At 47.3% G+C, this 60,948-nt stretch overlaps 3 protein-coding genes and 1 long non-coding RNA gene across 4 annotated transcripts; 3 read left to right on the forward strand and 1 right to left on the reverse strand.

The window, feature by feature from the left end:
• The first annotated feature begins 4,566 nt into the window (after positions 1–4,566).
• LOC149360087 (uncharacterized) lies at positions 4,567–5,746 on the forward strand. Its single transcript, XR_016288307.1, has 2 exons — positions 4,567–4,764; positions 5,630–5,746. It is a non-coding gene; the product is annotated as an uncharacterized LOC149360087 (long non-coding RNA).
• Positions 5,747–8,286: 2,540 nt separating this feature from the next.
• On the forward strand, positions 8,287–51,361 carry barc (RRM1_TatSF1_like and RRM2_TatSF1_like domain-containing protein barc). Its single transcript, XM_089572165.1, has 7 exons — positions 8,287–8,698; positions 10,792–10,984; positions 15,756–15,955; positions 29,176–29,348; positions 32,631–32,727; positions 40,204–40,293; positions 44,825–51,361. Exons 1-7 carry the CDS (start codon positions 8,552–8,554, stop codon positions 45,182–45,184), a joined length of 1,260 nt encoding a protein of 419 aa, XP_089428291.1. The 5' UTR covers positions 8,287–8,551; the 3' UTR covers positions 45,185–51,361.
• Positions 21,233–27,230, forward strand: LOC149360089 (uncharacterized). The gene is made up of 2 exons (XM_089575306.1): positions 21,233–22,654; positions 27,177–27,230. The coding sequence occupies exons 1-2, from the start codon at positions 21,446–21,448 to the stop codon at positions 27,228–27,230; spliced, it is 1,263 nt and encodes a 420-aa protein (XP_089431432.1). The 5' UTR covers positions 21,233–21,445.
• LOC149360090 (uncharacterized) lies at positions 34,696–37,683 on the reverse strand. Its single transcript, XM_089569185.1, has one exon. It carries the CDS (start codon positions 36,963–36,965, stop codon positions 35,262–35,264), a length of 1,704 nt encoding a protein of 567 aa, XP_089425311.1. The 5' UTR covers positions 36,966–37,683; the 3' UTR covers positions 34,696–35,261.
• Positions 51,362–60,948: the final 9,587 nt, after the last annotated feature.

Here is a 60,948-nt window from a genome sequence, read left to right on the forward strand (position 1 = left end):
GTAGCTGCGCGTTCTAAGACACCCTGATCTAGCTTCAAAGAGTAGGGCACTGCCTCTTGAGTTATCATAGAAAAATTCTTTCCTGATCTGCCTTTTCCAGAATCGATATAGTTCTACACTATGTTTCTTTTCCATTGAATTCATCCAATTTTTAACTTCCGCGTTTTTAACCTGTCGTTTAATGCTCTTTCTTTCTCCGTCCTCATGACCGGCATACTTACTGGTTAGTTTTCTAGTTCTTTTCCGCCACTGTGAGTCAACGTTCTTTCTGTATAAATATTTAAATACCTTAGCTGCCCATCTGTTATCGTCCAATTTCCTCAGGCGTTCTTCATATAGTATTTTACTCTTAGCTTCCCGTGCCTCGAACGATGCCCAGCCCATATCCCCTTGTACTGCCTCGTTTGTGGTTTTGCCGTGGGCACCTAGTGCTAATCTTCCAACAGCTCTCTGATTAACGTCTAATCTCGACTGAACTTCTGCCCTTAAGCACAGAACCGCATTGCCGAAAGTAAGTCCCGGCACCATTATTCCTTTCCAAATACCTCTTAGTACTTCATATTTGTTGTACCCCCATAATGCCCTATGTTTCATTATCCCGGCGTCTCTTCGTCCTTTTGCCCTAAGAGCCTGTTCATGCTTTTCCGTGTATATCTGCCCTTCGTTTAGCCATATCCCGAGGTATTTGTATTCGGCCACTTTGGGTATTTCGTGGCCTTGTATTGTAAGCACCTGATCAGTTGTATCGTTAAAAATCATCACACCTGATTTAGTTGCGCTAAAACTGAATCCTAGAGCGTCTCCTTCGTCTCCACAGCAATTAACCAAAGTTTGTAAATCTTCCTGGCTATCTGCTAACAGTACAATATCGTCCGCATACATTAAACCCGGGAGTCGCTGCTCAACTACATTTCCGCCTAATCTGTACGATAGATTATAACCCAGATTACTTTCTTCTAGCCTTCTTTCCATATTTATCACGTAAAGCATGAACAGCAGCGGTGATAGAGGGCAACCTTGCCTTAATCCTTTGTGCACCCCTACAGTTGTGGTACTTTTTTTCCCTTCCCATGTAATTTCAACTTCATTATCTCGGTAGATTTCCTGTAGAAAATCAATTACCTCATCACCAATACCTAAATCTTTCAATATGCTCCACAGGAGTTCCCTGTTCACGTTATCGTATGCACCGCTTATGTCTAGAAAGGCTATAAACAGAGGTCTATTTTCCGCCTTAGCTATTTCTATGCATTGGGTAAGCACGAACAGGCTGTCATCTAACCGCCTACCCCTTCTGAACCCATTCTGAAGTTCTCCGAGTATCCTATTCCCTTCTACCCATGACTGCATTTTTAATTTCACCGCCTGCATTGCCAGCCTGTACATAACAGATGTTATCGTAATCGGACGGAAGGATTTTATGTTCATCTTATCTCCTTTCCCTTTATAAATCAAATTCATTTTACTCTGTCTCCAGCTGTGCGGAATTTGCTGATTTGTTATGACTGCCTCCAATGCTTTTATCAGCGCGTCCTTGCTTCTTGGGCCAAGTTCATTAATCAGCTTAATTGGAATTTCGTCTATCCCTGCGGATGTGGTTTTAGGAATATTCGCTTCCGCCTTTTCCCAGTTAAGACTAGTCAGTTCTAAGCTGTTCTCTTTTGTGCTGTCCTGTGTTGCCGCCTCACTTGGGGAGATTACCCCATTGGCGTCGCTAAAAGACGCAGCTATAAATGACGTAATGTAGTCCACAGCATCGTCTCCCTCCAAACATTTTCCCTCAGCATCTATAATCTGTTCCTGCTTTCTTTGATTTGTTTTTCCCAACCAGCTTATATGGTTCCAGAATTTTCTTGGCCCCCCTTTATTTGCCTCGCGAACTTCAGCCAGCCATTTATCAGAGGACTGCTTTATTTTAGCCTGGACTAGGACCTGAACTTGCTGTTTCTTTTGTCGATAAGATTCCCATTTTTTTCCTATTTCCTCTACAGATAACTGCGCCCTCTTTGCTTCTCTGTGTTCCCTTGAAGCCACCCGTCGTTGTTCGATGGCCTCCTTAATTTCCATATTCCACCAGCTTCGTGGCTTCCTCTTTCCTCTCCAGCGGTTAACTCCTTTCACTTGTTTCATTTTTGTAGCGATGAGCAGTTCCAACTGATTATAATCCCAATTTTCCATGTGGCGTTTCTCAATTATTTCTTCTATATCGGCTGATATTAGCGCTATTTGTTCATCATTTAATTTTGCGTTGTCTTTTGGACTTCGTTGCATTTCTCTTTTGCCTAGGGCTCCCAACTGTAGACTAATACGTTTATGATCACTTCCTAGGCTGTCCTTCCCCTCTTCGTCTATTTCCATTATTGCGAGCTTGCTATAGATGCCCTGCGACATTAGACAGTAGTCAATGGTTGTTTGCCTGTTACGGGATTCCCACGTGATTTGTCCCTCACATTTAGTTTCTCTATTGACAATAACTAAGTTGTGCCGCTCACACAAGTCTAGCATTAACTTCCCGTTACAATCTGTGTATCCATCCAGATCCTCGATGTGGCCGTTCATGTCTCCAAGCAAAATAATATCGACACCGTCTCCAATCTGCTTTATATCGTCATTGAGGCACTTAACTAGATCCTTGTTTTCTTGCCTGCATTTGTCCCCGGTCCCTAAATAAACTACCCCTAGCCATGTCCTTTTGCCAGCAATTGTACCTGATACCCAGACATGTTCTTTGCAAGTTGATTTTATTCTTTGCCAATTTGTTCCTTTATGTATCAGCATACCTACTCCTCCTCCCTTCTTGTCCGTTGTTGTTCTGTTGCACCCTTCCCAGACATAGCCATCGATGAAAGGTGGATCTTCTAGATCCCTCAGATGTGTCTCGCATAGAGCGTACACACCTACTGCTTCGTCCTTTAACTGCTGTTCTATTTCTAGCCATTTCGCTCTCTTTCTACCCCCTTGCATGTTTATGTAACTGATCCTGGCGTTAAATTTCTTTTTCGTAGTTTTCTTTCTGGGCCTCCTAGTGGCCATTTTGTTGGGATCAGCCGCTATTGTTACATTTACATCGCTTCTACCTACACCTACGCCCTGAGCCACCGTGGACCCCCTAAAAAAGCTACCGCTCGGCCTCCCAGGCGCCTGCCTATCTCTTCTCCTACCCTTCCACTGAAATGGATGCCATCTCGTCCAAAGTCTCTGCCCGAACCTGCCCTGTGCACTTCCTTGTTTATTTCTACCACCTCAAAGCCTTTCTCGAGGCCTAACTGCCTTATCTCGCGATTAAGATTCACAACGTCTTTAGCAACCTCTGCATTCCTTCCTTGTACCTCAGGCACTGTACACACCACGATCTGCGCTTGCTGTGCTATCGCCCTTATACCGTCAACTCCCTCAGCTAATGTTTTCCCTACTTGTGCGGCGTTACCATTCAGGACATCATTTAGCCCCGCCGCTACCACTACCAAGTTACGCCTTGCAGCCTTCTCGGAAAGTTCACTTTTAGTCGCTGTCAGGACATCGTCCATTGTCTTTCCTGGAAACACCCCGACTGCTACCCGCCTATCACCCTTCACCCGGTCCAGAATAGCTCTTTTGCAGCGCCCCATGTTTGAGTCACCAGCGATAAGCACTAGGGTACTCTGCCACTCCCTCCTAACTTCCGGATCTCGCTGCCTCTTATCAGCGACTGTGCCCTCATTTCCTGGAAGTAGCCCGGACCCCTTCTCAGTACCGCCTCTCGAATTCCCAGCTGCCACCTGTGCATAGCTGTTCCTGCCTGAACATGTCTGACCTACTGGCCCCTCGCTGTCCATGCCAGTGCAAGCCCCATCCACGTGGCTGGCGCTGGAATGCCCGCCATTGTGGCTTCCAATGGCGGTGTCAGCCGTTTTGACTCGATCTGAGATAGCTGTACTTGAAGCTTACGCTTCTCTGCCCTCTCTATCTGTAACTCTGTTTCTAGAGCATCCATCCTTAGCACTAGTTCGCTGTTCGCCCGTTCAGCCCTGTCCAGGCGTGCACCTAATACGCAGAATTTGCACATAAAATCTGCGCCTTCGGCCTCCTCCACTGAATCGAACCGCGTTTCTTTTAAATTCACCGATTCCTCACACTCCATACATCTAACCTTCAGTAACTTAACCATCGTAGCAACACTCGATTATTGCTTGCACCAAATGCCCAGATATCTACACGCTCAAGACGAAAACACTTGAAAACACGTGCAAAATCAAATAAAAGTCTGGCTACCGCAAATGCCGATCAATCACTTGGAAAAAAATAGCTATCTCTCTAAAAGTTAACGCACAAAAAAAACACTGAGACAACTGTCGGCCAAATAGTCCCGGCCGAAATTAGGTCACTGACCTAAATTCTATTCCTTAACCTGCACTTCCCCTAACAGCCCAAAAAACTAAACGCACTTTTAAAACTATCAAAGGAAAGTACTCATCTATTTTACGCAGACGCTCTCGCAGTCTGTCCGGTCCCGGTCTCCACGCGTGATCCGAAGATGTTTGTTTTACTCGAGCGCCGCCTACCGCCGACGCCATCTTGGACTGATAATTTGCAGCCGGTGGGCTGCAGACGAAGCAGCGTGCGATCTTTGAAAGTGTCATTCGCCCGTTTTATTCCTTCCAAGCCTAGAAATTTTGGGTGGGCGTTCGCCTCGTGTCCATCCTCGTTTGTGCTATGCCATTAGCTCCTGCAATAACCAACTGGGAGCAAGCGACCGTTCCTCAACGCAGCGAACGATCAGCATCGGTGAGTGCCATGCTCGCAGTTCACGCGTGCTTTTTTGTCGCCGGTTGCCTGTAGGGCGAATGCGGCACGGTGTTGCATGTTAGAAAAAACGCAAGCAAAATGTGTTGAAACACAAGATCGCAGGAGAGCAATGAATATCTAGTTTTTCGTGGAGCGCAGTTTTTCATGAACTCTCTCGCTGCCTGCTTGGACATGGCGAGTGTGACAGTTTAGATGCTGAGCTTGCGACAGAGTACCCCGTTTACAAACTGAACATTTTGGAAACAGCGAATACATGACCGAAACGAATCCACTTCTGATGATTAGAATGTTGGTTTGCGGAGATACGCGCGATGAAATTGAAATTCGGCCCCTCCTGCCGCTTGCGTAGGGCTGTTCGTACTACGAGCGATACAAGCCAGTTGACTGAAAGCAATTCGCATTCTCGCCTTCTCCGCTCCCGCCAGTACTCACTGGTGCACAAATACCTGAAAATGTGCAGTTACACGATCTAATAGGTTGGTACGTTAATGGAACGCTATTACCACTTACACTGACAGGCAGAATCGCCGCACCTGTGTTGAGAATTCCAATCTCAATCGGATCGGGGCACTGCTCAAGTCGCTGCGTTTGTTGTATCTCTGGCACGGTTATGCATAGTGTGGATTTTTTTACAGTGCATTCGATGCGATATCAGTCGAATAATTTATTTCAATGCGTGGCAGAGTTTACCGTCCTGTGCATGCCGTGTATTTTTTCATCTTACATTGCCATGGCTGCATTTTTCCTCACTTTGCAGTTGGGTAAAAGTTCATGTCGCCGCTTCTATCATGCCATGCTGTGCAAATTAAATTAGTGTCACTAACGACATGTTTATTTTTTTCAGGTGGCGATCCCCACACCCTCCCGATATTGACGATCATGTGGGGCGGCGAAACGAAGTGGCCAAATTTGTGAAGTCCTCACATAGTGTACTGCTGAATTAAAAGAACTTTGCCAAGGCCGTCCAAATACTTGATCTCTTAAAATTATGCACAGATTACAGTTTGGTAACCCAGGCGCTGCGCTTCGTTCCGCGCCCGATATTAGGCACAGGCAGTGGGTTTGTTTCTGTCTGCATTTCGTTCACAAAGTGCGCTAACGTTTAAGCTTTTTGTTGGCGCAAGTATCTTGATCAACTACGCCCACTGCCAATGCAACTCGGGACCGGCGGAAAAGCGGTGAAGAAATGGACACCGCAGACGTGCTGAGACCTTCACATAACATGGTGCACGTAAATACTGGGGGCGTTTGTTTTTTTCTACTTTCGTCGACTATTTCCGCAACCGACAATAAAACAATGATGTCTAGAAGACGTTGGTGTTTCGTACAACATTGCTGCTTTTGTTGTACAGACGCAAACACGCGCTTGACCGGTAGCTAAGCAGCCACGGCCGTTGCTCCGCGCGCCGGATTATCAGCCCAGGGGAAGACGGCAACAGTGGGGTGTCGCGCAGCGCACGTGTTTGAGAGTATTTCTCCCTCTCCTGCCCGCTCCTCGTAAAATGGTGTATAATTACGGCCACGGAGATAGAAGGCTTTTAGGAGGCGCAACTCCAGGCCCCCGCGGCCGGCGCGGGCGGCCAGAAAACGTCACGTGGAGGAGAGGAAGGGAGGTCGGTTTCCGTGGCGCGCGGTAGATGGCGCTCACGCGCGGTGCCCGCTGTGCCCGCTTGGGCAGCGCGAGGTACCGCGCTGCGCGGTGCATGGCGCGGTTTCGGGACGATTCTATCTCCGTGGGGACGGCGGAGCGTGCAAAAAAAAAAAAAGCAGTGCGGGAATATATTGGCGGGGTGTTACAGGGAACCCCTCCGTTTGTGGTCTGGGGCCGCTGATAGGGTATCAAGAATGTTACCATTCCAGCCGGCTTGCACGGAGAACGGCGGCTAAGTAGTTGTAGACGCCGTGCTTGTAGCTGTGGCTAAACTAGCCAGCTCACGGACGGGCTCACATTTTTTTTTTAACATTGCACCGCTCCCTTTTCATCCCCTGCGGTCACAGGGACGCCGAAGTGGGCTTCCAAACGCTGTACTTTCCCTGTAAGGCGGGTCGAATCCCACGATGAACGAGCCCAGCTGGCTCCTTATCTCCCCTGCCTCTTTAGCTGCAAGGGCATCACAACGCTGTCACTGCTAATTGGGCACTGCACGTATCGATACGGCTTCGTGTCACCGAGCGGCCTCTTTCATCTTGTTGTGGAGCGGTCCATTGTAGCTAGTCATGCTTGAGCTCTTCTATTTGGGTATTCGGGTCAAAATGGGCTAACACAATGCGTCGCTGCCCCGGTCAGACTGTCTTGAGAATGGCGAGCAAGACAGCCCTGCTTGTGCACAGTGACGGCTGGGAAACGCCCCCCCCCCCCCCCCCCCCCTCACTCCCTGCAGAGGAGCTCCGCCAAATCTTTTAGCAGCTTCGGACACAAACTGGCGGAAGACACAGAAACCAAGAAAAAATAAAAAATAAGGAATACACTGTAACACGTAACACCCTCGAAACAGCGAGTGGGGTCGTGTGTTCTAGTCTCCAGAAGCTGTGTGACCGGCGTGGTAGAGTGCTCTCGTTCGAGTCCTGGTCTATATATATCTCCGTGGACCTGGTACGTCTTACTGCCTCGTTATAGCATACGATGGGACGTAAGTGCTTTGTTCCGAACTGTAATAGCGGATACAAGTCCTGCAAAGAAAGTGTCATCTCCTTCAAGGCTCCCAGTGACCAGCAGCGATGTGTATCCAACGAATTTCTTTCAGGACCATCAAGTAAAAAAGGGCAGCCATCGCGCGCGGCAGTGCTCACCAATAGGCGGAAGAGCGCCAAGCCGCAGGAAACATCAACGGTTAGAATTCGAATGTCGATTGCCTCCCGTACTACGAAGCCACGTTTTACCGCACGATAACTTAGGGCAGCATGACATTATTGTGAAGAAAATGTTGGCCGCGCAAATGCTCTCCCGCGGAAGCACTGAAATGCGCGCGACGGCGCGAGCGCGCGTCGTCCTCGGGAACCTGACGAGGGCGGCATCCGGCGGCGGTCGAAGGAAGCAGACAGCGCCTGTGACTCTCTGCGGTCGCGGGAGAGAGGCGACTTTCGCCTCCTAAATGCTTCTATCTCCGTGATTACGGCTCAACGCTCTAAGGCAGAGCACACAAAACACGCAGCCTACACCTTATATTTCTGCTAAAGTATGCGAACATGATGTTTGAGAATATTTCACCTCAGTCAAATTCCTGCATTGCATTCTGAGTAAAAATTTCAAAACTGTGCAATAAGAATACAGTACCTGCACATTGAGTTTCGGTTTCGTTTCTTATTTAGAACTATTCTTTGCAATGCTTATTAAATAAAACAAAATTATGGTTGTTTTTAAATTATAAATTGGTACCAATATTATTTTTTGAGATATTATTAGTTTATTTTTATTTGCTGTTGCCTGTAATTACTTCTTTCGTCTGTACTTAGCGAAAATGAGTAGCCGCGTCTCTGGCAAGCAACGCTGTTCACCGCCATTTTCATTGCTGTCGGTGCTGTTGGTGTGTGTGTGCGCGTTTACAGCCGGCGTAAACAACCGTTTTCGTGACTGCATCTCCGTGCTTTTCGCTTGTTTTCCCCTGAACTTGCCTTCACTGTTGCTCCCGTACCAAGTGCACGCTATATCTGCTCTTTGACGAGCATGAATCTGTGATCGTCGCACAGTTCATCACAAGTGCGCTGCCATCGACTTGGCCAGTGCTCAACAGTGACTGCGGAGCTACGGCCTCGTCAACCGTCAACGATGAGCGACGAATTCGAGCAGCAGTTGGCGCTGGAGAACGCGGAAAAAGAGCGCCAGCAGTCTGGCTCAGATCCCTACACTTACGTGGACCCCAACGACGGCACTGTTTACGAGTGGGACCATGAGAAACACGCATGGTTTCCAAAGGTCTGATCATATTTCGTTTGCGTTGGGGCGCTGTTCAACTCGCAGCGCGTATCTTTAGGTGACTCCTTGCCGGCGCGCATCACGGCGCTTTATCGAGGCGGTTGCGACTGCTTTTGGCGGCACAGATCGTGCATGACGTGAAGTGCGATGTTGGTGCAGTGCTAATTGCCTTCGACGGGCGATTGTAATCAGTCACGTTTCATCCTTCTTTTCTTTTTTTTTTTTTGCGTAAAGCACTTCTTCAGTGTCCACATCTTGAATAAAAGTAATGGGATTCCTCAGACATGTCTTATCTGGGGAGCTTTTCTTGAGCGTTAAGACGGGATATTGCGGGTTCGGGGCGAACACTTGCGCTTAATATCCGTGTCTGGGCGCATGGCCTTTCATTTGCTTGTTTCGTCCTTGGCATGGGGACTTGCAACGTCGCCGGTAATAAAGAACTGCTTTCAATGGGAAATAAACGAAAAGACCGAGCGCTGCAAAATAGAGCCTGGGGTAAAAAAGAGATCGCAGCTGAGTTCACAATCCTCAAACTGTCATATAACTTCTGTGCATAGTTCATTTGGTGAGGCCGTTTTAATTTTTTAGATTTTCAAATGTGATCATTTCCTCATATAAGTCTCGGATGAAGTTCGCTTACCAGCTCCGGAGGAAACTCCATAGTTTCTTCAGTGCAGATCTTTTTTTTATTCTTAATAGATTTTTGCCAAAATATGAACAATGTTGCCATTATTCATGTGGTAGTAAAATGTTGAGTTCATGTGCTTGCAGTCACTAGAGCCTGGTTCCTAATTATGCTACCACATGTTTTGTCACTGTTGGTGGTCAGTTTCTAGTATCAGAGTCAGGAAGGCACAACATTGCAGCAAATGTGCACTTGCTTTCGTTCAGTGCTTGAAGTTTTCATTACAGTGTTTACTGGCTGAAACAGGCCTATTTCTGTCTCATGTGAGAACTTTGAAACTGCAAACTGTGCTGTGCGTCTTGTAAGCACTTGACTGGGTAGGGAAACCACAAATGTTTATTAAACTCTCAAAACTGGCATGCACTTTGACGTGATCATTTATTATCCTATTTGCTCTATATCGTTGTGAAATATGCTCATACATTTTAGCACTGTGCGATTACTGTAGTGTTTGTTTAATCCTGAAGCCTGTCTGGATGTTTATTCTGAGTGTTGATCCAATTCTTAGAAGAATCCCTCAAGGTACAGCAGATTTGTAGCAATGTAGTAGTTACTCGTTAGCATCCATCGAAGCATAGCCATATGGCTGTGCTGAAATGGATGCTGATCAGTAATTACTACCTTATTATTCTGAGTGTCTACTGTAAACAAGATAGACTGACTTGTCATGGGCTCATTGTGAGTGCATTTGTTCTCTTAAAGGGCACAGGCGCGAAAGTTAATGCAAGTCCAAAGTGTTATTTATTTCCTTGGCACACATGAATGCATTCCAGGAAGTTTCAGCCACAGACACTGAGTAGAGCATAGTTTAATTTTCAGCGTTGGTCAGCAAGTATCTTCAGTGTCTCCATCTACGTGTAAATCGGCATCACGTGTCTTGCCTTTTCAGCAGAACAAAATATTAGGACATCTCTGTATCCATCTGTCAGTTATCACTTACTTAGAACCTTAGGCTGTATGGTTGTACATGGTTGAGGTTTGAGCAAACAAACTTCTCCTCGCGCCACGTGTTTATGCCGACATAATCACTGGTCACATAATAGCTTGAATATGACATGACGCAAGAACTGTGCATTGGCACTGACTGGACCAAACTGAGGATAAAAATGAGTTGTAATTAATTAGTCATATTGCGCTGTAGCTTTCTGAGTTTATTTTGTTGATTACTAAGCCTGTAGCTGTCTTTCAAGGGAAAATCACCCGTGCAAAACATTATGTCTTTGGAATATGCCGCACACCAGCAGCTTTTAAAATTTGGGCAACTGAAGTAACACTGTGAGGCGGAATACTGGTCCTGTCACTGAGATTGTCAGATTTTGTTAGTGTTGGTAAAATGTAAAACATCTTTGTATCGCATGATGCACAGCAGGCAGCATGGTGAAGTCACTTTGGTGCTGCTCCATATCAGGTGACGGAGGACTTCCTGGCGGCCTACCAGGCAAACTATGGCAACACTGACGGGGCAACTCCTGAAGGTTCTGCTGATGCCAGCAGCTCAAGCAAAGAGGCCTCTGCGACGGAGAAGCCAGCTGGTAGCTCACACGATTCTGCGGAGCATCCAATGCAAGCCAAGTCGGGCAAACCAAAGCCAAGCGAACCAAGTACAGTGGTGTTCTTTTAATCTTCCTGTACATGGAACCTTTAAGATTGCTCTATCATCATCATCAGCCTTACTACACCCACTGCTGGGCAAAGGCCTCTCCCATGTCTCTCCAATTAACCCTGTCCTCTGCCAGTTGTGGCCACCGTATCCCTGCAAGCTTCTTAATCTCATCCACCCACCTAACTTTCTGCCGCCCCCTGCTACGCTTGCCTTCGCTTGGAATCCACTCCGTTACCCTTAAGGACCAGCGGTTATCTTGCCTTCGCATTATATTTGTTATCGTTCCATCGTTAGCGTTATGTTATCGCTCTATGTTTACAGTCAAACACAAATGTTCAGTGGAATGCATACTCTGTGATACAAGCCAGATGTACAGCTACATTACACTCAAGTGCAGTGCAATGTGTTCTTGGAAGCTTTCAAAAAGGAAAATTCTGGCATACAGTATTCCAGTTCTTTTTGTAACAAATTCTCGACATAAAAACAGCGCAGCAGACTGGGCCAAGAAGAGAAGACACAAACACAGGTGCTGCATGTTTCTTCTCTTCTTGGTCCCGTCTGCTGTGCTGTTTTTATGCAAAGAATGTACCAGCTAGCCCGGCTTGTTCCTCTCTTGCAAATTATCGAATTGCCTATGATGTCTGAAGTTAGACTCGTATACAATGCTCTTTGTTTTTCCACCAGATAACAGGTAGTTCGTCGACGAAAGGGCAAAATATATTTTGGAAGGACTTGTATTTTGGCGTGTTGGTTCATAACTTTTTAGGAGGACACAGGGGCGCGCAATAAAAGACACGGACATAGAAGTAGACAGAGACGAGCGCTTACTATGAACAGGCTTTATTCGACGTAGACCGTTAATATACCTTCGCTTTACCCAAGCGCCACTGTGCGGTAGTAAGCGCTCGTAAAGCCTCTTGATAGTAAGCGCTCGTCCCTGTCTACTTCTATGTCCATGTCTTTTATTGCGCGCCCCTGTGTCCTCCTGAAAAATATATTTTCCACAGTTATATAATTTCTGTGGATGCACTGATGGAGCATAGTGAGGGATATACGAGAGTACTGCAATAGGCTCGTTGGTTTGCCATAGATTCACATGGAGGACAGCTTGAAAGAGCAGGGCTAGTGACTACACAATACACTCACTGACTGACAACTGTTTTTGCATCTCTTTCTTCAAAAAACGTACAGCAAGGTTCAGGCCAGAACAAATCTGATCAAGTACAAACATTAAATTGAACGTTAAGCATTTAATAAGCTGAAAATGTAAATAGGCAAGAATCCTATCTCCGTCTCGATTCGACATGATCTCGCCAGAGCTATTCACCACTTGTTTACAGGAGGTATCCGGAGGCCTGGGTTGGGAACAGTTGGAAATAAGAGTTAATGCAGAATACCTAAGTAATCTGCGATTCGCTGATGGCGTTGCCTTGCTAAGTCACTCAGAAGATGGGACAGCAAAACATGATAGATGAGTTAGACAGGCAGAGCAGTACTGTGGGTCTGCAAACTAACATGCAGAAAACCAAAGCAATGTTCAACAGCCTAGCAAGGGAACAGCAGTTCACAATTGGTAGCGAGGTGCTGGAAGTAGTAAGAGAATATGTCTACTTAGGGCAGGTAGTGACAGCTGATCCGGATCATGAGAGTGAAATAACGAGAAGAAAAAGAATGGGGTGGAGCGCATATGGCAGGTTCTCTCAGATCATGAATGGCAGTTTACCAATATCCCTGAAGAGAAAAGTAAACGACAGCTTTATCTTACGGGTACTCACGTATGGGGCAGAAACCTGGAGGCTAACAAAGAGGATTCAGCTTAAGTTAAGGACAACGCAGCGAGCTATGGAAAGAAGAATGATAGGTGTAACGTTAAGAGATCGGAAGCGGATGGAGTGGGTGAGGGAACAAACGCGGGTTAATGACATCTTAGTTGAAATCAAGAGGAAGAAATGTGCTTAGGCAGGGCATGTAATATGAAGGCAAGATAACCGCTGGTCTTTAAGGGTAACAGACTGGATTCCAAGGAAGGGGTGCGTAGCAGGGTGTGGTAGAAAGTTAGGTAGGCAAATGAGATTCAGAAATTTGCGGGAATGCGGTGACCGCAACTGGTGAGGGACAGGGTTAAATGAAGAGGTATGGTTTAATTTGTTTTATGGGGGTTTAACGTCCCAAAGTGACTCAGGCTAAGAGGGGCGCCGTAGTGGAGGGCTCCGGAAATTTCGACCACCTGGGGTTCTTTCACGTGCACTGACATCGCACAGCACAGCCTTTGTCCTACAGTGGTCGTAGTCAGGCTGATGATGATATATATACAATTTCTTTCAAAGTTTTTTGATAGTGCCGTCACCGTGCAGTTCATTGCATACTCAGATAAGCCAGTTCTTTACAGTGCCGTAAGCTGTTAGTGCCGTATCACTGGGTTTCATGCTGGAGTAGTGACAAGGTGTCCGCAGAGAGAAAAAACTGCATGGAGGAATGTGCATTTGGGAAGAGGGCTAGGCACATGTGTGTGCGAACCTTTATGTCTTTCTCCCCACTGCTGCAGAGTGCATCGTTCACCATGGTGAATTGAAGCGCGTTGTTCGGCATGCTTTAGTGGCCACCAAAGTGATAAACTGTTGACATCGATGTAGCGTGGCACATCAGTTGCGTTACAAGGAGGGACTTGGATACAGCCACAGTTGAGGCGGAACATCATACTTGGGACACTATGTGTAGGCGTGAGGACACAGTGTGCAAACGTGTGGCAGGTCATGCACATGAGGGAATGAGCTCGGGACGCTACCCGCAAATGTGCTCCGAGACAAGATCCACCACTCCATGCGTGCACATTTCTCATACATTAGAGTGCTCACTGTAACCATCCCATAACATAAATAAGCACAGTCGCCGTACAGTTGTGTGTGGCATAATCATTGCATTAATCTTCTCATGAAGCAGCTAGGGCTAATCACTTGTACCCTGTGCACACATGCCAGTGAACTTTTGACATGAAAATCTTCACTACGAGGGTCGGAGCCGAGCTTTGCATATGCCGTGAAACTGAATAGCGAATTCTGCACATGCGCGAAACCGAGTGATGTCACGCGTGGCGCAGGTGGCCGCCGCCGCCTGACCTTTCGGCACAGCCGCGCGCTACTGCGCATGTGCGCCGCCTCCTCACCACCGCTACAACTGCGTGCTCGCCTCCTCGCCACCGTCTGACCTTTCGTTGCAGCCGCGTGTTTACCACAGTTACTACGCATGCGGAAGGAGGGCTATAGAACGCGCTTGCCTACACCGTTATCGTGGTGCTCCCAGTGCATTGTGCGCCAACTGCGACAGCCATGACGTCAAACAAAGCACAACTGCAGCTTTTCGCTTGTATATCCAGGCTTAACCAGAGCTAAGTCACTGCCAATTTTTTAATGAATGTATCTGAACGTGCATTACTGCACGCAACAGGCTTTTGATTCATTGCATTTTGTTTACATGAATTAGGATATCTTTTTTGCACTACCTTGCTGTTGAAGGCTGCAGTGCAGCTACAGAATTTTCAGTGTAAGGCTAGGCTATTGCATTTTGTGGACCTAAGGTAATACGTGTGTTTTCTCATCTGATCATTGAGGCATCTCCCAGTCTGTTCTACTGTCTTGCGTAGAGTCCCACACACAAAGGGTACTTATGTAGTACGACCTTGCCTCTCAACCTCAACATAGCATGTAAGATGTTTCTTCTTTCGGACAGTTCGAGTTGTACTCTTTAGAATTTGCCTGTTCCCTGAGGCCCTCAACATGCAGGAATTGGGACTTGCATCACAAATCTTGCAAATTTACCTGTCCCTGATAGCGCTAGCGTTATGGTATTGGACAGAAAAAAGCAGTTCACGCTGTCCCTTTCATGTCTTCCTTGTACAGCTGAACCCACTTTATTATATCGCGGTTGCGGATGTCAGGGAAACAAACTGTGGAACAAGTGAGGACGAAAGAAAGACTGAAGTGAATAATGCCACTGGCAGTAAGGGGCGTTGTTCTTTTGTGTCCCTGTCTCTGCTCAGATTTAGCTTACCTGATACAAAGTACAGCTCACCATTGATCCTGGGACTGTCCACTCTGGCTGTGGGTCCAAACAAGCTCTTAACCTTGTAACACTAACCAAATCATTTATGATTCTGAGTGTAAAATTGTGAAGTATTTTGATTTCTGCTTACCAAAGTAGATGAATTGATAGCGTACTTGAAGAAACAGTTTTTCCGACATAGATATTTATCAAACCAAGGTTAAAGTATCTGCTGCCAGAGGTGTAGCAGGCCTGTTGAAAGATGAAGTCCTGCTAAAGCTAACCCTAATGTCAAAACAGCATGAAATTTCAGTGCTGGTAATGCTGGGTTGTCATATTAAGGAACAGTTTGGAATTTCGCTCCGGGTTTAGTTCGTGCACCCAAATATTTGCGCCGTGTTTCATCTTCATTAGACGTGCAGAAATCATCCAAATTAACTTAATCTAATTATGCTGTAGTTATCTTTTTCTTGAGAAATCTCCGAATTTCTTACATTTACAGAATGAAGGCACCATTTGTGATGAAACCCTGGAAGTTAATTGCTTTTATCTGATGTTTTCGATACTTGGGCGTTATAGAGTGAAGGAATTTTTATGCCTTTCTCACCTGAATTAAATTTTTTGTAGGGGGTGGTATGAAAAACTTATGCGTCCGTGTGCAGTGCAGGTAACATCTGCAAAAGGGATTGGTAGCAGTGCCTGCTGAGGGTGTGTGGTGTCGCGTGATGCAGGCTGGTTTGAGCTGGACGATGCCCACAACACGTGGGTGTACGTGAGCAACCTGCCGGACGACATAGATGAGGAGGAGTTCCTGGAGCTGATGAGCAAGTGTGGCCTGCTCATGAAGGACGAGAAGGGCCACTACAAGATCAAGCTGTACCGCACGCGCGAGGGGGAGCTCAAGGGCGACGCCCTCTGCTGCTACATCAAGGTGACAATGTGGCACTTGCTGGGTGACCCATGGCGATTGCTTACTGCCTTCGATAGTGCCATGCTGCATGGCCATTTGAGTGACTTCTCTGGCATCCATCAGGACAATAGTCGATTACGTTGACAAAATTGCATGGAACCTTATAGAGACTGTTGAAAGGCCGTTTAAACAGTTTTCCTCGGCATGCTGTCTGAAGTATGGGGTGCTGATGACTGCGCTTTAGAGTAACGTTACTCATTATATATAACCATTATATGCATAACCATGACAGCCGCCATGGTGGCTCAGTGGTTATGATGCTCTGCTGCTGACCCGAAAGACGCGGGTTTGATCCCAGCCGCGGTGGTCAAATTTTGATGGAGGCAAAATTTAGAGGCCCGTGTACTGTGCGATGTCAGTGCACGTTGAAGAACCCCAGGTGGTCGAAATTTCCGGAGCCCTCCACTACGGCGTCCCTCATAGCCTGAGTTCCTTTGGGACATTAAACCCCATAGACTAACCACATAAACATGACAGGTGATCGAGCCTGTAGACGTAATTCATTTTCTAGAAGCAAAAAACAAAAAGAGCTCAGTCTGTGAAAAAGCTCCTAAAGACTTTTCTGCTCCCATTGGATATACAACTGTCAAGAGAGTTGCATTGGCCACAGTTGGTGCTTTCTTCAAGCGCTCATTCCTTGGCCTACTCTGCCCTGTGGCCAGCACTCACCTGGGTGGCATTCTCACTGTTCAGCAGGGGATTGCAGGTGGTTTTTGGTGACGGCATAATGTAGGATAGCAACACCAACGCCGTTTACACCAGGGAAAGTCCCTTGAACACAGCTGTTCCTGTGAAATACTGCATTGGGCTGTTGTAGTGCTGCCATAGTTGTGTAAAATGTTCTACATGAAGGAGCATGCATGGAAATTTTTTAGTGCAATTGCAGCATCTAAATCAAAAGAAAAGGCTTTAATTTCATGAACTGTATCCTGCAGTATATGAGACTAAACTTATCTTCATCATTGTGCTACACGGTTAGTATGGCGGCTTGCGAAGGTTTGTTTTTCACTGGGATTCGCCGCAGTGTGAGCTGACTAAAATTTGTTCATTTGGTTTAAAGATTGAGTTGTACATGTATGAGGGGCTAGCACAACACTTGCTGTATAATTTGATTAAGTACAATTGTCATTTCGCTGCATGGAGATTTACCTTCTTGGTGGATGGCAGCCCACACCCGATGCTGCTTTGGACACCCAGGTTGAAATGCCAGTGCTTGAAATGCCAACGCCCTCTGCACTCTTCCACTACGGGATGGGCTGTTTCTTTTGTTTGGACTTGACCAGGCAAAAAAGAAAGACCTGCCTTCACACAGAGTGCCAATATTAAAATCGGGCTGCTTTGTAAGAAGGAATTTATTTAAATATTTTTAGAAACGTTGGTAGCTAACGTTGCTGGACTCTCTGCAGCATGAAGTGTTAAATTACAGATTAAAAGTAATGTGTCATGGTTTGCTATGGTCACAGCCAGATATATTACTTTCTGTCAAAGATGCACATGTTTATGGCTGTGTACCTTTAATAAAAGAAAACTGCACTAACCATGTGCAGAGCTGCATAGTGACTACATTTTGCAACCTTGTGCAGAAGTATAGAGGCACTGGCCACTGACTAAGTGGGAGAGATCGCCTGACAGTTCGACCTTGCCGAGAAAGTTAAAATTTATGCCCTGAAATTTTATGCAAGCAATGTGGGTGATATGCTGGAGGCAGCAATGGCCACATACCACCATGCGGCCTCAGCTGACATGCTCTCAAACCAGAGGCCGTGTCCAAGCAGCCTTGACTTGTGCTGCTAGCAGAGCGCTTTGCCACCAGAGTGATCCACCGCCCAATCATGAGTACAACCCAGTGGTGGAACTGCTGCGCCAATTGCGCCAAATTGCGCCAAATGGGAAATCCTGCTACATGCTGCTACAAAATCGGTTTTTTGCCTACTTTTGCACCACGCCTGCGCCGAAATATCTCTGAATAACTCCAATAACTCTGCCGAGAACGAAACCGAAAAACATTTCCGTGAAACCAAAACTGATGTCTGCTGGCAACACTTCCGGCAACGCATCTGCCGGGAGCCACATCGCCATCGCTGCTTTGCAACCGAAGGTGAACAAAGGGACCACTGTCAGCGCACTGCCTTTGTGGATGGACACTTCACGTCTTCGATGTCTTTGTCAAAGCTGAAAGGTAACAAAACTTATGACTAACTTATATCGGGCAGAAAATCCAGCTGCCATTCCTATGACCAAGGATTAATCAGAGCGGTGAAAGGATCGCGGAAGCGTCAGCTGCAACGGTTGGAGGCGGATGCAGGAGAAGAGACCCGTGCAAAACAAGCGAAACAAGACTGTGATGTACAGTGGTGAGCAGCCTTGTCTAGAGCGCTCGGGCGGTGCACTTCCTTGCAAACAAATCCAGATTTTGTGGCAGCCTCTAGGGTCCAGCTGCAACGCTTGCACGGAAGTAGCGCCAGATAGCCTCGTAAACAAAGCAGGCATGAAAACTTTTCCCTGTAATGAGGGGCTGCTCTCTAATTTCGGTTTTTGTTACCAATTGCGCACTGCTCAAGCGCTCTAGACAAGGCTGCTCACCACTGTACAGGACAAAGACACCCAGAAAAGAGGTCAGAATGAAGAGAAGGTACAAGAAGAGATCAGACTGGCCAGGAATATGATCACCAATGCTGAGCTGCTTTTCACAAAAGGTGTCAAGTCTAAACATTTTGCAGACGTTGAGAGTGGACAAGCCCTTCTGAAGAATGGACAGGAAAAGCTCGCAGCGGCACTGTCCAAGCTGGAGTGATCAAGAAAAGGAAAGAAATAGTACCTGAAAGGTTGTTTTAAGAACGGTATCATTTTTTATAGTTCTGTTGAGCATTTCGTTATGTCGCTCTTCTGAATAAAAACGGCAGTGTTTTTAGGAGAACCTCCTGTTTTGCTTATTTTCGGCTCTTTTTAAGGAACCAAGCACTTTAAACTGCATTTGGGATTGAAGCTTGCTCTTGCATGGCCGTGGTTGCTAAAAACGTCTGAGCAAACGCCTGTTCCAGAAATACAACAAAGCTTCTTTATTTAAAATAACTGTTTTTTGGCATGGAATTTTGGTACGAAGCTTTTTTTTTGTGCTACAAAAGCTCGAATTCTGCTACAAAATGCCATTTTTCCTGCTACAAAACTTAAAATTGCTGCTACAAACTGCGATTTCTTCTGCTACAAAAGCTGCTACAAGAAGCCAGTTGCCAGTTCCACCACTGACAACCTCTCTGATGTCTGTTGATGTCAAAAAGGCCTTCCGAACTTATTTAGGAGTGGCTTTCCGATACAAATCTTCTGCAACAATGCTGCGGAGCCAGACACATAATGACAGTGTGGCTCTGCACTCGTTTATCTGGTAATTTTGTCTGGTCATTGGTGCCAAGCGACAAGCACACTCCGTTTATTGCCATAGAGAGTGCAGTGGCTGAAGCAGTGATGCAACTGAACTCTAAGTTGAGGGAAGCCTCGGCACGTGTACTTCCACGTCCCACAAAACTGTTAAGAGTTCCCTGAAAGCTTGTGAAAAGCAACTGTCATATTGTCGATATGTGACAGGCTCCGAGCAGAAACATGCAGCCTTCAGCACATTTTTGCGGCTTGCAGTAGGGTGCCATTGCAAAGATATGACATTTTGTTATGAGATAAAGCACATTCATGTGTTTAGCGATGCTTGAATACGTTGAGTTTTGTTTGTATTTATATTTTAATGCTTTTTTATGTCGCTGTACATACTTTCGGTAAGCTTTTCCCAGCTTTTGTGCATTTGATTTTGTCCATTCTTGTTTTGTTCGAAAGCTGGCTGCCTGGAAATTTCAATAAGGGTGCCCAACATTACCTCAGTGAGCTATGAATTTTTTGGAAGCATAAAGGAAACTTACCCTCCTTTCCATATGTGAACTTCAGGAAACCATAACTTTAGTTGCAGATATGGAACAATAAAATTACTTTATTGCATTCCTTCTTGAAAGCAGAATCTACCGGTCTAAAATCTGTCAAGACCTTTACAGTAAGTTTTTCTCAAAGGTGGCATTTAATAAAGATAGACGTCATGTTTGAAATCAGCATGTTAAGATACGTCATCCATGAAATTTAAATTTTGCCAAGTTCAGTAATAAAAAATTTTGTTTTAAGATCTCCTTATTTCTGCACCTATGCTAGACCAACTCACATTGGGATGTACAGTCAGGCCGGAGTGAAACGCGAACACAGCATGTCAAGAAAACAAAATATTTTACTTGCCTACTTTCAGCTGAAGTGTACAACTAGTCTGATTCATGTGTCTGGGTAAAGGGCCTACTGGAATGCATAATCAAAAATAGGTTGTAAAGGAATATCTCGCTGCAAAGCAGAAATGTATGACATATGCGTGTTCGCGTTTCATTCCGGCCTGACTGTACACTGTGAAAATGCACAACATGACAATCACAATATGGAATGCAGAACGCTATTAGAGGAGGACCTTTTGTTAATGTGGGTAACATTGGATGTTCGATACAATGATGGCAATAAGGCTTTTGGCCTGTGTTCTGCCCACTTGCTTTAACATTCACTTCTGTAACTTAGGTGTACCGTATTTACAAGCTTGTAAGTCTACCTATATTTTTTTTTTAAATTTGAAAATCTGAAGTGAAGGGCGGGATCGACTTACAATTGAAACAAAAACATGCCACCATAAATAAAGCCGAGACAAATGAGATATCAGTGATGCTACAGCGTGGTGGCAGTTTTATGTTTGCTTTACAGCCGCTCTACCCAATAGCATTCAGCTATTCTGCACGCTTGTTGGGAAGGATATTTCATTCTTTATTAATATTATTATTATTATTTTTTTTACATTTAAGTGCTTATGTGAGTGTCGATAGTTGATGGAAGGGTCGCCGTTCCAGTCACGGCAAATCACAACAGCACCGCCTCTGGAAGTGGCAGTGCTTCTGGGAAGTGTCGTTAGCTGATGGAAAAGCCAACACCGCTCACGCATAGTTTCTTTTTGGCTCTGTGTGATTCATTTGACCCGACCGCTGGCCAAGTTCATGCTGTTCTTGCTGTAGCATGCTTGTGACCTGTGCACTCGCACTTAGGCAAGCCGAGCTGTCGATGCAGCAGTTTCAGCAGACATGCAGCAGCCATTTTGCCTAAATACTATGGATGCCACCGTTTCTTTTCTATTTTTTTTTTTTAAGGATAAGGGTATTACTAATATTGTTACCGATGGACCGTGAACGAAGAAGTGGCGGTGCGCTGAACGACGACGACGTTGACAGTTGGTAGCTGGGCCCTCGGTGTCTGAGCTGAGTGCTGGCCATCTCAGAGCAGCCGCCAACACAGACTTACCGCCTTAACATCCCCGTAACATCTTTTGGTGGAGGTCGCGGGTTCGAGCCGACATGCCGACGAGCCGACGAGACGACGGGCCGAACGGGCGAGATGACTACCGACCCGGCCCCTCCGTCTGCGCCTGCCACGCCAACTGTCGTCGTAGCCCACCCTCGCGACCCGGGCACATTCTGCGGTACAGATGGCGTGGATGTCGAGGACTGGCTCTCGCTCTATGAGCGTGTTAGCCAGCACAACAGGTGGGACGCCACGCTGATGCTGGCCAATGTGATATTTTATCTTGCCGGCACCGCACGCGTGTGGTTCGAAACCCACGAAGAAGAGATTGCCACGTGGGATGCCTGCAAGCAGAAGCTCCGCGACCTGTTTGGGAAACCAGTTGGCCGTCAGCTTGCTGCCAAAAAAGAACTTTCAGCTCGCGCCCAAACAGCCACCGAATCATATATTACATACATTCAAGACGTCTTGGCACTGTGCCGAAAGGTCGATCCCAACATGACTGAGGACGATAAGGTAGGCCACATTCTTAAAGGCATTGCCGACGATGCCTTCCACCTCCTTCTATGCCGGGACTGCTCTACGGTTGACTCCGTTCTGCAGGTGTGTCGACGCTTCGAGCAGGCCAAGCACCGGCGCATTGCACACCGCTTTGATCGCCTGCCTAACACCGCTGCCAGTTCCACGTGCGATGATCTGCCGACACTGAGGCAGCCTTCAAACCCCGACAACGTGACTCGCATCGTGCGCCGTGAACTGGAGGCCCTGGCTCCTGTTACGACCAACGCGCCCTTGTCGGACAACACCCTGGCCACAATATCCCTTATTCAAGCTGTCGTCCGCCAGGAGGTCGCCAACTTGGGCATGCCCTCCAGCCATCGTCCCGTCGAACCACGGAGTGCGAGCCCCATCTCTCCCGTGGTCGCTACTGCTACGGCCCGCAACACCTTCGTCCCAAGTTACACAAGGTATCGCAATCCCGATGAGTGGCGTACTCCTGACGACCGGCCGATCTGCTTTACGTGCTCGCGCGTAGGCCACATCTCTCGCCACTGCCGCAGCCGTTGGTCCGCACCTCCCCGACCTTTGCCCTACGTCGACCGCCGTTATGACTATGGACCCCGTCGCTTCACGCCTCGGAATGACCCACCCAGCGCCGAGTCCACACCGCCTCCTCGCAGAACCAGCCGCTCTCCCTCTCCGACAGCCCACCGTTCCCGCTCACCTCTTCCGCACCTCATCGTGAGCGTCACCAAGAATAGCACCTACCTCCCTGTCCTCAACTTCAGCTTGTCACCACAAGTTCTTCCTGCAGGCATATCGCTTGCTACTTTGTCTTCTCACTCCGACTGTACCGTCACTGCTCTCTCACCTGGACCGCCTTCTACTGTCTCTCAAGCGCCCGACATCCCGTCCAACGTTCCGCAATCCATTTCTGCGATGATTGCTTCTGACCTGAGCCCCGAGCATGCACAGGATCTTCACAACCTTTTGGTGTCCTACACCGACATTTTTGACTTCGCTTCTGCTCCTCTGGGTCAAACATCAGTAGTGACTCACCGCATAGACACCGGCGATGCAAGACCTATACACCGGAGGCCTTATCGTGTGTCGCTACCAGAGCGCCAGGTCATCCAGCGGGAGGTGGACAAGATGTTGGCCAACGATATCATTGAGCCTTCAAACAGCCCTTGGGCATCTCCTGTCGTGCTCGTGAAAAAGAAAGACCAAACTTGGCGGTTTTGCGTCGACTATCGTCATCTCAACAAGGTCACGAAGAAAGACGTCTATCCCCTTCTGCGCATAGATGATGCCCTGGACTGTTTACATGGCGCCCGCTACTTTTCTTCCATCGACCTTCGTAGCGGGTATTGGCAAATCTCTGTTGACGCAAGAGACCGCGAGAAAACAGCTTTCGTCACCCCTGATGGCCTTTACCAATTTAAGGTCATGCCCTTCGGCCTTTGTAACGCCCCTGCCACATTTGAACGGATGATGGATTCGTTACTCCGGGGCTTCAAGTGGACGACCTGTCTTTGTTACTTAGATGATGTAATTGTTTTCTCGCCCTCTTTTGAAACCCACCTGCTTCGCCTTTCGTCCATCTTGGCACTTTTCCGCCGCGCAGGTCTTCAACTCAACTCAAAAAAATGTACTTTCGGCCGCCGCGAACTGAAAGTCCTCGGCCATTTGGTGAATGCGAGTGGCATACAACCTGACCCTGATAAAGTTCGTGCCGTCAGTGCTTTTCCCTGTCCCCGCTCGCAGCTTCATCGGTCTCTGTTCCTACTTTCGCCGGTTCGTCCCGAACTTCGCAGCCGTCGCTCGCCCTCTCACCAATCTGTTGCAGAAAGGCGTTCCTTTTTCCTGGGGCCCAGAGCAGGCTACTGCATTCTCCAGCCTTATCGCCGTCCTCACTAACCCTCCTGTATTGGCCCATTTCAACCCGTCTGCCCCGACTGAACTTCGCACTGATGCCAGTGGTCACGGAATTGGCGCCATCCTTGCTCAGCGACAACGCGGCCAGCACTGCGTGATTGCGTACGCCAGCCGTCTTCTTTCTTCCGCCGAGAAGAATTACTCTATTACAGAACGCGAGTGCCTGGCTCTTGTTTGGGCCATTGGAAAATTCCGCACATACTTGTTTGGCCGCCCATTCACTGTTATCACCGACCACCACGCCCTGTGCTGGCTCTCCTCTCTCAAGGACCCTACTGGCCGCCTTGGCCGGTGGGCATTGCGATTGCAAGAATACACCTTTTCCGTGGTTCACAAGTCCGGTCGCCTTCATCAAGATGCAGACTGCCTGTCACGCTATCCCGTCGATCCTCCTTCTACAGACTGTGAGTCGGATGCCTGTGTCCTCTCCATCTCCGACCTCTCCCACATTGCCGCCGAACAGCGCTTGGATCCCGCCCTCACCTCTCTCATCGACCGCGTCAGCACCGACCGGCGCGACACTTCTCTGGCCCGGTTTTTGCTCGACGGAAACACGCTGTACCGCCGCAACATGCGACCTGATGGCGCTGAGCACTTGCTCGTTGTTCCCCGACACCTACGTTCCACTATCCTCAAACAACTGCATGACGCACCTACGGCTGGTCATCTTGGTGTCTCCCGTACGTACGACCGCGTGCGCCGGCGTTTCTTCTGGCCTGGTCTATACCGCTCCGTCCAACGCTACGTTGCCGCTTGCGACGTCTGTCAGCACCGAAAGAAGCCCGCTGTCCTGCCGTCTGGACACCTGCAGCCGATTCCCATCCCGACCGACCCGTTTTCTCGTGTTGGGCTAGATTTACTTGGGCCCTTCCCGGAGTCCTCCTCGGGGAACAAGTGGATTGCCGTCGCCACCGATTATGCCACGCGGTACGTGATCACTCGCGCCATTCCAACCAGCTGCGCCACTGACGTCGCTGACTTCCTTCTGCACGACGTCATATTACACCATGGCGCTCCCCGTCAACTCCTTACCGACCGTGGCCGCTGCTTCCTCTCCCGAGTTGTTGACGAAATCCTTCGTTCGTGCTCCGTTCGTCACAAGTTCACCACTGCTTATCATCCTCAGACGAACGGCCTAACGGAGCGTCTCAACCGCACGCTTACAGACATGCTCGCCATGTACGTATCCGACGACCACCGGGACTGGGACATAAGCTTGCCTTTTGTCACCTTCGCCTACAACTCTTCGCGCCATGATACCGCTGGTTACTCGCCCTTCTATCTTCTCTTTGGACGAGACCCCTTACTGCCCTTCGACACTCTGCTGCCCACAGCCGGCCCTGTCACTACATATGCGCATGACGCTATCGCCCGAGCAGACACCGCCCGCCAGGTTGCTCGTCACAAGCTCTCCGCCTCCCAAGAGGCTCAAAAACACCGCTACGATGGCCTGCACCGTGATGTGCGCTACCCTGCCGGATCTCTCGTCTTGCTGTGGCTCCCATCCCGTCGTGTGGGGTTATGTGAAAAACTTCTGCCGCGCTACACAGGTCCTTATCGTGTATTACGGGCAGTGACCGACGTCACGTATGAAATCACGCCGCTGCACCCAAAGTCGACGTCCGCTCCACTGAAGTCCGACGTCGTTCATGTAGCTCGCCTCAAGCCCTATCACCCACCATCGACATCGCACGCCTAACACGCACCGGGACGTTGTCTTCAGCCGAGGGGGATAGTGTTACCGATGGACCGTGAACGAAGAAGTGGCGGTGCGCTGAACGACGACGACGTTGACAGTTGGTAGCTGGGCCCTCGGTGTCTGAGCTGAGTGCTGGCCATCTCAGAGCAGCCGCCAACACAGACTTACCGCCTTAACATCCCCGTAACAATATTGAGATGCATACAAGCTAGACCTAGTAGGAAAGTGGTACAGTCAAGCCCACTTATAACAATATTCAAGTGCCATGGAAATACCATTGTTATAACCAATAATTGTTATAACAGGGTTGTGCCGAAAAAAAAGAAAGGATGACAAACTTCAGAGCATTTATTGTCAGTAAATACCCAGAGGGGTTTTATTGTTCTAATGCCTGTAAAAGCTTGTTAAATCGAACTTCAGGGAACCGGAACAATGTTCACCGATGACCAAAGCACCGCCATCACTGCGCCACCTCCACGTCACAGGAATCAAGCCGGCTTTTTGGAAGCTATTCTTATGGGAAATTCAAGAAGCATGCAGAACCAAGGGTGCGGTGACAGCTGACAAGAGAATGCAGCCAGCGCGCTGCACTGACTGATTAGGGGTACGCACGGCGTGCGTAGCCAAAGCAGCAATGCAGCAGCTCTCCTGACGCGATGACGCCTGCCTCTTTTGCTTTCGTGGTGTTGCTGCGCCAGCTTAGTCCATTGGTCGGCCCCACACATGCACGCTTTTGTGTTTTAAGCATGGTTTTGCTGGTGTGGTTGTAGCATTTCTTATCTTTTTCTGTAATGGTTGACACTCAATTACCAGATTTAATTGTTATAACCAATAATGTGCCTTGACAGCATTGCTATAAGCAGTTTATTTTACCATAGAACACATGGCAAAGCTGATGGTGCCATGACCGACCATTGTTATATCCGATATATTGTTATAACCAGTATTGTTATAAGTGGACTTGACTGTAGTAACTGTGCAGCCTCAGAGAAGAGGGGGGAAAGGCTTGTTTTAGAAGAAAATAAAAGGAAAACTTTAACAAAAGGAGCATTAATAACGTGTCTGAAGAAGCTGAAAGCCTTTGTCATCCAGTAGGCATCTTCAACAGGGAAGGCACTGAAAAATACATACTTGATTTGTTTACAATGACTGCAAAATTTATTCCAAAGGTCAAAAGGAAAAAACTGCACTTTTTCAACAGTGCTAAGTACTCAGCAGTTGCGTGAAATTTTCAGTATTATGAAAGAAGTTTCATTGTGAGTAATTTAAATGCTTGATATTTACTTTGATTCAGCAAAATAGCTTGTATGCTCATTTCAGTTGATTGTAGTTTAAGGTAACAGCCCTTCAGACTCCCCTGAGGTTTACTCAAGTGGTATTTCACTTCGTGACCATCCTGGTTTGTGGCCTGACTAATCGATTGTACTGCTTCAGTTTAAAAGGTTGGCTTTTTGCTGGAGATTTGCCAAGCCCACAGGGACATGTCTGAAAAATCCGCCCCGGCTCGTCAGCTTTATGCTGGTTGTAGCTAATCACAGGGAACTGAAGGGGAATGAAAAGAGAAGTGACAGGGCATTCAAGCAGCAGAGTGCCCTTAGGTTGCTCGTGCTAGCTTTGCTTGGCAAATCGGATGAGCGGTGTCTGGAACATGGACTGCCACATGTGCAGCCTTGCCTGTGTGCTCAGCTGGGTGGTCCGGTGTGCAACGTCGCTGGCTGGTGTCAAAAGGGGGCGGGTTAGTGGGAAGCACTGGACATGGATGTTGTTTGCACCACCTCAGGTGAAGGTGCTTTTTGGAAACTGTGATGAGCAAACATAGTGTAACCCACATGGACACTTTTTAGGAAGTAGGCAATGACTTGTTCACAACTGATTTTCGTCATTTCTTGACCTGTGTGGGATGCTGCATTGTCTCAGGGCTCAAAAAGCTTCAAAAAGTGACTGGTCTTGGGCATCTCTTTGTGGGGTGTGCCATCTGGAAGTAGCCAGCAAAAGCTGTCGCCGCATGTAGTTTCCTGAAAAGTATTCTTTCTTGTTAGGCATGAAATGCTTTTAACTCCCGTTGTCGGCAGTGTGGTGACGTCACGCCAAGACCGAGAGCCGACATCCGGGCACTGAATTCCACTCATCCGGGCACTGAAACGAGAACATCCGGGCACCGTACGAGATTTAACGAGTCTCAGACGTGATCTTTTAAGGGCTTTGAGAGAGGGCCGCTTAGAGCAAGAGGGGAGCTCCAGGGCGAGAAGGGCTTTAGGCAGAATTCCGCGCCGTCCCCAAGGATGGCGCTGCGGTCCCACACTCACGCATGTAAAAGACCGGCCGCTTGGCCTTCAGATGCGCTGCATATACATTCTTGTAAGGCCTGCGTCTCATCGTGTCCGCGTACGCTTCTGCATCGTCCTGCATTTCAATGCCGCCACCGTCAGAGCTGCTTAAGCCGAGCAATGGAGCCTGATGAAAGGAGAGATAGGAAGCATCTTGTGGAAAGCGTTCGCTTTGCGAGTGATATGCCAAAGCACAAGACTGCTCGTCTCTGCCGACAACGCCATGATTATGCGGCCGCTCCTAAAAGTGACAAGGCCGCCACTGTTTGCGGCTGCCTACCTGAGCCCGCTCTATTGCAGGCGATTGCTTCGACGCAACAAGAAGAGTGTGGTGTGGTGTGTTGAACACTAGACCCATTTCAAGATTTTGACTAGTACCATCTACAACCAATGTGTTATGCCCGTAAACATTTCATGCTTACTCTCAGTTACGGGGGAGGCAGAGATTTTTTTTATGCTTCTTTTACCTCTTAAGATGTCTGTCTGACTGTTATATGTATGGATTTTTGTTAGTGCACTGTGTCACTGATTTTGTTGCCAGGCAGTTCTGCATTTATTAACAGCCTCGAAGTTTGAAACTTGAGCACAGTACACGTCATTGACCACAGGCATCACAACAGTTCATAAGCCCCCCCCCCCCCCCACTATATTGGCCCATTCAGACAGCCATTTTTTTGACCCATGGACCCTATGGAAAGCTTCACAACTGGTGAGATCAGAGAGATCTATCTGGCTTTGTTCACACTTATAGGCTACCTGTTTACGATAGGCCTCAGCTTTTATTCATCATCACTATCATCATCAGCCTGACTATGCCCACTGCAGGGCAAAGGCCTCTCCCATGTCTCTCCAATTAACCCTGTCCTTTGTCAGTTGCCGCCACTGTATCCCCGCCAGCTTCCTAATCTCATCCCCCCACCTAACTTTCTGCCGTCCCCTGCTACGCTTGCCTTCTCTTGGAATCCACTCTGTTACCCTTTTAAGGACCAGCGGTTATCCTGCCTTCACATTACATGCCCTGCCCAAGCCCACTTCTTTCTCTTGATTCCGACTAGGATGTCGTTAACAGAAATGCTTGTTGTAAAGTAATGGCATCTCTCACCTGCTAATGTCAGCCTTTCTGCCAAGCAGGTAGATAGCAGGAGGACCCATAGGATGCTCTGGCGCTGAGTGTTGGGCAATCTGCAGATAGTGCCTGGGGCAGATGGCCTGTCACTCAGTGCATTAAGAGTTTACTCAGTGTGTAGTTAGTGTTTTCATCGTCTGCCCTTCTCCGGCTGCCTTGTTGGAGGAAAAGCAGTTGGCTTGACGCACTGTGTGGACTCCCCCCCCCCCCCCCCCCCCCTAAAAAAAAACAGGTGGAGTCGGTGGAGCTGGCGCTGCGCATCCTGGACGGCTACCGGCTGCGGGACAAGGAGATCCGGGTGGAGCGGGCCCAGTTCCAGCTGAAAGGGTCCTACGACCCCACCATGAAGCCCAAGAAGAAGAAGCAGTCCAAGGACAAGGAGAAGCTCAAGAAGAAGATCGACAAGTGAGCCGCCTCTCTCTCTCTCTCTGTTTCTCTTTTTTTCTTTTTATAAGCATGAACTTGCTTAGCCTAGCACTCACAAAGTCTCTGTGCACTCATTGAGTCTTGCTCAAAGACTGATTTTATCGGCCTTCGGGTAGCAAAAGAGTAAAAAGGAAGCTGCATGCCACTGGTTGAGCGAAGAGTAGATTGTTCGTGTCTCGACTCTGAGATGGTGCTAGTTTGTGCCAATTCAGCCATGGTACCACCAATGCCACTATGTACCCAGAGGGGCTGATGCCTCCACTTGCAACTCTTCAGTCTTGTCAGTGGAACTAGGAAACAACTGACATTGTAGTGTGAGAATTGGTGGCAATGATGTCAGCGAACATGGAATTTATAGATTCAAACGGCAGCTGGTATTTACTGTCAACAGTTGAATTTTAATGGTTACTTCCCTCTGCGACATAGGCTGTTGTCATGAGCGGTGTGTTTCGTTTTGGTCGAGAAAAAAAATTTACATTTATGCTTGTTGTGGAAATAAAAAAATTCAGCTTTAGCAAGGATAAGCGTTATCGCTTTTTTATCCCTTTTGGCCCTTTCTTTAGTCCCTCCCTTCGTGGCATGGTCAAATTCACTTGCGCTTGTTGTGGAAATCAAGAAATTCAGCTTTAGCTGGCATAAACGTTGTCACTTTTTTATAAGTCTCTGCCTGTTTTGACCCCTTCCTTAATCCCTCCCTTCATTGCATGGTCAAAGTATGCACTTATTGTAAGACTGCACTGCTACAGCCACTTTTCTTGCAACCACTTATGACTCTTACACAGCAATGGGCACAAACTTGTGGATATTATTGGGCAGCACGTTTGTGGGCAGTGCCACAGGCTTGTGCTCCCTGTGTTCAATCCACCAGATGTTTGTGGTAGATTCTCGCCTACGTGCAGTGTTCAAGAAGTGTTCCAGAAGCACAGCAGACTCGCAATTGTTCAAACTCTGATAATTTGGACTTCCGGTTAATTCAAACAAACTTCAAAATTTTGTTTGGCTGGCAATATTTTCAATGCATTTTAAAGCTACTCAATTTGGACCGTGATTTCTTGTGAATTCGGTTCATTGAAACTTTCTGTCTCGCTCCAGCCTTCCCGGCGCATGAAAAAGCGGTGACCGAGGTCAGGTACTTCAGGTTTGTGGCTCTGCTTGAGCCGACATTTCGGCTCCTCCAAGCGCTTAACCTTGACCCGGTCCAAAGAGGGGATATGTCCATTGGAGTTGCATGATTGCTGCATAGTTTCGTTTTCTGAACTTCGCTACCAGGTCGGGTTTATTGCAGTTGTCGGCTGTGTCGTGGCGAGCCAAGCCCAGCTGCACGGGCTCGGATGCTAATTGGCGCATCGCTAGTCTTTTTTTTTTCTTTTTAGAATGTGTATCGGTGTTTCGGGGCACAATAATGCATTCTCCTCGCTACTGTCCGCATGGTCCTGTATGTTGATAATGCGCGCTCATCACGAGCTGTTCATTGTGTGGTGAAGCCTCTTTACATGGATGCTGCTGCTTGTGAGGAGACTCCGTCGCCACTGCGCCACACCTGTGAAGGAGGCCGTGGAAGTCCTTACTATTTTGGAGCAGTCCTGCTTCAATATTTCCGACAGTGGGCATGCACCACACCATGACAGAATTCTGAAAAATCGTCATTGCCACACAGTTTTCGCTTAAGAGCAGGTGACCATTGCCTGTTTTTTCTTCAATTAAATTTGCTCTGGTATACTAAACTGTTTCTGGAAGTTTGTTTTTTTTAGACAATTCGGATCTTTTTTCCGATCTGTTGAGGTTTTAATTAACATACTTTTACTTTATAGCGAAACCAGCATGTTTTTGATAAATTTTTCTGCTACCAGACTTGATTAAACATATCACTACATTTAACTCATATTTTATGTTGTGCTCTAGCTTTTAGCAGCATTTGCAACAGAAACAGAAATACTATTTGTATGCATAGATATCCATAAAGCAAATTGCATTTAGTTTTGGATCATATTAAGGTGCATTTCTGATAATTCAAGCAAAAATCTCTGGTCCCTTGAAGTTTGAATTAATGAGAGTCAACTGCATTTGGCAGAGTCTTATGACCGCGCATCTCACCCTGTGACGCCGAAGGATGCTTAAGGCATAGCTTCTGCATGCATGATGGGGTGGTGTCATGATCACATAAGAGCTTGCGCTCCATCTGAAGGTGCAAATGATAGTGTTAGGCACTTATGCATGGCTGGGTAGCTCAGTTATTTAAATGGAATGTTCGCTAACGTTGCGGGCAGATTCATTTTTTTTTCTTTTTATATCAGTGCCCCTTTATCTACTAATTGCTAGTACACTAAAACTTCATTAATTCAACCTCCATTAATTCAGAAATCTGGATAACTTGGACTGCCGGCAGGGTTCTGGATGCTCAACTAACACTCAGCTATGCTTATGCTGGTTAATTCGGATGGGCCCCGGATGGGGACAGTGTTGAAGTATAACAGGCTCAATAAGGTATCGTCCTAGTATCACTTCGGCCTGCACTGAATGTTGTGGTGTTGCCCGCACATCTCTGATATGCATCCAACTGTAGGTGTGACAATGTTCGGAGGGTCAGTCCCTTAGCTAGAAAACTGTGAAACCACACATTTTCGGTTGCTCTTTCGTGAGCTTCACTGCGCACCGCGAGTACAGCGGCTACCGGCTGCACATGGGCCAGCCAACTGAATACAGTTTTGTGCAGTTTCACGCGCCGATCGGTGTGTCACTGGTATTTTCATTTTTGTCTCAGTGAGCGCTGATGCGTTTCCCTGTCTTCCACTTCCTGGTTCCTCTTCTTTTTCGTGTACCTAAACTGGTCGCTTGTCATGCGCGATTTGCAATTTGTGCGGTGAAGCCACCTCGCAGGCGATGACGTTGCTTGTGAGGAAACTCCACTGCTTCCTCATTGCAAAGAAGCTGAGGAAGGTCTTACTGTTTTGTAGCAGCTCTGCTTCGACGTTACCAACAGTGTGACACGTTGCAAAGCATTTGATGGAACTGGAAATAATCGCTTTGCCACACAGTTTTCATCTTGTAAATAGGTGATCACCACACTGGCTCTCACCAAATGAATTTACTGTGATGTGTACGGTTTTTGGCAGTTTTTTTGGGGTGTCGGTCTTTAATCCTGACCTCAGAATAATTTGCACATTTTTCCTACCCACTTGAAGTTCGAATTAACGAGGTTTCACTGCATAATTATGTTCGTTTCTTTTGCGGTTGTAAAGCCTGTGTTGTGGGTGTGTGCAGGCTGTTTGACTGGCGGCCGGAGAAACTGCGAGGCATGCGGGACAGGCACGAGTCCACCGTGGTCCTCAAGAACATGTTTGAGCCAAAGGAATTTGAGGTGGGGTCACTCTGCTTGGCAGGGGGATTTTGGGAGAAAGGGCTCATCCACACTTGCGAGCTGCAATAGGTGTGAACTGGCTGCAACTTCGACGATAAAGCAGGTATATAGTGCCAATGTTCACATCAACAAGCACTGAATGTGGGTCACAGTGCTCAAAGGCCTGATTTGGAATAGGGATTGTTGGTCTTAATGTTACCGGAAAGAAGAAGCTGAATGTGGAAGATGCTCCCGTTCACTTCCAAGGTGTCGCTGATTGCAAGAGGGGTTTGCGCCTCTTAGTAGCAAGACTGGAAACATGAGCAGGATGTGACCACTGTGCAACTTTTAATTTTTGACCAGTGTTACTATTTTGGATAGTTGCTTTTAAACCAAAAGAGTATCACAACCTCTGCAACTCGCATGTATGGATATGCTTTAAGCCTCATGCCAACATTTTCATGTCTTGCGTATCAGCCAGTACCGTGTGAAATTAGTTCATTACTGTCCAGTTTTGTTTGCGGTCTTGTTGTCTCACCAGGCACCCATGTAGGTGCCCAGTTGCAATGCTAACTTATGTTTTGCATGCCAATTATTTTAAGGAAAGTAAGTGCGCATAATGGCTCCCTGGATCAGTGGACGCCTGAATCGGGCTTATAGGTAAGTGGGGTGATGAGAGAGGGATGTGGGCTGCATGCAATAACGCTGAGGGAACTGTGGGGGTCAACTATTAACTACCACCTGGCAGGGTGGCAGGGCGGGTGGGGACTTCAATGTAAAGACAAACAGAAATTTCTTACCACTTATGCGGTCCCGTTCCTCCCACCCCTGTGACAACCTCGCGAAATACTTGCGCAGACCTCATCTTTGTGAACCAGGCATTGGTGCTGTAAGTCGAGCATGTATACACCTATTTCTCCGTCCACAAAGCTTCCTTCATGTCAATCTAGAACTGTTAGTGGAGTGTTTCTTGAAGAAGGAAATTGTGTGAAAAATAACAAGTTGTCTGCAATTGTGCATACATGTCTTGCTCGAATCTACAGCCTATCTTCTACATATCTACGAATTTATTTATTGCCTAGGTCAGTATTTTCTCTGGAATTCCACTTTACAAGGCACATATGCACTCACCTCTGTTTGTTTTTCCTTGTTTTCTCAAAACATAAATTTTTGACTGTTTGCAAGTTTACAAGGGGATGTCTTTGCATCTAGACCCTTTGCTTAGTGTCTCTGCCTGCATACCTGCCTTGTGAGAGTATGGTCACAGCAAAGCATGGAGCCTTTGTATTACACGAGATTTGTCCTGGAAGTGTGTATGACCTGACCTAATTCCTCCAATACCTTTGACGCATCTTGCCCTTCATTTGAAGCAGGGACACCACGAAAGCTTTCGGAATGTGAAAACTACAGAAGGATCTCAATTTCTGAGCAGTCTGAGCGTGCAGCCACAAATTTTTGCTTTGCACTTTTCTTTGCTACCTGCTCCATGATGCCTCATTATCAGGCCGCTCCTCTGGGCAACAAAGAAATTCAATTTTCTCATGACTTTTATGTTCCAAAAACTTTTGTGGGCAATTAATTGTACATCGTCACTCATGAGTTTGTCGGTTCACCTGCTGGTCACATTTTAGAATGGCAAAGAAATGTGAAAAGTGCATTTCCATCCATTTTACTGCCTACGTCCCTGAACTGCCACCACCAGAATGCTCTCCATGCTTTTCTCGTTGAATTTACTTCGCTAAAAGCTGCACAACCAATTTGGAAAGGGTGCAAAAAAGTTAACGTCTTGGCTAGAAGCAGAGACCTCATCATTGGCCAGTTTGAATGCAAACAGCAAGGCTACACACTGCCATGGCCGACCCTAATTCTGCTGTAGCAAGATGTGCTTTAAACCTTCTGATCAGAAGGCGACAGTGGGTTCCTTAAGAAACAGTCGCTAACATTCTGTTGTCAGGAATTATTTCCAGTCTTAAGGGGGGACAGGGGTCTTGAAATTTTTTTCTTTATTTTTGGACTAAATGCAATGAAAATTTGCAGTATTAATCAGTTTTTTATGCTGATTTCAAATCTGTAATTATTTTTCCAATATGTCAATTAGTTTTCAAGATATCATACATTTTCACTCCTTAATTTGCGAGAACAATACAAAAAAAACCACTCATCAGAAAACAGTTTTTAATGTGTGGCTAGATAGTGTACAGTACAAGCAATACAATATAGGAAGTACTTTTTTGATTAATCCAGTATTAGCTGTTTTAGAGCCTGCTGAAGTTCAGTGTAGGGAAGACTGGTTGACGAGCAGTTTTAATTAGTGTGCACAATAAAATAAGTGAGCAGAAATTGAGAAATCTGTTCCCAACGTTGTATACTCTAATCATTCAGAAGCATGCTGCAGTAAAACTTATTGCTGTATCTGCTCTAGAAGCCAAGATATCCTTCTTGTAAACTTTGCAAACAGTAAAAAATTGTGTTTTGAGAAAACAAGGAAAAACAAACTGAGATGGAATTTATTAAAAAATACTGAAAAATATGTACATATTTACACTGTAAATGGACTAGTATGCTCCAGGCATGTAATCTGTCTGGCTGTTAGCTCCCAAGTGCCGCTTTTTGCAGGCCTGCTGCACATTTTCTGCGCATGCACGCTTGTTCACAGATGCAGTTCGTCGGCGCCGGTCTTTTTCTGCCATGCGCTGCATATTGCATGTGCTAGGAGCTACTTTGAGCTCTCTCAGAATGCTTGCTGAGGCTCTCTCATTTCCAGCATTGAATTTTAGCACAGCTTCAGCCACAGCTGCCTCAATGCTGAACAAAGAAGCGTGGCGCTCCTTGGGTGCCAGTGCCCAGATCATTGCGTGCAGACTTTCGTTACTGTTCTGCGTCTTTCCTCTCTGGCACCTCTGAAGGAGCTTCCTGTCCGACAAGCGCTGGTAGATGGGAAGAAGAGCCTTGCTGACGTGGGGTGGAAGATTGTAGTGGTGTTTGGGTGAAGGCAGGCCTTTGGCCTCTGCTGCATTATGGCGACACCAGGAGTCTGGGCCTGTTGGGCAAAGGCTATGGTTTGATGCAAGGTCTGTTGATGTCACGTGATGATATGTCGCCATCACAGCCTTGTGCATAGCCTCTACGTCCCCTGAATGTGATTTTACTGCCCAGCCATAATATGAGGTCAGCTTTGTTATTAGATCACCAGTCAACCTGCCCTTACCACTGATTCTGTCAGGAGTGTCTCTGTGTTTGGCAACCAGGTTGCGTAAAGCTGTGCCCATGCGCTTCTGCACATGGTTTACGCACTCTTCCTTGTTGATAGGAATGAAGCCATACACCTTAGCTTCTTGCAGAGCTAAGAATGTACGGCTGTCACCATCTGACAGAACAGTGGTATAGCGCAGGTTGTTTTGCTGGAGTGACCTCTGGAACAATATGAGGCCAGCCTCCACTTCCATCTCTCCAGCTTTCTTTTCTGAATTTTTTTGGCAGACATGATTTTCTTTCCATGTCAAGTAGTTGGGGTCATCCTCTTTTGGCCCTCGCTCACAAGCGGCACAGAAATTCGAAAGCACGACAAAGTCTAATACAAGGCCCGAAAAAAGTTCAATCACGGTGCCTACACAAATATGAGAAGAATGACCGCGCGTCATCCATGTCCCGTCGTACGAGACCGCGATATTGTCCGGATTTCCCAAGTTCAACTCCGCGTACAAGTCCCGAACGGAGCTCGCACACTTGGCAGTCACTTTGTTTGCAGCACGCAACGCCGATGGCGTCAGCTTCGTTTTTAAGTACTGCTGCCATGTCTTCGTGTGAAGGCCGCGATGGGATATATTCATGGCTGAGAATATATCATTGAGCGCTGTCTGCCGATTGCCGGTACTCTGCATAGCACGCGAAGCAAGAATGTTCACTGTGAACGGATTCACGTTTTGATCGCCGCTCACGCGCGGCGAGCTCCACACCGACGCTACGTCGCCGCACACCGCGCACACAAGAACAAGACTCGCAGCGAGTCCATATTCACGCGCGGATTTTTCAACCGCTACATCAGCACCGCATGCCTTGCACTTGACATGGTGCAGAAGCGCGTTCACCGATTCCAGGCTCACGATCACGAACCTCGTATCGTTGGATGGGGCAGCTGCGTCGTCACTCGCATGTTCGAGAAAACCCGCTTTCCGGTCCGTAGCACATACAGATGCGATCTCGCATAGCTTAGCGTCGGCCTTGGTCTTAATCTCTTCGAGATCTGCGGGCGTCAGCATAGGCGTGTCGCGGCGAACGCGCCCGCTGTCCGAACATCGGGCGGCGCATCCGGGACCGGTAGGCTTAGCTCGTTCTCGGCTGCCGCTGCCGCGGCACAGGTCGTAGCAGCAGGCACGTCGTCGCTGCTTTCTGGCACTGCAGAACGCTTCTTGCAGTTGTCCGCGATTGACTTTTTTCTTTTCTTGCCGAACTTGTGGCGCGTACAAAATTTGGCCCGTGGCTGCGACATCGTCCAGAAATTTTCGGTACCAAGTCCAACGCTGATCTGACAAAATGGCGCCTCGCTTGCGCTCTGGTGCGCCTAGCAGACGAGACGGGCTGAGATCCACCAATCAGAGGAGCTGATTTTAGTCACGTGGGCTCAGCAACGAATGGAAGCGCGCGCTGTGACTCTCTTTTGGCGCCCCGTTTCTCGTCAACCAATGCGCAGAAAGCAGGCAACACGGCGGGAAATTGAAAACGAGAAATGGCTCTTTCAAATGAGACCAAGATGGAGTCGCTCATGGCCGCGAAACGGACGCTGCGCTTTTTTCAAAAACGCCGTTTTTGTGCAACTTGATGCACGAATTCATCTCGTTTGCTCCTTGTAAAGTGGAATTACAGAAAAAATACTGACTCAGGCAACGAATAAATTCGTAGATATGTAGAAGACGGACTGTAGATTTCGAAAATGCCATTTTCAAAAAATCAATTTTTTCGCGATTTTCGGGCCCTGAAGACCCGTGTCCCCCTTAACTAGAACACTAACATAGTGCATTTATAAATATGTGTGTATGTAGTACTATGCACATACCGTATTTACTCGCATAATGATTGCACTTTTTTTCCAAAAAATTGACACAAATTTAGGGGGTGTGGTCATTACGCGGGGTAAATTTTCGACAAAAATTTTTGAGCCCTGAAAATGCAAACAGTTGCAGGAGGTCAGACTACCCTTGTCACACGGGCGTGCTACCCGTGGTTACGCCGCTAAACGCGGTTGTTGTGAACCGAGCTTGGCGACCTCGGTTTACGTCGTTAACCGAGAAGGTAGAGCGCACGAGCTGGCCCGCTTCAAGAACGTACTTTCTTCGCACTAAATCATGTTCCAAGAGCAACGCATCAAAATAGGCAGTGTGTGTAGTGCTGCACAACGGCGCTTTTATGCAGCCTTCGATCTCGTTCGAAGGCACAGCAACAGCGTACTGCAGCAACGTCCCATGGTACTCAAGCTGTGCATTTTATCCCCGTTCCGCCGAAGAATATGCGGTTACTGCCGCAGCATTAAATTAAGTGACATAGTCGCAACGCTCGCAGCACCGGATTCCGCGCGTTTTACACAATGGTGCCACCCGTGAATGTGGCGGATGATGGCGCTCTGGTGTGCAACTCCCTAGTCATCGCTAGGCCTAACTAGTTTCGTATCGAAGCCACTGTGGACGGCGCTTTTGAATTGACCAACGCTATACTAAATGGTCTACTTATAATGCTGCCTTACTGACAACCTCATTGTTTCATGTCAAAAGAAATATATACAATCGATGTCAGCGACGCCTTAGCAGCGGAGCTGGTGTGCTGGCGGGTCAGTCGCGCTGCAATGGCGGCAGCTGCTACGTGGCTGCGAACACAAAACTAGCTTGTATCGCAGTTGTTACTCCTACCAGCAACTTGGTACAGGTCAGTGATCCTCAAGGAGGATTCATATTTGACATTCCCGTATCCCAGGGCTTATTTTGTGATGTATTCGGTTGTGGAGGCAGTGCGGCAACCGGACTGGGCCGTCGGGCGCCACTCTCGACACTGCGCCAACTGCGCTGCAAGATATTCGCAAATGTCGCTTCGCTCCGGATCACCGCGTCACTTCGTTTGTTGCACCGCAACCCAGAACGGTGGCGAGCCTTGTGACAACAGTGAACCGTGATTTGAGATAACCGCAGTTAAGTTTGGTATCAGTGGTTAAGCATAACCGCATTTAGACTACCCGTGTGACTGCAGGTCAACCAACAGGCGGCTGCCACTGCAATGCTGACAGAGCAAGATGGTAATCTGCACGTGCCATCTGTCAGACAGATAATAAGCACGATCATCGTCAGCTAGACTTGGCACACGATAAATTGCAGTGGCAAGTTCGAGGTGTGATCATTACGCGGGGAATAAAACAATTTAATTTTGCCAAGAAAATTTGGGAGTGCGATCATTACGCGAGTGCGATCATTATGCAAGTAAATACGGTATGTAACACCATAGGGCTGTAGGAACACTCCTGAGAATTCACCCACCTGATCAGCAGTGAGCAGAGTACGGTAGAATCTCAATGATACAAACCTCACGGGGTTGCAAGAAGCATTCATATCATCAAAAAAGCAATATTTGCATGCTGAAGCAGAACAGATATATTTACGTAAATCTGTTCACAGCTGACGGGATTTTTTTTACAGTAGCACTCCACCTCTCAGTGCATTGCAGCTCATGCTGTACAAGTAGCAGTTGTGGTGTCGGTGATGTGCAGGCCACGCACCACCACTTGGTTGTTCGTGGTGTGCTCTGCATTACTGGTGATCATGGTATTGGCAGTCTGTGCTCTGCATGCCAGCGTTTGGTGCTTGCGTTGCGTACTGTGCAACTGGCGAGGACAGCGCCATAGTCCTTCAATGTTTTTTTCTGGTCATGAAACTCCACCGAAAGTTTCATACACAGACGCAACTGCACAGACACTTGCCTGCTCGTGCTGTTGCCCCCACAGGACTCCTAGCACCACCTCATGGAAGATGCGGTCAACATGTGAAGCTCTCCGATAGCGTCATGGAGAAGTTTTATTACCATAAAAGCATTGAAGGACTATGACAGTACTAAGTGTTAGCAGATGCAGTCACGGTTGCTGCGTTCGTAGTCGAACCTCCTTGTAACGAAACAGTTCATAACGAAATAATGGATATAACGAAGGAATGAGGATTCCCCTTGGAAGCTTGGTCAACACGGGCTATAACGAAGTTGCGGCTGTAGCAATGTAATCGGCGGGCCCCTTCAACTTCGTTATAACGAGGTTCAACTATACCATTTGTTTTGTTGCGGGAGGATGCTTGCTACGTCCGAATTTCCACGCATTGTACACAGTGCACCTCAGCCAGGGAACCTTACAAATTTGCATCATACTGGAATTCGAATCATTCATGATCGTATCATCGAGATTCTGATAACGAAAGTGTGGAAGATATCACACTGTTTTGCTTACATTCTGACGGTTCAACACCCCTGCAGACAGACCCTGCCCTGATCCTCGAGTACCAGAAGGACCTGCGGGAAGAGTGCTCCCAGTTTGGCGAGGTCAAGAAGGTCGTCGTGTATGACGTGAGTGCATCTTCGAACTATGGTGGCAGTCCGGTGGGGAGTCGTCTTGCACTCACATCAAGAGGCTCCCTTACGAGGCGGCCTTTTGAAGCTTTCTCAAGATTGAAAACATGTCTCTGCCTTTTTTTTTTCTTTTCTTGTGTATGGAAACTGCAACGGTGTCTATAAAGGCACACGTTGGTACATTAAATAAGTGGCGCTCATCTACCGCTAAAGACCTTGGAGATGAAGCTGGCCATCCATGGCTTTTGAGTCCTTCTCGAAAGCTCCGCAAGGATGACACGCAAAATTGTTAAGCGTTCCACATTTTTTCTCCACCGGGTTTTTTTTAGAAAGAGGACACTCCATGTGTCAATGGATCTGTACGAACAGGCCTAGGGTGCGGCCTGATCTCGGTGCATGGAACCTACAACACACTTCCTCACCAGAGCAGGATTTGGCCACCCTGGTGTAGTACTTGGCCGCAACCTTCTATGAACAACCCAATTAACCGTCGGCCCTCAGTCCCCAGCGGCTGCGGAGCAACTGACCTTGGCGGGAGTCAGACCTGTGACGCAGCAGAGGGTGCTAAGAATCTCTGGCTCCGGACAGGCCGCCATTGGAAACTTACCCAGCAAGATTTGGATGAGATTAAGAAATTTGCAGGAACACGGTGGCTACAACTGGCGAAGGAGAGGTTTAGTTGGAGAGAAATGGGAGAGGCCTTTGCCCTGCAGTGGGTGTAGTCAGGCTGATGATGATGATGATGATGAAAGCTGGCCCCTTTTGCATCGCCCTTTCACTCACAGTGCCATCCAGCATAGAAAGCTAAATGGAAACAAAAGGTAATCTAAGGAGCTTACACCGTTTAAGAATAGTGCATCAGTATGAAAAAAAAGTGTTTGTCTAGTTTTAGTGTTGGACAACGGTTGATATTTTCATTGCTCGGGTCTGGTGACAGTAAAAAGGTAGCAGTGTTAGTGGAGTGTTTGCGGTAATCAGGACAATAAACATAATGCGCTGCTGCTGCCCAGAGGAGCTTTTAGTAGTTCTCTAATAGATTAATATGGCATAGGTGTCTAGGCTCAACAAATGCGTGAAATGCTACGCTGCTTCAGTTTTGAAGCTTTTACGTCCAGGACCATATGTACAGTGAGCAGTGGGGAAAGTTGTTCCAGCTTCGAGCTGCATCGTGCAGTTCTGTCTCTGCTTGTTTTAGGTCTTGCTCCTTTGGCATGTTAAGACATTTTTACTAGAAGGGCTTTTGAGGACCCAAGCATCTTTATTAATCGACGAAAGTGTAATGTGTAGTGGTCCATAGCAGGCACCTTTGCTTTACAGAATCTTTAGAGCCACTCGGAAAGGCGCCAAGCATTAAGTGCACAGCACAAAGGTTGTGTTGTGTTGGGTTTAATGGCGCATAAGCGGCTAAGGCTATCATGCACTAAGAACATCATCACAAAGGTTAAAAAAGAAATAATATATTTGTTCACTAACATCCGCCTGTATACAGTCATATGGCTACCGAGAAAGGGCTAATGCTAATAAGTGATCATACTCCTTTTCTTGAAACCTGCTCCACTTAGGAGTATTCCACCAGACACATTGGAGAAAAACAAATGCGTTTGCAATAACAACTCCCAGTCAACAGCTTGTCCTCTTGAGGCAGTGCATATTAGAAGCCAGCAGGTCGCAGAAGCACCTTACAAACCGCTCTGACCACTTTGCTGCACTTTTTTCACATGCAGTGTGTATCAGTAATGGATCATGTATAATTTCTTTTCTAGTTATTCCAAGTTACAGGTCTTAAATGATATGTACGTACAGCAATTTTTTGGACTTGGCTCAGCCGTTGAAATGGTCCGTATAATTGAAGCATAAAAAAATTTCCGAACGTAAAAAAAAACTTCGCTGTAGAAAAACTGGCTTCAAAGATTGTAAGCACTGCTGTTTCCCTCATTCTGTTTGTACGCATTAAGCAGGGAGAAAATCAAGGGGCATGACAGCTCTCGATTAATGTTTTTACTAAGCCATAGCATAGTTTAGACAGCAATCATTGCACTGAAATTTAAGCCTTAATAACTATCCTCAATTACTGTGGTACCTCAGTGGAACCAACGATTACAGTTTGAGCATGCTACAAACTGATGACAAGGTGCCATCTAAAGCTACATGTATTAACTGGAATGCATAAAAATCCTGACTGATTCAAACCTTTAGGGATGCAGAAAAATAAAAATGACACAACCTGCTGACAATAACAACTTAGTGCAAATCCTACATTGGTCCATTAAAACCAGTATAGTTCAATGTACTGGTAACAGAAGCACTCCTAGTGAATTGTCTTTACCATTAAAAATGGTAAATATTAGCTACGATGGCACTCCAGAAGTCAACTGTCTGATGCAGGCTATTCTGTGTTCAGACGCGTTTCTAAAAAGCAGATGTGACAGGGTAGGAATTCCAATTGTTGTTGGTTCCATTGGGGTACAAATCATGATAATTGAGGATAGTTATTAAGGCTTAAATTTCAGTGTAGCTATTACTGTCCAAACTATGCTACGGCTCATCGAGAGCTGCCATGTCCCTTCATTTTCCCCCCTTCTTTCTCCCTTTTTCTTTCTTCTCTTCTCTCTATTAGCTTGGCTTCTATCTCCTCTCTCTTGGCTTGGCCTGCCTTGGCTTCTTGATTTCTGCAACAGCTCCAGCGGGCTTGAGTTACACGACAACTCTGTGTGTACTCAGCTTAGAGGGACTCTAAGGACTAATAGAAGTTGGCCTGTACCATGTTCTAATCACAAAGAGGCCACTACCATCAGAAACAGAGCTTGTATAAGCTAGAAAAGCACAAAAAAATGGTCGGGTTTTAAAGGTGCACTGAAGAGGAATCTGAACTCATCTTTTTGCCGCGGGAACTCAATCTACACGTTCCGAGCATTCTTAGAAACTTCGACTCATTGCCCTGTGTGGGCGATTTCCCTAATTAAATCAGATTAACGTCCGGCTCCCGCCCTTTTTTTTTTAATTCTCCGCGTGTGATGGGCGGAGTCAACCAACGCGTGGAATGCCTTTCAGCCAGCTCCGTGGAGGCTTTGCTTTCGTGTTTTTTTTAGGTTTCCTTGAATAAATAATTTAATTCGCAGGTAATATAGCTGCAAAAGAAGCCCGCAGAAATAAAAATACACGCTGACTATTTGCTACTACGGATTACTATGTATTACTCTGCCGATGGCAGAGCGGCAAGCCTCCACGGAGCTGACTGAAAGGCACTCCACGCGTTGGTCGACTCAGCCCTCCGTACGGGGAGAATTAAATAAAAAAAAGGCTGGAGCTGGACGTTAATCCGATTTACTTAGGGAAATTGGCCACACAGGGCAATAAGTCGAAGTTTCTAAGAATGCTCGGAACGTGCGGATCGAGTTCCTGCGGCAAGAAGACGAGTTCAGATTCCTCTTGACTGCACCTTTAACGAGGGGCATGGTCATCCATGGCGATAGCATAATGCTCTCGAGTAGTGGCCAGCGTAGCTGATCTGTTCGCACAGCCGCAGGTTCGGTTCCGAGTTGCGACAATATTTTTTTTATTTATTTATTCCAGGTGAAGGCTGCAGCTTTGGTTGTGAAGTAGAGATTTCGCTCTAAAACCAAAATACAGGTGTGCGTATATTGACACTGATATTTGAGCATGGATCTCGGAGGCAACACTTCAAACCCCATGCACTTCAAAACAGTGGCAACTCTGTGTGCTGGCTGCAAGATTATTAATTCCAATTATCTCATCGATAAATGTCCCTTTTGATGCTGCTGGACTAACGTCAGCATAGCCATAAAGAACCAGAGAATCAGTTTTTACTGAGAACAATAATTGGATGGAGTTATCCTCAGTGTCCAGGGATTTGGCTCTCGCTGTCATACGAGCTGCAGTTGCCATTGTAATTGCGGATAAGGGCTCTGTCAAAGCAGTACCGCTCATTTTTCTAATGGTGTTTCATACGCACTTCCTTCACTAGAAGTAGCTGGAAAAGGGGGGTGGGGGGAAGTAATTTTGGTTGACGCCATGTAGAAGTGACATAGGTGTTGTTTTTGTTTACACTCTTTTGTGAAATGGACTCAGGTGGAATATGTACAGGTTATTCCTGTGTAAGCATAGTTAGCTAGCTGAATGACCTTGCAAGGAAACCTCCTAAGTTTAGTAGTAAAATTGTCCGGTAAATTCATTGGAGAATGCGTGCACTGCATGAATTTTCGTGCACTGTAACTACTGATGGAGCCTGACTGCAAGCTTTTTACAGTGCACAGGTAGCGAGATAACTTTGAACCACTTTGATATGGTTGTGTATTTTCTGAGTGGAAGAAGTCTCTCTCTCACTCTAGTAATCTCTTGGGAAAGCACTTTATGAGAAAAATACACCTCTGTGCTTTCCAGTTTGTGTGACAGCTGAAGCACTGTGGACTTGAAATACAAAATACACTTCGAAGATCAGATTTAAGCGACTGCGTTTGTTTCTATGAAGCGAATCCACTCTTTTTGCTCGTTTTTTAATGTTTTCCAGCGAAATCCAGAAGGTGTTGCAACAATCACCTTCAAGGAGCCCGAGGAAGCGGACGCCTGCATCAGCCGGATGAACGGACGGTGGTTCGCGCAGCGTCAGCTGTCGGCCGAGACGTGGGACGGCCGGACAAAGTACAAAATCTTCGAGACGGAAGAGGAGCTGGAGGCGCGGCTAAAGAAGTGGGACGACTTCTTAGAAGCGGAGGACGAAGAGAAGGAAGCAAAAAGCGGCTCCGCAGAAGCATCAGCTGCTTCGGAACCATCCTCCTCTGTGAAGCGAGAAGCGGACAGCAGTGCAGATGCTGAAAACGGTGCCAGTGCGCAAAAGAGGCAAAAGACAGAAGTAGATGGTGCTGAGTGAATGCTGTCCTGATGGACCGTTTGTTTTGACGTCTTTTTTTTTTTTCCTGTACATACAGTAAAACCTCGATAATTTGAAATCAGTATAATCAAAGTTATCATTAAGGAGGGACACTACCCCAAAGAGTGAACTTTGAACCGCTTGCTCGATTTCATTGAAACTTGTGAATATTGCTGCTGGGACCACCTCTGCCATATTTTATTCTTCAGCTGGGGGCTTGTCTTGAACATTGTAGTGCTTAAAATAGACTCACATGATTGAAAATCATCCCATTTTATTTTTCTCATCTCCTGTTTCTTCAGTAAATTGTCAGCTTAGAAAAACTATCATTCAGTATTACTTGATAATATTAGTATTCTAGCAGGTTTTCTGGAGCAAAATTTTATGAAGAACACAACTGTGCGCTCAGTTTGTCTACTTTTTCCCTTTTTTCAAACTAAACAATGACTTTAAAAAATTGATGCAAAATGAAAATCCAATGTCATTCTTTATATGGTACCATTCTTTCAAAATATAGGAGAACTAAGCAATATAATTCCACATTTATGTGCTCTGGACACTCCCAATACCACGTAACACAAAAAGTTAGAAAAATTACACTTATTTTTCAAACAATAGCTTTCCTAAGCAAGCATAGTCATCCTTGGCACAACGGTTGCATAACGTGCTTCATACTTATTCTATATTAATTAAATTTGGCCGAGGTGGTCCCAGCAGTAATATAAACTAGCCCCACAAGTTTAAGTGAAATCGAGCGAGTGGTTCAAAAGTTCAAGTGGTTCAAAAGTGTGGCAATGTTTGCAAATTTGCCACAATAATTCAGGCATTCGGTATGCTGCCAAATGGATAATATAGTGACTTTGATTGCAGCCTTTGAGGCATTTGATGCGGGCAGATGCTGCCGCTTATCTCTGAGTCTCCTAGTAATGCTTGGCCTTCTGAGTTGTTTTTTCCTTGCTCTTTGCTAATGATCACACATTTCATGAATTTGTGAGCGATTGGCAGATGAAATCACTCTGCTAAGCTAACTTTTGCTTGGCTTCTTCTCCGCGATGAGCTATCGTGTGAGCATTCGTGTGCACAGTATTTTTTTCCCCGTAGTAAGCTTCAAACGATATGCATGGTTTTGTGCTAAGTGTTGCAGTACAGAACTTTAACTCTGTGCCTAAGTGCAGACCTAAAGGTGTGCGTGTGTACTTGGAAAACTAAACAGCCAACTTGATTGAAAACATGGCACTCCAACCTGCAAATCTTTCATGAAACTTTTCAACACCCCACACATGTGAGCGCCTTATGGCAGTCTTTACCAACTAGTGGGAACGAGCTTTGTAATTAAGGTCAAACCTCGTTATAACGAACGCTCCTATTATGAATTATCGGCTATATCAAAATGGTCTTAAATATTTTTAACAAATACATGCATCTCTTACTTTATATACTGAATGCGGTTTGCCATAAAATGGCTATATCGAATTGCGGAGCACTAAGCTGTGCCTGCCCGGTTGGCAGGCTGCAGGCTTTACCTCTATAAATGCGTTCACGCCAGAGTTGATGCTTTATCTTCGATTTTCCAACAGCGCCAGTGAAAATATAATGATGAGAACAACAGATAGACAGGTGGTCGGTACTCGTTTGCGTAGCTTTCCAGCAGCCATCCTTTGCTCACGTTGACTGTCATGGAGTGGAGGTGATGAAAACAGCGATAGCTTTTGTCCTGGCGACTTTTTTACACGACACTGCTGTCATGCAAGAAAGCCACCCTAGCTGGCGTTTGACCTGCCACCGCTGTGTGCTGCGGTGCTATGCAGAAAAGTCAACCTAACTAGCATTTTCCGCTTGTTTTTTTGCGGCCTCCCCAAATGCCGCGAGCGGCTTCGGAACGGTGCGAAAACTACACAAATGGCTTCTTCCAGTTGCCATTCTTTTGGTGACTAAATTTCGCTTCTCCAGCATGAGTTTTTTGGCAAAATTTTATATTACAAATTTTGGCTGTATCAAACTGTTTTATGATTTTTTACCAGTTCGATATAACGAGATTTCACGGTATTCAGTTACACTGAGGGAGATGTACTGTCGTAATATGAAAGATAACATGGGGACAAGTCTCAAAAAGTCTCAAACCACACTTGTGACAATGTGCACTGGCCACTCAGAAACAGCGTGGAAAGGGAGGTCCGACCCTGTCACCTGCTTACACTTCCTACCATGGTTGTGCTTCTGCAGTGTATGGCGTAAAAAGGTACAACCGGTCGGCGGTTGCCTCGGAAACCACTCGGAGGGTACTTACACTAGAAGGACGAGGAGGGTTACCATAGAATGAGGCTTTATGGTGAGAGCGTAGGAAGGCGTAACCAGGATGGTTACTACGGTAACCGTCTGGGCCTTGGATATCGTGTGAAGAGGAGGGCATCGGGAGAGTAGAGGAATCCCCAAAAGGAGGATGGTTACCATGGAAGGAGGAGGGTATGGTGAGAGCTTGAGAAGGCGCACATGGTACGTGATTGCCATGGAAACCAACCGGAAGGTAGTTACCCTACAAGGAGGAGGGTTGCCATGGAAGGGGAGTACGGCGAGAGGAGAAGGTTATGGCGCGAGTGTTACCATGGAACATGGTTACCATGGTAGGAGGAGGAAGGGCATGGCAAAAGTGGAGTGTAGCAGTGTTACCATGGAACATGGTTACCATGGTAGGAGGAGGAAGGGCATGGCGAGAGCAGAGTGTAGCAGTGTTACCATGGAGCATGGTTACCATGGTAGGAGCAGGAAGGGCATGGCAAAAGTGGAGTGTAGCAGTGTTACCATGGAACATGGTTACCATGGTAACTATGGTAGGAGGAGGAAGGGTATGGCGAGAGTGGAGGAATGCAGCAGGGTCCATCTGCAACAGCTGGCGCGAAACACGCCGCCCAAGGAGAGGATCATCGGCCGCGACTGTGTGGAAAACTAAAACAAGTGCCCTAGAACTACGCAGATTTGAGGCCAGTCTCATATTCTCTGCCACAGCATTTCTTAAAGTATAAATACCGTAACAGCTGTCGCTGAATCTCGCATTAGCCAGTGGTATCTGTCCTGCCAAATTATGGCTTTTGCGATTATTCAAATATGCACTTATAGTTTATGTTTCCTGCAGGCTGACTTCAAATTGACGAGGTTCTACTGTTGTTGGGCTTGCTTGGACCGTGGTTTTTGTGTGCATAGAAGGAAAAAAAAGGGGGGGAGGCCTCATTTTGTTTTGTGAGCCTTGCTTCAGTGACCTTTTCTTCTCTTGTTTCTTAAAGATCGAATTTAGTCACTGGGATCGTGAGCTTCTGAACACTTCTTGTTTGTTTCTGCTTGTGATGATGATGCACTTCATAACTTGTTACTGCACTGTATTAAATGGTCAATCAAGCACTAACAGTGCTGAGTGAAGATGGGCCAAATTTTTTTTTTACTGATAAAGGTGCTGCATACTCTCATGAATTGTGTTTTCATATATAAATTCAGGCTTTACAAAGACAGTGGCAGAGGCACATTAGTGCGCAGTGCTGCTTCACATTCCATAAATTTTCCAAATCGGTGCACTTGTCTTACTTCATGGTGTTCAACAAAAGTGATCTGCTCGATCATTGCATTTTTAATAAATGTTTAGACATAGCTGTGCACTGCCATAACAATGCAAACTGAAAAGGTTTCATTTGTCACCTAGTTAGTGAACCACTTTGTCAACCAGGAATCGAGTTGCAGGACAAGATAAGTTGAGCGCATGTCACCTTCACCTTTCTGTCGCGTTTTGTGTGCTTAAGGCATATTTGAAGGTCAGTCACAATGAACTTCCTTAAATGATGCAATACTAGTGTGAAAGTTCCTGGGGATGATTTCGCGTTTAATACCTTAGTGATCAAAATGATTTCGTTTTGGTGACACCATCTACTGTACCCTTATTAGCAGCCAAGAGCTGAGGCTTTAAGGAATCAGATGGTCAATTTGTGAGATTTGTCACCTTTGCTGCAGTGATAACTATACAGATGACATTCTGTGTGGCAGACAGTCACTATATTAGTGTCAGTATCGCAGTGTGTCATCACAGACGGTTTGATTCAGGTCATGTGAGCCATGTAAAAACTGCCAGCTAATCGCTGCTCGTTAATTTTTTGTCCTTCCAACTCTTGGGCAGGCTTGCGTAAGGGTTGGTGCCAATTAAAATGACGAAAGCAGCTGCCATGTTTTTGTATGCCACATGTGACCTGAAATCGTCTCTTATGTCGCAGCTGTTGTTCGATCGATGCTGCGCATTGTTCCAAATACAGAATATAAATAAAGTTTGGTTGGCCTGAGGCATAAGGAAGTCATAGCTTGGCAGTGCGGGCTTCCTCATGAATTTTGATTTTTTTTTGACAGGATAATTTAATGGGACATGTGGGGCATGAAGCGTGCACTGTGAGAAGAATGTGCAGTCTGAGGTGATATGGGGATATACAATACCAAGTCATCATAATCATCTCGCACTCCACAAGACATTAGTTGGATGCCATTGAATCAGTGTGAGAGTGAAATTGTATCAGAATAGCTTTAAGCTTTTTGCAATGTATAGCTACATGAAACGCCTGCAGAACTACTGCCTCTTGACTGGATGTTTTCACAGTTGCTGTGTGCAGTCTCTCCGTCAGGGCGCATGCTAAAAATTGAGTGCGCTGTTTTGTTGTGAAGACCTTCCGCATTGACCCGAAACTTATTTGGGCAGTTCTGGGATAGCTAGAAGGAAGCAGGACTTCATTGCATGATGGGCCTTGCACTGTTGTCATACGTAAATCTCTGCTGTGTGGAGACTATGACACTCACAACACCTGTTTTAATTGTTTAGCCCTTGTCGTTTCCCTTCCACTGCGGCAATTCTGTTGTGATACTTTTTGTCTTATCAGAGTACGGCATATTCATGTGTCCCATAGAGGCGAGGGTTAGGGGGCAGTGGATGTGTAAATTTTGGCCTGGGGTTCACCGAATGAACTGGTAATAGGCACTCTGGGTGGGCACTCTGTGATGTGTCTTGCAATAGGCACACTAAAAGGTCCACTTATATTACCCTACACCAAAGTCCAGTTTCAATCGTGGCACCAGTCGAGAGCATCTTAGATTGTCTTAATGCTCCCGAAACGAGCTTGGGCATAATTAAACACGTTAGTCGTAAGAACTGCGCAGTGCAGCACTAACGATGCCGGCTCGGACACCAGATGCTATGCTGTCGCAGTCGCATGTGGAAACTCTGCGCTTGTTGATAAAAAAAATAAACTGTGTCATGACGTTAGACTCTGAGGCTAGCTTGCATCGTCCAGAGACCTGCAAAGGCTTGGCCTCGACAGGACAAGAGAGCGCCGAGTGGAGGGTGAGGTGGTAGGAGGTTGTGCAAGTTTTGCTTTTAAGACAATAGCATAGCACTCTCACCGGAGCGAAAACCCGGCATCGTCATAGAAAATCTTGATTGGTTTTCAGGCAGTTACGTCATCAGTGATGTCACTGGAGCGGTGAAATCCCATTGGTTGAAGCCAAAGGACGCATGTTGTCAAACCCAAAGAATGCCTGCTGGCTGAAGGGAAGTAACGGCATCAGACCAGGCTCCTCTATGTGAAGCCACCTGCTAATTGTGGCAGCTGGTGTATGTAAAGAGCAACTCGGGTCTCACAGTTAAGCCCCACAAGTCGCTTCCGGCAACGGCCTGAACTGCTTCGCATGCCATGCCAACACAAAATGGAATTAGGTGCCCCGTGTTTTTGCACCGTCGCTCACGAGAACACTCAATCACTCTCTTTGTCCCCAGCTGCTCCAGCGCAGGTTAGTAAGCCAGGCACTACACGCATGGCAAACCTTGTCATTCTTGTCTGTCGCCTCTCCTGGTCTGGCTGCGTCTAGCCTGCCACTGCCTAGCATATAATAATAAAAAGGACATGGTAGGCCTACGGTGCGACATCTGGCGACAGTCAAAGGCAAGGATGAGGCTGCCCTTTTCTGTGGATCGTCGGCATTGCTCATTGCTTCGTTGTAGAAGCATGTGGGTAGTGCCATTTCTGTTGTCATGCGCGGTACTCCTTGATGCTTAATGTAGTATAGCGCGTCACTGTACCGAACATGCTCCTTGCTGACTTGTTGCCAAACCAGGAGTGATGGAAGAGGCTTTTAATAAAGCTCAAAGATTCGTCTGTAGCATGTGCTTGGTTTTATTTTTCTTCATACGGGCAGCGGACCACTCTCATCTACTGCACTGTAATGCTTGAAGTAGACATGCCACATTTTTGGATATTTTTTTTTTCTTTCGAATGGTGCTTAAAACAGCAATGCAAGTCGTGATGTGGTAATCATGTACACCACGTGAATAATTTACTACTTAATTTTTTTTCTCGTGCCGCTTTAGTTTCAACGGTTGACGGACACTTGCTAATCACAGATGGTTTGCTCCAGGTCATGTGAGCCATGTAAAAACTGCCATCTAATTGCTGCTTGTTAATTTTTTGTCCTTCCAACTCTTGTGCAGGCTTGCGTAAGGGTTGGTGCCATTTAAAATGACGAAAGCAGCTGCCATGTTTTTGTATGCCGCATGTGACCTAAAATCGTCTCTTATGTTGCAGCTGCTGTTTGATCGATGCTGCACATAGTTCCAAACACTGAATACAAATAGAATTTCGTATCTCTGCTCGTGCAAGTCATTTTTTTAACGTTTCAAGAGTGTCTAGCTGTTTCTTTTTCTAGTCCCACTATAATCTATGTTCATGTGTGTGGCCTCCTCGAATTGTGAGCTGCACCCTTTGCGTAGCATTAGCTTTTACGGGCTGTGAACCTAATGGCTGAAGGCTCTGTGCCTCGGACGTGTGAAATGCACAGAAGCGGGCCCTACGATGCTTCAAGTGTGTTCACTTCTCATTCTGTTGCCATCCGCGGCTGTCAGATCCTTAGTAGCACAAATTGCTGCTGGAATACTGCACCAGTATTGCCTTTTTAGGTTGCATTAACGCGGCTAGTGTCCTTCTTTGGCAATGTCAAGACAACATATGTAGCAACTGCTGACCTGAAAGACGCGGGTTCGATCCCGGCCGCGGCGGCCGGGATCCAACCCAAAAAATCCCAGGTGGTTGAAATTTCTGGAGCCCTTCACTATGGCGTCTCTCATAGCCTTAGTCACTTTGTGACGTTAAACCCCATAAACCAAAACCAAACCAAAAACATTGCTGCAATGTTCTCTGCGATGTTGTGCTCGCATTTGACATATATACAACATTGCTGCAACATTGCCACAATGTTCCGTAACATGAATGTGACATTCTTAAAAAGTTCAGCAACCCTGCACTAGCATGCAGGCCTGCCAATTGGTGTGCTTCACAACATATCACGGCGTTTTGCTAGGACCAACGAGAACGAGCTAGCAACACTCGAGCTCCACAATACAGTACTACATGCAACTCGTACACTCACCTCCGAACAGATAGCATGGAGTCAAGCTTATATAGCTGTCACTGAAGGGTGTCCCAAAGGTGATAGTGACAAGTCGGTAATAAACAAAGGTTTTTGACAGATTAATGGGGCGGTGCATGCAATCTATAGCAGGCGCAATAAAAGAGGTTTCATTGCAAAGTACTCCTACTAAAAAAAAAAATTTTTGCTGTAACAACAGTCGGAAAAATTCTGGCTGTATTGCCTCAACGTTGCTCCTCGATATTGTTCCAATGATGGCAGATGGTATGTTATGCTAACCAATTTCTGAGCACGTGGCTGCAATGTTAGCAGATAGTGTCATTCTGACCAACTTATGGGCACGTTGCTGCAATGTTAGAGTATGTTGTGCAGAGTCTATCACACTTGTCTGGAGTGCTCGAGCGGTGCATATGGGGAGCAAATGAAGTTAAATTTTATTGCAGCTGCTTTGCTGCGGGTAAGGCGTTGGTGCACATGTCTATTAGGCTTCTCCCCAGCGCAAGTATTACCAGTGAAAGTCAGTGCCTACTTTAGAATTTTGCTTTATTTCCACCAGATGGCACCGCTCAAGCGCTCTAAGTGTAACCAACTCTGTACAAGATTATAAAACATTGGTGACATTGACGCAACATTGTGGCGGCATTTTGTTCTACTAGGGATGCAGACCATTTGTTCCCTCTGGTCGATGACTTGTCCCTGCACAGGGTACCGTGAAGTGAGCATCGCTGAGGGCCGAAATGGAGGCAGCGAGAGTTTCAACGCCAATAAGCATCACAATTACAACCGCACCTTCATTGTGAAAAAAAAAAGGCCTCAATTCTCGGTGGGCAACACCTCAACCGCACCTGGAGGGAAGGGATGAAGAAGAGAGTCAAAGAGAAAGACATGCCGCAGTGGAGAGAGAAGGAAACTTTTATTCCATTAACATGAAGGTGAGCGCTGTGGGCGGAGTCCTTAGTTCAAGACCCCATTAGCTGCCGGCAACAGTGCTATCCTGGATTAATTCCCGTTGCTGGCGCAGGTCTGAGCTGGACAGCAAACTCTCCCATTTCTGTTCTGTAGGATGAGGAATTGGTATCAGCTCTGAGTTATGACTTGGCAGGCACATGGCTTATGGTAGAGGGTGGCCGAAGGGCTGTGCAGGGCATATCATACGGGGAATGCGGCGTCGTGTTGAATGAGGGGAGACTCCCATCTGTAGTTGTGGCCATATACTTTTTTGTGCTTTGGTTAGGGATTCATGTCCCGGTGGATATATATGTTCTGCAGGTGAGTGTGTGACTGTGTAATATCGAGCGTGACCAGTGGGGTGCAATCTCCGGTATCGGACAGCCGCATTAGCTGTGATATTCCCACGCATGCCAGAATAATTTCAATCACCTGGGGATATTTCATGTCCTCTAACAACGCCTAGCACATAGACGCCCTTTGTGTTTCACCCCCATTGAAACCCGACCACCATGGCTGGGATTGCACCCGGTTCCTCCAGCTTGGTAGACAAGCGGTCGTGGAAATCTGGACCATGGCCTGGAGCACAGGGTGAACATAAGCAGTCCCATTGCACCATGCATATCTTGCATGTGGACCAATCTCGGTTTCCCCCATGTATGCGCGGGAAAAATGTGTGTGGACCGCTTCAGTGGCACGTTTTGACAGCAGGGCTGTCTCGAAGGACGTCATATTGGGTACGTGGCCTGAAGGCTGGAAAACTGTCCAGGTAGCTCGGGCACTGCTTCTTTTCTAAAGCAGCGCGGATGTTGACATCATGGTTCTGATTCTGATCAGGCCTATTTATGATGTGTTTGCATACATGTTCACTTCTATTTTGTCCTCCTTATTGACATGCACCAAAAACCCTCTTTCTCACCCCCCCCCCCCCCCCCCGCTCCTCCTCCGTGCAGAGGAGCAGAGCAGGCCAGAGAATTATAACTGAGGCCGGCCTCTTGGCATCTCTGGCATTTCTTTGTCAGTAAAGCTTGCTCCTCTCTCTCTCTCTCTCGAATTTCACTCTCAGAAATAAGAAGAGGAGTGGTTTTTTGTAGTTTTAAATTTCTTGCTCCTGGTAAGGGGAGATCTTACCTTACCCGGAATCCACCCCTAAATGCATCTCATCCTTCCGTGTTTAACCCACTGGAATATCATGTTCTTTTCTTGTGAGTTTGACACAAGTTTATCTTTCGATTTCACTGCCGTTTATTTTTGAGATTGATTCTGAGGACGGCGTGAGAAAAAGATACACAACGAAGGCACATGGAAACAACGGAACCTGCGCCTTCTTTGTGCATTTGTCCCTGCAGGCCTCTTTTGCGCCGTCCTTAGAATCAGTTTAAAGGGTATGTGAAAAGGTTGTTTGAGGTTGGCTATAATATGCTTGCATCAAGTGCATTATAGGCCACCAAGCGTTCATGACGCGTACAAGACCTCAAAAATAAGCGCTCTACGCCTCCGGGCGACCAGTGCTAGGGTCCCTGTCACCGGGCTTTCACCCGAACCTGCGCGCAACGCGTCATGCAGCGCTCGTTGCGTGAGCAGCGGAGGGCTATCATTGGTTCGCCGCGCCAACTCTTTCTGACGTCACGCAGCTACCATGGCCGCTGCCGGAAACTCCGCCCCTCGGTGAACTCCCGCGCGCGTCGGCAGCCGGCAGAGGGGCCGAGTGGGTGGGGCCGGCGGAGGAGCGCAGACATTTCAGTGCGAAAATGTGGAGAGAGGAAAGAGAAAACCGCGAAAACGCGGAAATTGAAATTTTAACAACAGACAACACAGCTTCCACAAAACGCATCTAAAAGATCCTTGCTGGAGAAAATTTGTGAAGCGGGGTCCTTTAATATCCTAGGCATACCGTAACATTATTGAGAACCTTTTTAAGTTATGAACCAACGTAGGCCAAACAAAACGACAGCACTTGCTCCTCGCGCACGCGCAGTATGGTGGTGCAAGAGCACGTGAAACAATAATAATAGAGCTCTCCTCACACTGCGGAGAGCTCTATTAATATTGTTTTTATAGCAAAATCCGATAGTTCGGCATTTCATGGCTTTGTTGCTACTTCGCCGGCAGCGAAAGATGCATTTATTTCTAAGAAATTTGGATTCGAAGTTGAAAAAGTTTTTCCCGCCGCTCTGATTCAAACTTGGGATTCTCCTATGACGACACAGCACTAAGTGACGTGAAACATGATGTGCACATGACGTAACGCAGACTCCGTGATTTCTGGCGGCCAGCAGTGCGGCCCAGCAGCAGCCGAAAAGAAAGCTACCGCCGGCCGCACGTTGAAGGCATCTATCGGCTATTGCGGCCGTCGCTTCGTTTACGTTTGCACCGGCGTTTTGCCAGCTTTAAAATGGATCCCGTTCTCGAAGTCGTCAACGAAGTTCTCGCAAATAGACACCTTTAGCATACCGTGTACCTTGTTTACCGTTAGCGAAATACCGGGAGCCCGCATACCGCTGTGAGCAGGCGCTGATTGGTCCCGGCGCTGCAGGAGCGCACGTAGGTCGGGTACGTGGCGCCATCTGGCGACGTCAAGGAGATTTGCGCATGCATTTGCTGCGCCTCAGTGATTCGTGGCTTCTCGTGTCCTAGTGTTGCTAGAACTATTGGTTCTAGCAACACTGTTTTGTCCTATGACGTCATGAAGCTTGTACTTGCGAGTTTGGCCTGTGGCGGCGATACCTGTATTTGGTTCTTGCTCTTTTCTACGTTACACGAGCTTTGTTGTCAGTATGAATGGCGTTTTTGTAATCAGGAGCTGGTATTCTGTCGATGCAAGTCAACTTCAATTTCTCCTCAGTGTCCCTTTAACAGCAGCAAACTCTCGCGCTGTGAATTGGAGAGCGTCGTCTTTCATCAACTTCCATCTCCTCCGTCTCGCGGGACTGCCTGCTCACAGTCGTCTTCAACGTAGCACAAATCCCTGCTTTCGCTCCGATTCGATTGTAGAAAACATTCTCTGTATTTTTTTAATCATCGATACCTTCGGTGTTAATGAAGCTTATTTAAAATCTTTTGCGGTGCGGTGACGACTGATGGAATCATTCGTGCGGTTTTCCTGAGCTCAATAGGTGCTATTTCATGGCCCCTTTGCGCAAGGGGAAGTTTTCGGAGCCTTGCACTACTGGGCAGGACTTTCCAGAAGCAGTTGTCGTGCCCTTGGAGAATGGCACATACGCATGAGGAGGATTTTCCACACATGTATGCGTCAAAAATTGATAATAGACTGCGAGTTATTATGTAGCAGCTTCAACTTGTGTACTGACAGACTGTGCCTTCATTTTATTTCCGAGGCGTCTGATTTTTCTGCGAATATGTGCCGATCTAGAGAATTACAATTCTTGAATGTTAGCTTCTTTCGACATCGTAGCTGCCGCATATTCCTAATCACTGTGCGCGAATATGCTTCAGCTTTGCCTAAAAAGCCATGGGTGCAACCATAGGTGTGAAAGAAGTGCACCCCAGGCTCGTGGTGGCACGCGAGGCCGCCCGCAGATCCCAGCCTGACCACCCCAGCTGACTGGTAGCGCCGAGAACGTTCTCAGGCACCATGGACGAGGACTGCACTACACCCCAGCAGCACCAGCAGCAGGCGCCCCAAGACGGCCATGGACATCCTCCTTCCAAGCCACTGGAGGTTCGTCAGCCGCCTCCCGACATGACACCAATGCCTGACGCGCCATCACTGATTCCTGAGGATGCGCAACCGGTACCACCTCAGGACGCTCCTACGAGTGAGCAGGCCACGGCTTCCTTTGCGCCGCGCTGTGACGGCCCCGGAACTTGCGAAATTTCGGCTTCAGCACGCACGGGTGGGCTTGGGCCTCGGCCCAGCAGTGAACCACCGGTGGCCGGGCGGCCACTTCGCCGCCCTTTGGGTCCAACTTTGGTTCCAGTCAAGACCCTTCTGGCTGTCAGCCGTGGAGGAGAAAATCGCCAAGAGACGGTGCCTGGTGGAAGCAGCGCTACCCAGCCGCGTCGCAGGGCGCGACTGTTCTTCGCCTTCCGGTTTGACTCCAGACGCTAGCTTCGCCAAGGCGCGGGACCTCCAACTCCGAAATGCTCTTCACTCAGTGGAAGCAGGCGGAAGGACATCTCGGCGCCCCGGTGATCACCACTTGCCCGTCTGCAAAAAAAAAAAGAACGTTTTGAATAAAAGCTTGTCACTGCAACAGCAGTTGTAGCGTTCGTTTTCTTACCTAACCTACCGTCTGTTTGAGCGAACAGTTTGAAAAATTTTCACAAATAGGCTTTCGAGGCAAAAATACAGCTTTTGCAGCATAGTATTGAAGCGGGTAGATGATGGACTCATTTCTTCGCGGCTTTAAATGGTCCACCTGCCTCTGTTACGTAGACAATGTTGTGGTTTTGTCGCCTACTTTTACCACGCAGCTCGAGCGCCTCTCCAATATTCTGACAGTGTTTCGTAACGCCGGACTTCAGCTGAACTCATCTAAATGCCAGTTCGGTCACCGCCAACTCACTATTCTCGGACACCTCGTTGACGCTTCTGGTGTACGCCCAGATCCCGTCAAAATTCCAGCTGTGAAGGACTTTCCTCTTCCAAGGTCGTCGAAAAATGTGCGCAGCTTTGTCGGCTTGTGCTCGTATTTTCGCCGTTTTATCAAAGATTTCGCCGGAATCGCTCGTCCCCTCACCGATCTTCTTAAGAACGACACCCCCTTTATCTCCCACAGAGGTTCGCACGGACGCCTCCGGACATGGAATCGACGCCGTGCTAGCCCAACGTCAACAGGGTCAGATCGAGTCATCACTTATGCCAGCCGCCTACTTTCAGCCGCAGATCAAAATTACGCCATTACTGAGCGCGAGTGTCTCGCCCTTGTCTGGGCAGTAGCTAAATTCAGACCCTACCTGTTCGGCCGTTCATTCGCTGTTGTCACTGATCACCACGCTCTCTGCTGGCTGTCTTCACTAAAAGATCCCACCGGTCGCCTTGGTCGCTGGGCTTTGCGCCTCGAAGAATACTCATACCCCGCCGTGTACAAGTCAGGGCGTCATCACCAGGACGCTGATTGTTTATCCCGATACCCTGTGGAGCAACCTGACCTAGAAGACGCTGAGACCCTGCCCTGCCTCTTAGTTATCTCTGATCCTTCCGATATTGCCAACGAACAGCGCCACGACTCATCTTTACGACCTATCTTTGATGGCATCCGTTCTGCAAACCGATCTCCGTCTCTGATGTGCTCCAGAACGGCATTTTGTATCGCCGCAACCTACGCTCCGATGGCCCTCCGCTCCTGCTCGTGATACCCCAACGTCTACGCTCTTCTGTCCTTGAAGAACTGCACGATCTGCCGACAGCCGGTCACCTTGGCGTGTCCCGCACGTACGCTCGGGTGCGGCACCGCTTCTTTTGGCCTGGTCTGTATCGTTCCGTCAAGCGTTACGTGGCCGCTTGCGACCTGTGTGAACGTCCGAAAAGGCCCTCCACTTTGCCTGCCGGTCTTCTGCAACCCATCGACATACCTCCTGAACCTTTTCGCCGTGTTGGCCTCGACCTTCTTGACCCTTTTCCGACGTCCCTCTCCGGCAACAAGTGGATCGCTGTCGCAACTGATTATACGACTCGGTACGCCATCACGCGTGCTTTGCCGTCCAGCTGCGCTACCGATGTCGCCGATTTTCTTCTACAAGACGCCATCCTTCATCATGGCGCCCCTCGTCAACTGCTCACCGACCGCGGTCGTTATTTTCTATCCAGAGTAGTTCACGACATTCTTCGTTCGTGTGACACGCAGCACCAGCTCGCGACAGCTTACTACCCACGAACCAATGGGCTTACGAAAAGTTTCAACCGCACGCTCACTGACATGCTAACCATGTACTGTACGTATCGCCAGACCACCGGGATTGGGACGCAGCCTTGCCTTATGTGACGTTTGCATATAACTCTTCCCTTCATGACAGAACAGGCTATTCTCCTTTCTACCTTTTGTTTGGTAGGCATTCCACCTTGCCTTTGGACACACTCCTACCGCCTTCTTCAGTCCCCACCACTGCTTACGCTCGGGACGCCATCGCCCAGGCCATGCTGGCGCGCCAAATAGCACGTAGTAGGCTCCAAGCCTCTCAAGTTTCCCAGAAGTCCGCCTACGACCGTCGTCACCAGGCAGTCGAATATACCCCAGGATCACTCGCCATTCCCTGGACGCCGTCGTTGTTGTTGTTGTCCTCTAGAAAATGGCGCGTACCCACTGCGGGGGATTGGCCAAGACACAGGCGGCAACTGATGAAATAATAAAATGAAATAATAATGATAATAATAGCAATTAGCAAATAAATGAAAGAAACTCAGATGTGTAATTGAAATAGGCTAAACAAATGCTGTGAGATCGGTGATCGGAGACCTACGCCGTCTCGCAGCGTAGGTCTCTCCGAGAAGCTTCTTCCTCATTACCGTGGCCCTTACCGTGTCGTGCGCCGTGTCACCGACGTGAACTATGAAATTGCCCTGAGACCTCGCCATCGTCCTCTGGCGCCACCACCGACATCGTACACGTCTGCCACCTTAAACCTTATCACGACGCTCATACGTCGCCGTCCTAACGCCGAGACGGCGTTTCAGCAGCCGGGGGTCCTGAAGCGGCCGGGTAGACGACGACGACGACAATGATCGATGGCACGAGTGGGAGGAGTCGAAGACGATAACGAAGTTCGGACTGTGTTCTCGGTGCCGCTCGCAGCTGTTCTTTTCTATCTGTAAATATATTCTTTCCCGCAACAGTATAATTACCAGTGTTCGCGTACACCAGAAAACCGGTGAATCATCATAAGTACTAAGCCGGTTAACTAAATTTAACTAATTAACTTTCTAAGTAAAGCGCGCCTAGGCGCCTAGTTGCAATTAGTGATTTGTACCCGGTCGTTAGTGACAGCCACATCAGTTTTTAAAATTGCGAAAACACGATTACCCTCGGCGCTGTGGCTCGAGAAAATTTGGCTGCATAGTGTGAAAATAGAAGTGCTCTCGAAAGCATACAGGCAAAGCAGCCCCTCCAGTGCACTTAACTTGTCGGAAAAGACGTATTTTGTGGAGCGACAGCGCTAAGGTATACGTTTTCGAAATTCTAAAAATTGAAATGGTTATTACCAAACGAGCGGCTACAACTATCCAAATGCAACTAGGCGCCTAACTCTAATTATTAAACAGTTCGTTATTAATATTAGTTTCACCGCTTTTCTGGTGTTCGCCAACACTGGTGCCTACTATTGCGCAAAAGCCATATTTTTACCCCAAAAAGCTTTTTTCTGAAAATTTTAATAGTATTAGCTGAAAAAACCTGGTATATAGGCTCACGAAGTAC

The sequence above is a fragment of the Amblyomma mixtum genome, chromosome 2, assembly GCF_055824585.1.
Source record: "Amblyomma mixtum isolate Tamu chromosome 2, ASM5582458v1, whole genome shotgun sequence".
NCBI lineage: Eukaryota > Metazoa > Arthropoda > Arachnida > Ixodida > Ixodidae > Amblyomma > Amblyomma mixtum.

Coding starts and splice junctions, on each gene's coding strand:
- barc (XM_089572165.1), top strand. CDS start 8,552: ATGAGCGACGAATTCGAGCAGCAGTTGGCGCTGGAGAACGCGGAAAAA. Junction 10,985..15,755: donor ACCAAAGCCAAGCGAACCAA/GTACAGTGGTGT, acceptor CGCGTGATGCAG/GCTGGTTTGAGCTGGACGAT. Junction 40,294..44,824: donor AGAAGGTCGTCGTGTATGAC/GTGAGTGCATCT, acceptor AATGTTTTCCAG/CGAAATCCAGAAGGTGTTGC.
- LOC149360090 (XM_089569185.1), bottom strand. CDS start 36,965: ATGCTGACGCCCGCAGATCTCGAAGAGATTAAGACCAAGGCCGACGCT.
- LOC149360089 (XM_089575306.1), top strand. CDS start 21,446: ATGACTACCGACCCGGCCCCTCCGTCTGCGCCTGCCACGCCAACTGTC. Junction 22,655..27,176: donor ACTTCAGCTTGTCACCACAA/GTTCTTCCTGCA, acceptor CTGTGTGCTCAG/CTGGGTGGTCCGGTGTGCAA.